At 45.4% G+C, this 72,089-nt stretch overlaps 2 protein-coding genes and 2 pseudogenes across 2 annotated transcripts; 1 reads left to right on the top strand and 3 right to left on the bottom strand.

Moving 5' to 3' along the window:
* Positions 1-36,167: 36,167 nt before the first annotated feature.
* Positions 36,168-37,170, bottom strand: LOC123105662 (actin-depolymerizing factor 3). The gene is made up of 3 exons (XM_044527770.1): positions 37,021-37,170; positions 36,628-36,917; positions 36,168-36,528 (listed from the first exon to the last, which is right to left on the bottom strand). Exons 1-3 carry the CDS (start codon positions 37,021-37,023, stop codon positions 36,378-36,380), a joined length of 444 nt encoding a protein of 147 aa, XP_044383705.1. The 5' UTR covers positions 37,024-37,170; the 3' UTR covers positions 36,168-36,377.
* A 2,838-nt stretch (positions 37,171-40,008) lies between these two features.
* LOC123105661 (disease resistance protein RGA4-like) lies at positions 40,009-44,863 on the bottom strand (annotated as a pseudogene).
* On the top strand, positions 44,518-50,229 carry LOC123101722 (disease resistance protein RGA5-like; annotated as a pseudogene).
* An 18,488-nt stretch (positions 50,230-68,717) lies between these two features.
* Positions 68,718-69,638, bottom strand: LOC543245 (actin-depolymerizing factor 3). The gene is made up of 2 exons (XM_044527769.1): positions 69,346-69,638; positions 68,718-69,247 (listed from the first exon to the last, which is right to left on the bottom strand). Exons 1-2 carry the CDS (start codon positions 69,520-69,522, stop codon positions 68,822-68,824), a joined length of 603 nt encoding a protein of 200 aa, XP_044383704.1. The 5' UTR covers positions 69,523-69,638; the 3' UTR covers positions 68,718-68,821.
* Between the last annotated feature and the right edge of the window lie 2,451 nt (positions 69,639-72,089).

Below are 72,089 nucleotides of genomic sequence, written 5' to 3'. Positions count from 1 at the left end.
GGTTGTGCACGATAAATACTTTGTGTTAAGAAGACAGAGCATGACAAGACTATATGATTTTATAGGGATAGCTTTCTTTAGCTTTGATATTTTGAAAGACATGATTGTTTGTTGGGATGCCTGAGTATTAATGTCTTTATGTCAAATTATAGACTATTTCTTTGAATCACCCGTGTCTTAACATTCATGCCATGATTTGATATATGGTCAAGTTTATGCTAGGTAGTATTACACATCAAAAATTATCTTTTTATCATTTACCTGCTCGAGGACGAGCAGGAATTACGCTTGGGGATGCTGATACGTCTCCGTCGTATCTATAATTTTTGATTGTTCCATGCCAATATTATACAACTTTCACATATTTTTGGCAACATTTTATACGATTTATTGGACTAATCTATTGATCCAGTGCCCAGTGCCAGTTCATGTTTGTTGCAATTTTTTGTTTCACAGAAAATCCATATCAAACGAAGTCCAAACACGATAAACTTTTACAGAAAATTATTTTGGAATATATGTGATTTTTGGGAGTTGGAATCACCGCAAACGGAGGCCCACATCCCCCAAGATACACTAGGGCGCGCCAGGGGGTGCCAGGCACGCCCAGGTGTCTTATGCCCTCCTCGTAAGGCGGTTGGGACCCTTCTTCTTGCGAATAAAGATAATTTATGGAAAAAATCATGTAAAAGTTTCAGCGCAATTGGAGTTACAGATCTCCAGAAATTTAAGAAATGGTGAAGGGCCAGATCTGGGGAATGTGAAACAGAAGAGAACAGAGAGGGAGATCCAATGTCGAAGGGGCTCCCACCCCTCCGCCGCCATGGAGGCCATGGTCCAGAGGGGGAACTCTCCTCCCATCTAGGAGGGAGGCCAAGGAAGAAGAATAAGGAGAGGGGCTCTCTCTCCCTCTCTCCCGGTGGCGCTGGAGTGCGCTGGGGGAAGGATCGTGACGATGATCTACATCAACAATCTTGCTACCGTCAACACCAACTTCCCCCCTCTATGCAGCGGTGTAACACCTCTTCCCCCACTATAGTCTCTACTTAAACATGGTGCTCAACTCCATATATTATTTCCCAATGATCTATGGTTATCCTATCATGGTTGAGTAGATCCGTTTTGTCCTGTGGGTTAATCGTGATCTTGGTTGGTATGATTGTATATTTTATTTATGGTGCTGTCCTACGATGCCGTTTGTCTCGCGTAAACATGAGGGGTCCCCACTGTAGGGTGTTGCAATACATTCATAATTTGCTTATGGTGGGTTGCGAGAGTGACAGAAGCTTAAACCCGAGTAGGTGGGTTGCTGCGTATGGGCTAAAGAGGGCTTGATACTTAATTCTATGGTTGGGTTTCTGTAGCGACCAGACCTCAAACGGTCAGATCTCTATGCATAAGTGTCATCCCTGGATCGGTAATGCTGACATGCACAATAGAGAACTTATTAAATAAATATGGCTTAAGGCCATCTAATACGATAACAACGGAAGGCTTGGAAGATAAAGTGAGTCCATCAACTCCAACGGCATCACTGAGTGAAAGACCATGACCTAAGGCTCCTTACTCGTCGTCTGAAAAGTCTGCAACATGATACATTGCAGCCCGAAAATGGGTCGGCACATGGAATACGCTGGCAATGTAACACAAAAGAGTAATGAACAGAATAATGCTATCACTACATGCATATATGGCTGGTGGAGGCTGTATGGTTAACATGTTTTGTGAAAAGCCAATTTTTTCCTACAACAAAGGAATAAATTTTATTTAACTACAAAGTTGGTTGAAAACATTGAGAATGATAAACCCTATATCAATCGCAATTAAAAGTAATTAACACACAACAAAATTAAGTATATAGAGTGATGAGATCAACATGATAATCCAAGAACCAGATACTCAAGATGTCCATAACCGAGGACACGGCTAACCATTATTATTTTGTACACTCTGCAGAGGTTTGCGCACTTTTCCCCACAAGACTTGATCCCCTCCGTTGGATTTCTCGCACTACATGGTGTTTGAGAAACGGATGACCGAGATACAACATTTCAGAAGCGTTAGCACCTTACGATGGGTAGACAGTACCACCTACATCCCCTACATCTGCTAGTCTACCACTCCAAGAGTTCACACTACTTAATCAACTATGTTAGAGCCCATAATAGCTTGTGGCTGCACACGGAAGTTTCTAGCATGAATAATCTCATGATCCCTTTGAGCCTGGGTGGCAGTCCATAGGAGAATCACACAGTACCCCGGGATTTCCAAAAAAACAGGCAATCACTGGAATTCCACAGGTGCCTCAATCCACCCAGATGTGTATATAAGTTGCCACCTTAAGTTAACCATTAATTAACAATACTTACATCTGTCATGAATACACTCAAACCCAATCCACGTCTAGGAGCATAGCATAGCAGTATAAGCGACATAGAAGTAACACCCAAGGTTTGATAGTAAACAGGTGAATAGGTACTACCTCAACTACTTCCCAACCCACAATTTAATTCTGATCCTAACCATGCAATTGTTTGAGGATTGATCTAATGCAATAAAACTGGGTAGTGAAGAGGTATGATCAAAGTGTTACTTGCATTGCTGATGATCCGCGAAACCTATAGACTCGTAGTAGCACGCTTCACACTCTGGGTACTCTATCGCAAACAAACAAGCATACGATAAGCAATGAAGCAAGAGCACGAGTAAAACTGAAATAAGAGATCTAACCAAAAAGTTCAACTTAAGAACTCCGATTTGCAAAAAGAATCAAATCAAACGAAGCAATAAAACTCAAACGGCGAAAGAAACAAGATCCATTTACTAATCTAGACTAAAGTCAAATTTTACAGTAGCAAAATCTTGTTTAAGTTGGTTAAACAGAAAGAGGGCTTCAAGATGAAACTCTAGGCGCTTGAATCGCCTCATTTTGATAAACGAGCGAAAAGTTATACTAAAACGAAAATCGGATCAGAAATCGTGATCGAAAATAATCGCGGAAAATCCGAGAAGAAGAAAAACTGACGAACAAGCTAACGAACGAATGTTCGCTGTCTGCGGCTAAACGGTGAAAACCGTTCATTAAAACGAACGTTCAAACGAACGTCCGCTAAATAACTAAACCGAAAAAAAAGAACCGGACCAAAACTAAAAAAACGGATCTAGGGTTTTGGAAAAAAACCAATCGGTTTTCTTGTGAAAACCGAGGACGACGGCGGCTACCTCTGGCGGATCCGGCGAGACGGCGGCGGCAGCGGTGCTCCGGTGCGGCGGCGCGGCTAGCGGGTGGCGACGAGCGGAGGCGCAGCGGGGCGGCGCGGCGGCAGCGCGCAACGGCGGTGGTGGGCTGGCGGGGTGGCGCAGGGTTCGGCGGCGGTGGGCTGGGCCTTGGGGCGGCTCGGGCGGCGGCTTATGAAGCCCCCCCGGGCGGAGTCCCGCTCGGGTACGGCCCGGAGTCGATTTCTCTTTTTTTAATTATTCTGACATGCAGAAAAAGAAAGAAAAGAAATATTTAATGGACTCTAAAAATGCCGAAATAAATTTTCCCCATCCTCTCAAAATAGGCCGGACAAGGTGAACATTTATTTGGGCCTAAAATGCAATTTCTAAAAATGCATATTTCTCCTAATTCAAATAAAATAGCGATAAAACTCCGAATAAAAAAATCTTATTTGATTTTAATATTAAATCTCCAATATTTCTTTATTTTGAGGAAGCCATTTTATCCTCTCTCTCTTTTTATTTTATAAAAGGAATATTCAAGAGAAAAATAATTAAAATCAAACGATCCTCTCTTCAAAATTTGAGAAAACTCAAATATGAAAATAGCAAAATCCCCAACTCTCTCCGTGGGTCCTTGAGTTGCGTAGAATTTCTAGGATCAAACCAAATGCAATAAAATATGATATGCAATGATGATCTAATGTATAACATTCCAAATTGAAAATTTGGGATGTTACAAACCTACCCCCCTTAAGATGAATCTCGCCCTAGAGATTCGGGTTGGCTAGAAAATAGGTGAGAGTGATCCTTCCGTAGGTCTTCCTCTCGTTCCCAGGTGGCTTCATCCTAGGTATGGTGGCTCCATTGAACTTTGCAAAATTTGTTAACCTTGCTATGTGTAACTCGGCTGGCAAACTTGAGAATTCTGACTAGCTTCTCCTTGTACGTCAAATCGCTATCTAACTGTATCGCTTCCAGCGGTACTGTATCTCTCAGAGGAATATTAGCCATCTCTGCATGGCACTTCTTCAACTGAGAAACGTGTAACACATCGTGAACTCCGGACAATCCTTTGGGTAATTCCAATTTGTAAGCAACTTCTCACATACGTTCCAAAACTTTGCATGGTCCCACAAAACGTGGTGCTAACTTTCCCTTAACTCCAAAACGCTTCACTCCTCGAAGTGGGGATACCCGAAGATACACTCTGTCTCCGACTTCGTAGACTGTCTCCTTGCGTTTATAATTCGCATAACTCTTCTGCCTGGACTGGGCTACCTTGAGTCTATCGTGAATCAGATTAACCTTCTCTTCAGACTCTTTAATTAAATCTGGCCCGAATAACTGTCGATCTCCAACTTCGTCCCACAACAACGGTGTTCTGCACCTCCTTCCATACAGTGCTTCAAAAGGGGCCATCTTCAAACTGGCTTGATAACTGTTGTTATAAGAGAACTCCGCATACGGCAAATTATCGTCCCAACTAGATCCATAATCTAGTGCACAAGCTCTCAACATCTCCTCCAAAATCTGATTGACTCTCTCAGTCTGTCCATCTGTCTACGGGTGAAAAGCTGTACTGAACTCTAGCCTGGTTCCCAAAGTTTCATGCAACTGATTCCAAAACTTTGAAGTAAACTGGGTTCCTCTATCTGACACAATGGTCCTCGGAACTCCATGCATACATACGATCCTGGTCATGTATATCTTTGCCAACTTAGCACTGGTGTACGTGGTCTTCACTGGGATGAAATGAGCTACTTTCATCAAATGATCGACTACAACCCATATCGAGTAATAGCCTGAACGAGTCTTGGGTAATCCCGTGAAAAAGTCCATGCCTAGTTTATCCCACTTCCATTCGGGTATCGGCAACGGTTATAGCAATCGTGCTGGCTTCTGATGCTCTGCCTTCACTCTCTGACATACATCACAAACTGCTACATACTCTATAATATCCTTCTTCATTCCGGTCCACCAGAAACTATCCTTCAAATCCAGATACATCTTGGTATTTCCTGGGTGAATCGAATATGGCGAATGATGGGCCTCTTGCAAAATCAACTTCCTGATCTCAAGATCATTTGGTACATATACGTGCTACCTCTTGAGCTTGCGTTGGATTTCCCCGAAGAGGAAAGGATGATGCAGCGGAGTAGCGTAAGTATTTCCCTCAGTTTTTGAGAACCAAGGTATCAATCCAGTAGGAGGCCACGCTCAAGTCCCTCGTACCTGCACAAAACGATAGCTACTCATAACCAATGCGATTAGGGGTTGTCAATCCCTTCACGGTCACTTACGAGAGTGAGATCTGATAGATATAATATTTTTGGTATAGAGATGCGAAGTGAAAAGTAAAAGGAAAAGTAAAAAAGCAAAGCAAGATTAAAGTGATGGAGATTGATATGATGAGAATAGACCCGAGGGCCATAGGTTTCACTAGTGGCTTCTCTCAAGAGCATAAGTATTCTATGGTGGGTGAACAAATTACTGTTGAACAATTGACAGAATTGAGCATAGTTATGACAATATCTAGGCATGATCATGTATATAGGCATCACGTCCGTGACAAGTAGACCAAAACGGTTCTGCATCTACTACTATTACTCCACTCATCGACCGCTATCCAGCATGTATCTAGAGTATTAAGTTAAAAACAGAGTAACACTTTAAGCAAGATGACATGATGTAGAGAGATAAATTCATGCAATATGAAATAAACCCCATCTTTTTATCCTCGATGGCAATGATACAATACGTGCCTTGCTGCCCCTTCTGTCACTGGGAAAGGACACCGCAAGATCGAACCCAAAGCTAAGCACTTCTCCCATGGCAAGAACTACCAATCTAGTTGACCAAACCAAACGGATAATTCGAAGAGACTTGCAAAGATAACCAACCATACATAAAATAATTCAGAGAAGATTCAAATATTATTCATAGATAGACTTGATCATAAACCCACAACTCATCGGTCTCAACAAACACACCGCAAAAAGAAGATTACATCGAATAGATCTCCACAAGAGAGGGGGAGAACTTTGTATTGAGATCCAAAAATGGAGAAGAAGCCATCTAGCTACTAACTATGGACCCGAAGGTCTGAGGTAAACTACTCACACTTCATCGGAGGGGCTATGATGATGTAGAAGCCCTCCGTGATGAGGACCCTCTCCGGCGGAGCTCTGGAACAGGCCTAAAGATGGGATCTCGTGGATACAGAAAGTTGCGGCGGTGGAATTAGGTTTTTGGCTCCTGTTCTGATCGTTTGGGGGTACGTAGGTATATATAGGAGGAAGGAGTACGTCGGTGGAGCACCGAGGGGCCCACGAGGCAGGGGGGTGCCGATGACAAGAATGCTCTCATCATGCTCCATTTTCGTCACACAAGAATGCTCTCATCATGCACAACCCCGATGACAAGCCAAGCAATTGTTTCATACCTTAATAATTTCAAACTCATAAACTTTCACGCAATACATGAGCGTGAGCAATGGATATAGCACTATGGGTGGAATAGAATATAATGATGGTGGTTATGTGGAGAAGACAAAAAGGTGAAAGTCTCACATCAACGAGGCTAATCAATGGGCTATGGAGATGCCCATCGATTGATGTTAATGCAAGGAGTAGGGATTGCCATGCAACGGGTGCACTAGAGCTATAAATGTATGAAAGTTTAACAAAAGAAACTAAGTGGGTGTGCATCCAACTTGCTTGCTCATGAAGACCTAGGGCACTTGAGGAGGCCCATTGTTGGAATATACAAGCCAAGTTCTATAATGAAAATTCCCACTAGTATATGAAAGTGATAACTCAAGAGACTCTCTATATGAAGAACATGGTGCTACTTTGAAGCACAAGTGTGGAAAAAAGGAATAGTAGCATTGCCCCTTTTTATTTATTTTCTTTTTTTGGGGCCTTCTTTTTTTTTCTTTGGCTTTTTTTTGGGACAATGCTCTATTGAATGATGATCATCACACTTCTATTATTTACAACTCAATGATTACAACTCGATACTAGAACAAAGTATGACTCTATATGGATGCCTCCAGCGGTGTACCGGGATATGCAATGAATCAAGAGTGACAAGTATGAAAAAAATTATGAATGGTGGCTTTGCCACAAATACTATGTCAACTACATGGTCATGCTAAGCAATATGACAATGATGAATGTGTCATGATAAACTGGATGGTGAAAGTTGCATGGCAATATATCTCGGAATGGCTATGGAAATGCCATAATAGGTAGGTATGGTGGCTATTTTGAGGAAGATATAAGGAGGTTTATGTGTGAAAGAGCGTATCATATCACGGGGTTTGGATGCACCGGCGAAGTTTGCACCAACTCTCGGTGTGAGAAAGGGCAATGCACGGTACCATAGAGGCTAGCAATGATGGAAGGGTGAGAGTGCGTATAATCCATGGACTCAACATTAGTCATAAACAACTCATATACTTATTGCAAAAATCTACAAGCCATAAAAAACCAAAGTATTATGCACATGCTCCTAGGGGGATAGATTGGTAGGAAAAGACCGTCGCTCGTCCCCGACAGCCACTCATAAGGAGGACAATCAAATAATGCCTCATGTTTCAAATTTGTTACATAACGTTTACCATACGTGCATGCTATGGGACTTGCAAACTTCAACACAAGCACTTCTCAAATTCACAACTACTCAACTAGCATGACTTGATATTATTACCCCCATATCTCAAAACAATTATCAAGCATCCAACTTTTCTTAGTATTCAACACACTCAAATGAAAGTTTCACAAATCTTGAATACCAAGCATGTTATTATTAAGCAAATTACCATGCTATTAAGACTCTCAAAATAATTTAAGTGAAGCATGAGAGATCAATAGTTTCTTTAAAACAAATCCACCACCGTGCTCTAAAAATCTAAGTGAAGCACATAGAGCAAAATTATAGCGCTCAAAAGATATAAGTGAAGCACATAGAGCAAAACTACTTAGCTCAAGAAGATATAATTGAAGCACATAGAGTATTCTATCAAATTCTAATTCATGTATGGATCTCTCAAAAGATGTATACAGCAAGGATGATTGTGGAACACTAACAACCAAAGACACAAATAATACAAGATGCTCCACGCAAAACACATATCATGTTGGTGAATAAAAATATAGCTCCAAGTAAATTACCGATGGAAGTGGACGAAAGAGGGGATGCCTTCCGGGGCATACCCAAGCTTTGACTTTTTGGTGTCCTTGTATTATCTTGGAGGTGCCATGTGCATCCCCAAGCTTAGGCTCTTGCCACTCCTTGTTCCATAATCCATCACAAGAATTCACCCAAAACTTGAAAACTTCACAACACAAAACTTAAAGTAGAAAACTCGTGAGCTCTGTTAGCGAAAGAAAACAAAAAACCACTTCAAGGTACTGTAATGAACTCATTCTTTATTTATATTGGTGTTAAACCTACTGTATTCCAACTTCTCTATGGATTATAAACTATTTTACTAGCCATAGATTCATCAAAATAAGCAAACAACACACGAAAAACAGAATCTGTCAAAAACAGAACAGTCTGTAGTAATCTGTAGCTAGCGCAATATCTGGAACCCCAAAAGTTCTAAAATAAATTTCTTGACGTGAGGAATTTATCTATTAATCATCTGCAAAAATAATTAACTAAATATCACACTCCAAATAAAAATGACAGCAGTTCTCGTGAGCGCTAAAGTTTCTGTTTTTTACAGCAAGTTCAACAAGACTTTCCCCAAGTCTTCCCAACGGTTCTACTTGGAACAAAACTAATTAAACACAAAAAACACAACCAAAACAGAGGCTAAATAATTTATTTATTGAAAAACAGCAGGGAAAAATATTGGGTTGTCTCCCAACAAGCGCTTTTCTTTAAAGCCTTATAGCTAGGCATTGGTAATTTTAATGATGCTCACAAGAAAGACAAGAATTGAAGCACAAAAGGAGCATCATAAAGCATGTGACAAACACATCTAAGTCTAACATACTTCCTATGCATAGGCATCTTAAAGGCAAACAAATTATCATAGCAAGCAAAAACTAGCATATGCAAGGAAGCGGAAAGAAATAATAGCAATCTCAACATAACAAGAGGTAATTTAGTAACATGAAAATTTCTACCACCATATTTTCCTCTCTCGTAATAATTATATGTAGGATCATAAGAAAATTCAACAAAATATCTATCACATAAAATATTTTCAACACGATCCACATGCATGCAAAGTTGACACTCTTTCAAAATAGTGGGATTAACATTAACTAAAGTCATGACCTTTCGAGACCCACTTTTATCAAAAATTTCATAAGATTGATCATTCTCCAAATTTGTGGGATCTAAAGTTGATACTCTTCCAAACCCACTTTCAGTAATATTGCAAACACTATTATCAATCTCATATTCATCATGGGGCTTAAATAAATTTTCAATATCATAAGAAGAATCACCCCAATCATGATCATTGCAACAAGTAGAGGACATAGCAAAACTAGCATCCCCAAGCTTAGGGTTTTGCATATTATTAGCACAACTGACATCAAGAGAGTTTATAGTAAAATCATTGCAATCATGCTTTTTATTCAAAGATCTATCATGAATCGCTTCATAAAGTGATTCATCACACTTTTCAGATTCACGAATTTCAAGGAAAACCTCATAAAGATAATCTAGTGCACAAAACTTACTAGCAACTGGTTCATCATAATTAGATCTCTTAAAAAGATTAGCAAGCGGATGAGGATCCATAGATCTTAGGTTCTCTGTTTAGTAATAAATAAACAACTATTCCAACCATATGAGCAAACAAGAAACGTGCAAAAGAGGCAAATAGAGAGGGAGGATAGAGAGAGGGCGAATAAAACGGCAAGGGTGAAGTGGGGGAGAGGAAAACGAGAGGCAAATGGCAAATAATGTAATGCGGGAGATATGGATTGTGATGGGTACTTGGTATGTTGACTTTTTGCGTAGACTCCCCGGCAACGGCGCCAGAAATTCTTCTTGCTACCTCTTGAGCTTGCGTTGGATTTCCCCGAAGAGGAAAGGATGATGCAGCAGAGTAGCATAAGTATTTCCCTCAGTTTTTGAGAACCAAGGTATCAATCTAGTAGGAGGCCACGCTCAAGTCCCTCGTACCTGCATAAAATGATAGCTACTCGCAACCAACGCGATTAGGGGTTGTCAATCCCTTCACGGTCACTTACGAGAGTGAGATCTGATAGATATAATATTTTTGGTATAGAGATGCAAAGTGAAAAGTAAAAGGCAAAGTAAAAAAGCAAAGCAAGATTAAAGTGATGGAGATTGATATGATGAGAATAGACCCAGGGGCCATAGGTTTCACTAGTGGCTTCTCTCAAGAGCATAAGTATTCTACGGTGGGTGAACAAATTACTGTTGAGTAATTGACAGAATTGAGCATTGTTATGAGAATATCTAGGCATGATCATGTATATAGGCATCATGTCCGTGACAAGTAGACCGAAACGATTCTGCATCTACTACTATTACTCCACTCATTGACCGCTATCCAGCATGCATCTAGAGTATTAAGTTAAAAACAGAGTAACGCTTTAAGCAAGATGACATGATGTAGAGAGATAAATTCATGCAATATGAAATAAACCCCATCTTGTTATCCTTGATGGCAACGATACAATACGTGCCTTGCTGCCCCTTCTGTCACTGGGAAAGGACACCGCAAGATCGAACCCAAAGCTAAGCACTTCTCCCCTGGCAAGAACTACCAATCTAGTAGGCCAAACCAAACGGATAGTTCGAAGAGACTTGCAAAGATAATCAATCATACATAAAAGAATTCAGAGAAGATTCAAATATTATTCATAGATAGACTTGATCATAAACCCACAATTCATTGATCTCAACAAACACACCGCAAAAAGAAGATTACATCGAATAGATCTCCACAAGAGAGGGGGAGACCTTTGTATTGAGATCAAAAAGAGAGAAGAAGCCATCTAGCTACTAACTATGGACCCGAAGGTCTGAGGTAAACTACTCACACTTCATCAGAGGGGCTATGATGATGTAGAAGCCCTCCGTGATGACGGCCCTCTCCGGCGGAGCTCTGGAACAGGCCCCAAGATGGGATCTCATGGATACAGAAAGTTGCGACAGTGGAATTAGGTTTTTGGCTCTTGTTCTGATCGTTTGGGGGTACATAGGTATATATAGGAGGAAGGAGTACGTCGGTGGAGCACCGAGGGGCCCACGAGGCAGGGGGCGCGCCCTAGGGGGGTGGGCGCGCCCCCACCCTCATGACCTCCTCTTTGACTCCTTGGAGTAGGGTCCAAGTCTCCTGGATCACGTTCGGTGAGAAAATCGCGTTCCCGAAGGTTTTATTCCATTTGGACTCCGTTCGATATTCTGTTTCTCCGAAATACTGAAATAGGCAAAAAACAGCAATTCTGGGCTGGGCCTCCGGTTAATAGGTTAGTCCCAAAAATAATATAAAAGTGGAAAATAAAGCCCAATATAGTCCAAAACAATAGATAATATAGCATGGAGAAATCAAAAATTATAGATACGTTGGAGACGTATCAATACGCGGTCCTCAAACCATAAGGTATCGTGCTCATCCTCCTGAAATCCTTTAGCTTTTCCTTTGCTCATTATTTCCTTTATCTCGGCAATCTCCTTGTCCGTCTTCTGAGCTTCTCTGATCTTATCCATCAAAGTAGACTGGATCTCCAAAGTTGCTACATAACCTCTCAGAACTATCTCCAAACATAGTTCGTGAAGGTCTTCCGCCAACTCCTTGGGTAATTCTCCGGTCATGAGTGTATTGACATGACTTTTCGGCTCAATGCATCAGCTACTACGTTAGCCTTTCTGGGATGATAATGTAATCTCATATCATAATCCTTAATGAGCTCCAACCATCTCCTCTGCCTGAGATTTAACTCCTTCTGCGTGAAGATATACTTCAAACTCTTGTGATCCGTGTATACCTCACAATGGTTTCCAATGAGAAAATGTCTCCATGTCTTCAACGCATGCACTACGACTGCTAACTCCAAATCATGTGTGGCATAATTTAACTCATGCGGTTTAAGCTGTCATGAGGCATATGAAACAACTCTTCCCTCCTGCATAAGTATAGCTCCAAGTCCTCAATGAGAAGCGTCGCAATACGCTTCATAATCCTTGCGTTGATCTGGCAGAATCAACACTGGTGATGTAACCAGGCGTCTCTTCAACTCCTGAAAACTTGCCTCACATTCTTCAGTCCATTTGAATTTGGTGTCCTTCTTCAACAACTCAGTCATGGGATTTGCAATCTTCGAGAAATTCTCAATGAACCTCCGGTAGTATCCTACGAATCCAAGGAAACTCCGGATCTCTCCAACTGTCATGGGTGACTCCCAATTTGTCACAATGACAACCTTGGTGGGGTCTACCGCTATTCCTTCACCGGATATAACAAGTCCAAGAAATTCAACTTCCTTCAACCAAAACTCACACTTGCTGAACTTGGCGTATAATTGATGTTCTCTGAGCTTCCCAAGTACTAAATGCAAATGCTCTTTATGCTCTTCTTCATTCTTAGAGTAGACCAAAATATCATCAATGAACACCACAACAAACTTATCCAAAAACTCCATAAACACCTTGTTCATCATGTTCATAAAATAGGCAGGTGCATTAATCAGGCCAAATGACATAACGGTATACTCATATAGCCCGTACCTCGTGGCAAAAGCTGTCTTAGGTATATCCTGCTCTCGAATCTTCAGCTGGTGATATCCTGATCGCAGATCGATCTTGGAAAACACCTTAGCTCCTTGCAACTGGTCAAACAAATCATTGATCATTGGTAGTGGGTACTTGTTCTTGATTGTCACTTCATTTAATCCTTGATAATCAACAACCATCCTTCTTCTCTACTAGAAGTACTAGGGATCCCCAAGGTGACGAACTTGGGCGGATATAACCTTTATCCAGTAACTCCTTAATCTGCTTCTTAATTTCCTCCAAATCCTTTGCGGTCATCCTGTATGGTCTCTTAGATATGGGCCCTGTGCTTGGCAAAAGCTCAATCAAAAACTCAATGTCTCTATCCGGTGGCATGCCTGGCAACTCTTCTGGAAATACATCCGGAAAATCCTTCACCACTAGTACTTCCTCCTATACAACTCCTGATAAGGAATTTACTTGAGTCCTATTCGGCACATGCCGGGATACATACTTGATCCTTCTTCCTTCTGGGGTGGTGAGAAAAATTGACTTACTGGCGCAGTCAATGTTCCCTCCATACTTCGATAACCAATCCATGCCTAATATCACATCCAATTCTTATGACTCCAATACTATTAGGTCTGAGGGGAACAGGTAGTTACCAATCCTTAATGGTTACCGATCACACCATAGGCTAGCCATATACTCTACTCCTGGCGAGGTTACTAATAGGGGTGACCTAAGGGCTTGGGTTGGCAGTTTAAACTTATCCATGAATCCCCTTGATATGTATGAATGCGGTGCACCAATATCAAAAAGGACGACTGCACTAAATGACTTAACCAAAAACTTACCTATTACTGCATCTGGCTGGGCTTCAACCTCCTCCACGTTGACGTGGTTCACTTGTCCCCTAGTGAAAGGGTTGGGCTTCTTCCCAGAGCTTCCATTGTCATTCCCATTCTTAGCTTCAGGACATTCATTGGCGTAATGTCCGGTCTTCTGGCACTTGTAGCAAGTAACGTGGCTTAGATCTTTCTTGGCGGGTGTTGCCGGGTTGGAATGGTTATGTCCGCTACTTCCTCCATTACCATTCCTATTCTTGGGGCCACTATGATTGTGCGAACTTCCTACATTATGAGTGTGGCCTCCATGGTTATGCACAAGTCCTCCCGAGTTCGGGGTGAAATGGGGTCTCTGCTAAGCTCCAGAATTATATTTCCCTTGTCCATACTTCCTCTTGCGGCTGTCAATCTGCTGCTGCTTCCCTTCTAGCATGAGAGCTCTATCCACCAACTCCTGGTAGTTATTGAAATTTTCCACCACCAACTGCATGCTCAGCTCATCATTCAGTCCTTCCAGAAACTTCTCCTTCTTAGTTGCATCTGTAGCGACGTCATCTGGGCATAGCGTGCTAGCTTACTAAACTCATCCACGTACTGGCCTACAGTGCGCCCTCCTTGGCGTAAGTTGCGAAACTCACGCTTCTTCATGGCCATAGCTCTTGCTGATACATGGGCGGTGCGAAAAGCTTGCTAGAACTGGTGGCATGTAATAGTGGCTATAGGATAGGTGGCAGTGTAATTCTCCCACCATGAGGCTGCTGGTCCATCCAATTTGTGCGCGGAAAAATGCACTCTCTCTGCATCTGTGCATCCTGCAGTAGTCAACTCCCTTTCAATCTTGCGGAGCCAATCATCTGCAACAATCGGCTCGGTGCTACTGGACAACGCCGGTGGATTCAGCCTAAGAAAACGGGCTAAGTGATCAACTGGTGGTGGTGGTGGTGGGTTGTTGTTGTTGTTCCCCTAGTTCTGATTCTGGACTAGTATCTACATCAATGCATTCTGCTGCTGGATCAACTGAGTGTACTCCGGTGGGAAAGCAAATCCATTGTCGTGTCTCGCAGGCATCTGTTGGGTTTAGAAAAGATGAGAAAATAGAGTATAATGAGGTCTAGGGGGAATACACTACCCATATGCACATGAGACAAACACAAACATATCACTCAATCAAACAAGCAAGAGCATACAATCGGTCTAGAACTATCGTTACAAAAGTGCTTGGACTGTACTATATACATGGTGTAATACTACTTCTGATATGGTGGTCGACTAGAAAAATTGATCGGTCGAAGACTCCATGATATTTGCTCCAGCTTCATCAACATAGTCATCATCGCTATCGTCAGGGTCTGAGTAAGTGTCATCGATGATGATGTAGTTCTCCAGGCAAGTGGAACTGTCATCTTCTCCTCCTGGCGCGGGATCTCCCATGAAAACTCCTAGATTCTTTGTCAGGTCGTCATTCTTCTCCACTAGTACGACGATTTCCTCCATATAATCTTCGCGAGTTGCCTTGAGTTCTGTGATCCTTGTCATCGCCTTCTTCAGATCTATCATGCATGCGCACATCTGGTTCTCCTGGCGTCGAATGTGATGGTTTAACTCCTGGATGAAAGCGGCAATCGATCTATCCTTCCTGGTGCTGATCATCTCCCATTGCTCATCTCGGCGCCAACAAATCTGGTAGATAGTATCCTTGAGATCCTTGTGGTAAACTTCTCCAATGTGTCCCATGGTGATGTGGGCTGCCATACTTTTTCCTAGACTCCAGGTGGGTGCATCAAAGGAAAACTCTATGGGATCAGTGACTGGCGTGAATGTCCTTCCGGGAACTTGAACTTGAATCATCCAGCGCTCCTTCTCTGGTAAAGTGGCATTGTAAGTCCTGGTGAAGCTTGGTATTCCGATGTTCAGGTACCTAGTGACTTCCTTCAGGTGGCGTCCAAAAGGGGTGTCTTCATCCGGTTGCCTGAACTTGATCCTTGCATCCGCCATCCTAAAGAGTAGAAAATGGAGAGGAGTTAGAAATGAGAAGAGAGTAGTGATCTAAGGCTTTGGCTTAGTGGTCGTGTCCTACAGTTAGCGTGTGCTCTGATACCATCTTGTAGCGACCAGACCTCAAACGGTCAGATCTCTGTGCATAAGTGTCATCCCTAGATCGGTAATGCTGACACGCACAGTACTTGAAGAATTTATAACAGAGTAGCAATCACACACTTATTACATCGAATTTCTCAAAAGAGAACTTATTAAAATAAATATGGCTTAAGGCCATCTAATACGATAACAGCGGAAGGCTTGGAAGATAAAGTGAGTCCATCAACTCCAACGACATCACTGAGTGAAAGAGCACGACCTAAGGATCCTTACTCGTTGTCTGAAAAGTCTGCAACATGATACGTTGCAGCCCGAAAACGGGTCAGCACATGGAATATGCTAGCAATGTAACACAAAAGAGTAATGAACAGAATAATGCTATCACTACATGCATATATGGCTGGTGGAGGCTGTATGGTTAATATGTTTTGCGAAAAGCCAATTTTCCCTACAACAAAGGAATAAATTTTATTTAACTACAAAGTTGGTTGAAAACATTGAGAATGGTAAACCCCATCTCAATCCCAATTAAAAGTAATTAACACCCAACAAAATTAAGTATATAGAGTGATGAGATCAACATGATAATCCAAGAACCAGATACTCAAGATGTCCATAACCGGGGACACGGCTAACCATGATTAGTTTGTACACTCTGCATAGGTTTGTGCACTTTTCCCCACAAGACTCGATCTCCTCCGTTGGATTTCTCGCACTACATGGTGTTTGAGAAACGGATGACCGAGACACAGTCTTTCAGAAGCGTTAGCACCTTACGATGGGTAGACAGTACCACCTACATCCCCTACATCTGCTAGTCTACCACTGCAAGAGTTCACACTACTTAATCAACTATGCTAGAGCCCATAATAGCTTGTGGCTGCACACGGAAGTTTCTAGCATGAATAATCTCATGATCCCTTTGAGCCTGGGTGGCAGTCCATAGGAGAATCACACGCAAACACTGGAATTCCCTAGGTGCCTCAATCCACCCAGATGTGTATTTAAGTTGCCACCTTAAGTTAACCATTAATTAACAATACTCACATCTATTATGAATACACTCAAACCCAATCCACATCTACGAGCATAGCATAGCAGTATAAGCGACATAGAAGTAACACCCAAGGTTTGATAGTAAACAGGTGAATAGGTACTACCTCAACTACTTCCCAACCCACAATTTAATTTTGATCCTAACCATGCAATTGTTTGAGGATTGATCTAATGCAATAAAACTGGGTAGTAAAGAGGTATGATCAAAGTGTTACTTGCCTTGCTGATGATCCGTGAAACCTAGAGACTCATAGTAGCACGCTTCACACTCCGGGTACTCTATCGCAAACAAACAAGCATACAATAAGCAATCAAGCAAGGGCATGGGTAAAACTCAAATAAGAGATCTAACCATAAAGTTCAACTTAAGAACTCCGGTTTGCAAAAAGAATCAAATCAAACGAAGCAACAAAACTCAAACGGCGAAAGAAACAAGATTCGTTTACTAATATGGACTAAAGTCAAATTTTACAGTAGCAAAATCTTGTTTAAGTTGGTTAAACAGTAAGAGGGCTTCGAGACGAAACTCTAGGCGCTTGAATCGCCTGATTCCGATAAACGAGCAAAAAATTGTACTAAAACGAAAATCAGATCAGAAATCACGATCGAAAATAATTGCGGAAAATATGAGAAAAAGAAAAACCGACGAACAGGCTAACGAACGAACGTTCGCTGTCTGCGGCTAAACGGTGAAAAATGTTCGTTAAAATGAACATTCGGACGAACGTCCGCTAAATAACTAAACCAAAAAAAAGAACTGAACCGAAACTAAAAAAACGGATCTAGGGTTTCAGAAAAAAACTGATCGGTTTTCTCGCGAAAACCGAGGAAGACGGCGGCTACCTCCGGTGGATCCCGCGACACAGCGGCGGCGGTTCTCTGGTGCGGCGGCGGGCGGCGGCTAGCGGGGCGGCGAGGCAGCGGGTGGCGGCGGTGCGCTGGCGGCAGCGGCGGGCTGGCGGGGCGGCGCTAGGGTTCGGCGGTGGTGGGCTGGGCCTTGGGGCGGCTCGGGCGGCGGCTTATAAAGCCCCCCCTGGGCGGAGTCCCGCTCGGGTATGGCCCGGAGTCAGTTTCTTTTTTTAAAATTATTCTGATGTGCAGAAGAAGAAAGAAAAGAAATACTAAACGGATTCCAAAAATCCCGAAGTAAATTTTCCCCGTCCTGTAGAAATTGGTCAGACAAGGTGAACATTTATTTGGGCCTAAAATGCAATCTTGAAAAACGCCTATTTTCCTAATTCAAATAAAATAGCGATAAAACTCTGAATAAAAAAATCTTATTTGATTTTAATATTAAATCTCCAATACTTCTTTATTTTGAGGAAGTCATTTTATTCCCTCTCTTTTTATTTTTATAAAAGAATTATTCAAGAGAAAAATAATTAAAATCAAACGATCCTCTCTTCAAAATTTGAGAAAACTCAAATATGAAAATAATGAAATTCCCAACTCTCTCCGTGGGTCCTTGAGTTGCGTAGAATTTCTAGGATCAAACCAAATGCAATAAAATATGATATGCAATGATGATCTAATGTATAACATTCCAAATTGAAAATTTGGGATGTTACACTTTCACGACCTTAATGATCTTTACTAGTTGGGGATGCTTGCTAGGGGTCCAATCATAAGTCCATATGATCCAAGTAGAGAAAGTATGTTAGCTCATGCCTCTCCCTCATATAGAATTGTAAGAATGATTACCGGTGCTTGTTATCGATTACCTAGGGACAAATGACTTTCTTGTTGACAAAAGCTATCCACTTTTATTACCTTGCAACTTATTCATAGTTTTATTCTCGCAAAGTACTCATAGTTTTATTCTTGCAAAATAGTGTCATACCTGTTCTAGGTAAAGAAAACGTCAAGTGTGCGTAGCATTGTATCGGTGGTCAATAGAACTTGAGGGAATATTTGTTCTACCTTTAGCTCCTCGTTGGGTTCGACACTCTTATTTATCGAAGAGGGTTACAAACAATCCCCTATACTTGTGGGTTATCAGCCGCGGGAACTAGTTTCCATGGTGAGCGGCGATGAGCTCTTTCGTATCCTCAAGATGCTGCTTGAGGGCATCCACAGATTCCTCCACCAGCCTTTTGCGCTTGATGCTCAACATGGCATTCTCGTCCATATGTTTCTCGATGATGACAATGGTCCTCTTCAACAAGGCAGTGGTCTCCTCCTGCTGCTCCGCACTTTTGACGATCTTCGCCCTCAATAGGTCACGCTCGGCCTGCTCCCTTAGTTGCCAGATGACGCCAGTAGCCTTTTCAAATGAGGCTTTCATGTTGTCCTGCAACCTCGCCCAGCCGGAGATCTAATCCATTTGGCTATGGATGATGGCATGCATGCGCCTGTAAGAATCCTCGCCTGCCCACGAGACATTTTCCCAAGCCACCGCGGCACGGGAGGACATCTCTGCTGCATTCGCGGTGGGACATCTCTGCTGCTTCCGCGGCGCGGCCGGACTAGTCTGCTGCATCGATGGTGCAGCGGGACTTCCGTGCTACTTCGGCGGTGAGGCGGGACCTCTGTGCTGCTACGGCCGCGCGGCAGGACATGTCGGCTGCTTTCGCGGCAAGGCGGGACATCTCTCATGCTTCCGCTTCCATGCTCGCCTCTCCCTGGTGGCAATCTTTCGACCCAGAACTCACGCTGGCCTCGGCAGATGCAAAGGAATGATGATGAATGACTTGTTTGTTTTTATGGATGAGGAGTGGAGGAGGAATATGCAGTCATCTTGGAGTAGTAGTATTTATAACCGAGTACTAATATGCTCCTAAGTGAGAAATCGTTTAGGTTTCGATCGGTGTGAACAGGTTTGCAATTAAATATAGTGTAGTAGTAATTTGGAATGTGACGGGACGCATGCTTAAAATTTATTGACGGTTCTATAATTTCTAAGTGCGGCACTATTCTCGGACGGCGTAACGTGGGCACACTTTCTTGGCCGCGTACGTGGCGTTTGCACCATAAGATGCACCACAATAGGCAATGTCAGCACACATCTTGTTCCAACAACCGTGCGCATCACACACGCTTCTTTTAATTAGAATGTGTGCCCGTCTAGCGCACACACATTGATCTGTCTAACTGTTTTTGTTTGTTGTGGCTAATCGCAAAAAGTTCATCCGTGTGAAGTATATGCCATCAATCGCAGACACTCTGATCTGGCTGACCGTTTCTGTTCTATTGCCTAATCGCAAACAGTTAATCCTTCTGAAGCGTATGCCCTCAATCGCACACACCTTTATCTAGATGTCCGTTTTTGTTGTTCCACCTCATCACAAACAGTTAATCCGAGTGAACTGTATGCCGTATATCGCACACGCCTTCATCCGGTTGGCCGTTTATGTTCTTCTTCCTCATCGCAAATAGTTCATTGAACTGAACCGTATGCCCTGCATCGCACACGCAACTAAAATCAAAACCGTGTTTGATGCATCCGTCATCGCAAACATTTTGCACCTTTTTTGATGGTTTTTTACATCACCGTTTGCGATTAATGCATCCCACACAGTTTTGTCAAGGGTCTCTGATCGTAGTGTCGCGTTGGTAGCATCCTGCAGTAGTGTTTGTAATGGGTTCGATCTTGCAGTGCTCAATCCCAGTGACAGAAAGGGACATGACACATATGTATCATTTCTATTAAGGGTAAAAAGATGGGGCTTATTCTTACGCGAGTTTATCTTGTCTACATCATGTCATCTTGCTTAAAGCATTACTCCGTTTTTTCATAGACTTAATAGACTAGATGCATGCTGGATAGCGGTCGATGTGTGGAGTAATAGTAGTAGATACAGAATCGTTTCGATCTACTAATGTTGGACATGATGCCTATGTATGATCATTGCCTTGGATATCGTCATAATTATTTGCTTTTCTATCAATTGCCCAACAGTAATTTGTTTACCCGCCGTATGCTATTTTCTTGAGAGAAGCCTCTAGTGAAAACTATGGCCCCCGTGTCTATCATTTATCATATATTAAAATGAAAAATACCTTGTTGTAATTTCATTTTATTTAGTATTTTTCCAGGTCTATCTATCAAAACAAATACACTTTAATCTTGCTCGTAACCGTTGAGGGATTGACAACCCCTCTACGCGTTGGGTTGCAAGTATTTGTTGTTCGTGTGTAGGTGTTGTTTACATAGTGTTGCTTGGTTCTCCTACTGGATGGATAACCTTGGTTTCATAACTGAGGGAAATACTTATCTCTATTGTGCTGCATCATCCTCTCCTCTTCAAGGAAATCCCAACACAGCTCACAAGTAGCAGGAAGAATTTTTGGCGCCATTGTCGGGGAGACATCATCAACACCTACCAAGCACCTATGCATAAACTTTCATCTCCTTTAATTACATTATTTGCCTTTGCCTCTCGTTTTCATCTCCCCTGCTCTAAAACATTTTATCGAAAAAACACAAAAATGTTTTGCTTTGTTTCTTTGCTTGTTTGTTTGCCATAATTGTGTGTTTATTGAAAATCAGAAACAAAAAGCTTATGTATCCTCATCCACTTACTAATATTTTTAAAAGATCCAATTATGATGAGCCAGTTGCTAGTGAGTTGAGTGCACTAGATTATCTTTATGAAGTTTTGCTTGAAATTCGTGAATATGAAAATTGTGATGAAGTGTTAAAAGAAGAAATTTATAAAGTGGTTCACAATAGCTTCTTGAATGAAAAGCATGATTTCAATGAGGTTATTATAAATTCAATTAATGTCATTTGTGTTAATAATATGCAAAACCCCAAGCTTGGGGATGCTAATTTTGCTAGGTCCACTACTTATTGTAATGATCATGATTGGGGTGATTCTTCTTATGATCTTGAAAATTTATTTAAGCCTCATGGTGAATATGATATTGATAATAGTGTTTGCAATAATATTGAAAGTGGGTTTGGATGAGTTCTAGCTTTAGGTAATAATGGTCCCACTACTTTGGATAATGATCAATCCTATGAATTTTTTGATAAAAGTGGGCTTGGAGAGGTCATGACTTTATTTGATGATAATCCCACTATTTTGGAAGAGTCTCAACTTTGCATGCATGTGGATCATGTAGAGAATATGTTAAGTGATAGCTATATTGTTGAATTTGAATATGATCCTACATATAATTATTACGATAGAGGGAAATATGGTTGTAAAAATTTATGTTACTAAATTACCTCCCTTCATGTTGAGATTGTCAATATTTTATTCTTCTTCCTTGCATATGCTAGTATTTGCTTGTTTTGATCATTTGTTTGCTTATAAAATGTCTATGCATAGGAAGTATGTTAGACTTAAATTTTATTTGCACATACTATATGATTCCTCTTTGTGCTTCAATTCTTGTCTTTCATGCGAGCATCATTAAAATTATCAATGCCTAGCTAAAAGGCTTTAAAGAAAAGCGCTTGTTGGGAGACAACCCAATATTTTTCTTTTCTATTTTTATGTGTTTAACAATTATGCTACTGCTATTATTGTGTTTTAGTGTTTTAATTAGTGTTTGTGCCAAGTAAAGCCTTTAGGATGGTTTGGGTGATAGTTGACTTGATTCTGTTGAAAAATAGAAACTTTTGTGCTTAGTTCTGAAATTTTTTAAATTCAGAGAAATGTGCTTTTGCTCTGAATTCTTTACACATAATTGATATGAAAATTACCCATGTTGTCCTAATTTTTTAGAATTTGTAGTGTTACAGAAGTATGGTTAATGTTCAGATTGCTATAGACTGTTCTGTTTTTGATAGATTCTGTTTTCGTTGCACCGTGTGATTATTCTGATAAATCTATGGATTGTATCGGGGGGGTATAAGCCATGGTAAAGTTATAATACATTAGGTATAATGCAATAACAAAATATGAATGGGTTTACAACGGTACTTGAAGTGGTGTTTTGCTTTATTATACTAATGGATCTCACAAAGGTTTATGTTAAGTTTTGTGTCATTGAAGTTTTCAAGCTTTGGGTGAAATCACGATGGATGAAGGATTAATGAGTGGCAGGAGCCTAAGATTGGGGATGCCCGAGGCACCCCAAGGTAATATTCAAGGACTCCCAAGCAACTAAGCTTGGGGTGCCCCGAAAGGCATCCCCTCTTTCTTCTAATGACCATCGGTAAGTCTACTTGGAGCTATATTTTTATTCGTCACATATCATGATTTTTGCTTGGAGCATCATGTATGATATGAGTCTTTGCTTTGTTTGCTATTTAGTTTGTCACAATCATCCTTGCTGGACACACTTATTTGAGAGAGCCATATGTTATTATGATTTGTTAGAATTGCTCTATGTGCTTCACTTAAATTTTTTGAGCTAGGCAATTGCTCTATGTGCTTCACATAAATCGTTTAGAGCACGGTGGTGATTAAATTTTGAAGAAATACTTGAACTCTCATGCTTTACTTATATTATTTTGAGAGTTTATATGATTATATTTTTAAACAAATGCACTCTCATGCTTCACTTATATTATTTTGAGAATTGATACATGCAAAAATTTGAAGAAATATTTTTGCCCTCGTGCTTCACTTCAATCTTTTTGAGAGTTGATAATAGCAATGGTAATTTGCACGAGATATGAATTTGGTCCCAAAGCGATGAATATTCAAGAGGGATACAATAAAAACTTTCATGAAGATCATTGGATATTATAAACTTGATTCCTTGCAGTAGTTTTGCGATATGGAGATAGTGATATGTGAGTTATGTTGGTGAGTAATCATGCTTTAGTAAGAATATTGGTGTTAAGGTTTGTGATTCCCTATACAAGCACGAAAGTCAATAGTTATGCAATGAAGTTATATCCTACTTATGGTGCATTATTCAATGTTAGTTATGTTTAATGTGTGTTTATGATCGTTTTTGTTTTTTGGTTAGTTGCTTCTCAATCTATTTCCTAGCCTTCATTTGTACTAAGCAGGAATGCTGCTTGTGCATCGAACTCCTTAAACCAAAGTTGTGCCAAATGAGTCCACCATACCTACATATATGCGGCGTTTCCTTGCCGTTCAAAGTAAATTTGTATGTGCCAACTCTAATATTCAAAATGATTTTCCATTTTGTGTGCCTCTATCACTCATGAAGCGGCAGGGGGTGGCCAATATTTTCTTGGAAAGTGTTGGTATGGAAGGCACCCGTGGATACGGCTAGCCATGGATTGTGTAATAATGGTGGAAAGGAAATAAACTTTACTTTCTATTTGGGAACTGCCTATGATTTATCTAGCATGGAAGATATTGGGAATTTGTTGACAGGAAAAGCAAGCCTCCCAAAATAAGTTTATCTCTCAATTTAAGTTATGAGCTCTGTCACCGCTACAAATCTATGCTTCCCTCTACGAAGGGTCGATCTATTTACTTTTATGCATTTTTTATTTTAATTTTGAGCATCCATCTTCTCTTATAAAGCACCAACCAGGGAACACGATTGTCATACTTGTGCATTGGATGTAGCTAATATTTGAGTGTGTTTCATGAATGGATCAATGATTGGGCATAATGGGCTAGGGATAACTTTCTTTAGCATTGATATTTTGAAAAACATGGTTGCTTGTTGATATGCTCGAGTATTGATGTTTTCATGTCAAATTATAGACTATTGCTTTGAATCATTCAAGTCCAAATGTCCATGCTATAAAAGAAAATATTATATGATGAATATGATAGGTAGCATTCCACACTAGAAATTCTGTTTTTCTCATTTACCTACTCAAGGATGAGTAGGAATTAAGCTTGTGGATGCTTGATACGTCTCCAACGTATCTATAATTTTTTATTGTTCCATGCTATTATAGTATCAATCTTGGATGTTTTATATACATTTACAAACAACTTTATATCATTTTTCGGGACTAACCTACTAATTTAGTGCCCAGTGCCAGTTGCTGTTTTTTTGCTTGTTTTGACTTTGTAGAATATCAGTACCAAACGAAGTCCAAATGCCACAATACTTTTTGGAGATTTTTTTCCTGGCAATAAGAGACCCTGCAAGCTTAGGGGAGGAATGAGAAGATGAAGGAGTGGTCCACTAGGCACCAGGGCCCGCCAAGGGCCTGGGGCATGCCCTGGTGCATAGTGTGGCCCACAAGCCTCCGTTTGACCTAACTCCGCCTCTATAAATTCCCAAAAATCAGAAAACTTACCAGGGTGTCCACGAAATAATTTTTCCGCCGCCGCAAGCCTCTGTTCTCGAGAGATCCCATCTAGGGACCCTTTCTGGCACTCTGCCAGAGGGGGAAACGATCACGGAGGGGTCCTTCATCATCCTTGCTGCCCCTCCGATGATGTGTGAGTAGTTTACCACAGACCTATGGGTCCATAGCTAGTAGCTAGATGGCTTCTTCTCTCTCGATGTTCTTCAATACAATGTTCTCCTTGATGTTCTTGGAGTTCTATCCAATGTAATTCTTTTTTGCGGTGTGTTTGTTGGGATCCGATGAATTGTGAGTTCATGATCAGATCTATCCATGAATATTATTTGGGTTTTCTTTGAACTATTTTATGCATTATTAATATATCCCCATATTTCTTTGATTTATTGGTTTGGTTTGGCCAACTAGATTGATATATGTGGCCATGGGAAGAGGTGCTTTGTAATGGGTTTGATGTTGCGGTGCTCAATCCCAGTGACAGAAAGGGACATGACACGTATGTATCGTTGCTATTAAGGGTAAAAATATGGGGTTTATTCACACATGAGTTTATCTTGTCTACATCATGTCATCTTGCTTAAAGCATTACTCTGTTTTCCCATCCCAGTGACAAAAAAGGACATGAAACGTATGTATCGTTGCTATTAAGGGTAAAAATATGGGGTTTATTCACACATGAGTTTATCTTGTCTACATCATGTCATCTTGCTTAAAGCATTACTCTGTTTTCCCATCCCAGTGACAAAAAAGGACATGAAACGTATGTATCGTTGCTATTAAGGGTAAAAATATGGGGTTTATTCACACATCAGTTTATCTTGTCTACATCATGTCATCTTGCTTAAAGCATTACTCTGTTTTCCCATGAACTTAATACACCAAATGCATGCTAGATAGCGGTCGATGTGTGGAGTAACAGTACTAGATGCAGAATCATTTCGGTCTACTAATCTCGAGTGTGATGCCTATGTATGATCATTTCCTTGGATATCATTATAATTTTTTCTATCAAGTGCCCAACAGTAATTTGTTTACCCATTGTATGCTATTTTCTCGAGAGAAGCCTCTAGTGAAAACTATGGCCCCTAGGTCTATCTTTTATCATATATTAAAACTGAAAATACCTTGCTGCAATTTTCTTTTATTCATTTTATATGTATTATTGTCAGGTCTATCTATCAAAACCTATACAATTTAATCTTGCTCGTAACCGTTGAGGGATTGACTACCCCTCTACGCGTTGGGTTGCAAGTAGTTGTTGTTTGTGTGCAGGTGTTGTTTACATAGTTTTGCTTGGTTCTCCTACTGAATTTATAATCTTGGTTTAATAACTAAGGGAAATACTTATCTCTATTGTACTACAGCATCCTCTCCTCTTCGAGGAAATCCCAATGATGCTCACAAGTAGGGCATACATGATGGATCCAATTGTCGAGGCATACAGAATCCTACTCATCCTGCTTTGCTCATCAGACAGGCAAGAACCCCTTCTTGTCCTCACTCATGTTGAACCGTTTCAACACTTTGTCTATGTTCATGAATTGACTTATCCAGAGCAGCCTCTTCAATCTATCTCTACAGATCCTAATTCCTAATATCTATGTTGCTTCACCAAGGTCTTTCATCTAAAATTTGTCGTTCAATGATTCCTTGACTGAGTTCAGCAAAGCAGCATCGTTTTCGATCATCAGTATGTCACCCACATACAAGACCAAACACACTACCAAGCTCCCACTACAGAACTTGTATAAACAAGCGTCTTTTTCGTCCTTGATGAAACCAAGATCAGTGACGACCTCATCAAAATGAATATTCCAACTCCAAGATGCTTGCCACAATCCATAAATGGATCTCTTGAGCTTGCATACCTTACTAGCGCTAGTGGGATTGACAAAACCCTCGGGTTGCATCATGTATACATCCTCGGTTAAATTTCCATGAAGGAAAGACATTTTGACTATTTGGAAACATAGTAGAAAACAAAATTTTCTCCCTATGATCACGCTCCCAGGAACACTATGAAGATGCATACAAGGTTAGATTGAATCATTACCAAATTTGAGTTGCATCCGAAGAAGAGTTAGTGTGGATTTTTTATGAAGTCCCTTGAGCCGTTCACGAACTATCCCTCAAACTGAAGACCGAAAGCATGACCTCTCTACAGATTGAAGGCATACAAGTTGCATGATCCGACAACGCTTCGCTGTCTAGAGATAATCATTACCAGAGAATTAGGCGAGGAAGAAGAGAACATCATGAGGCTTCTCTATTATGAGGAATTAGAGAACTAGAACTAGATCAAGTCTAGAACTAGAAAGGGAGAGAGGGGGTGCGTGAGACAACGGGAGAAACTTGTGTCTCTAGGGGCCGCCCCTTCTCATGTATATATAGGTGTAGGGGAGAGGGGGCAGCCGACTTTGGGAGGGATTCTCTCATTGGTGCTCCCAAAAGGGAGAGGGAGTCCCTCTCCCAATCCAATCCCCCCCCCCTAAAAGCTTGTCCACCAAGCTAGGGGCGCCATACTCCTATTGAGCCTATAGGCCCAATAACTCTCCCCTATTAGGTCTTATTGATTTTTGTTAGCCCACTGATATTAAATATATTCTAAAATCCTCCTAATCAATATTAGAACCTTTTATCATTTATTAAAATCTCCAGAAATATTTTCCACCTATATATCAGTTCCCGGTATTACCCGGTAAACCTTGAAACTCTCCTGGTAACCCTGAAATGCTTTAGGTTTCTCTCAAAACTATTTATAATATTCATGAATGTATTTATTGAATATTTTCTCATAACTCTTACTCCACTAACACTCAACAGATCGTGATTCCCTTAAGTGTGTGACCCTGTAGATTCGGTAAAACATAGACATGAACAAAAATCCTTTTGTTCAATGACCAGTACCAGAACCGTGGACATCCATATTGATCCCTATGACTACACGAATGATATTCCAGTGAACCTTTGGTTATCACGCGTTATTCCCTTTTCTTCATGATACTTTACCAAACCTGAGGTGAGATGTATCGAAATCCTCTTGAGTCATTCTCATGCTCATTATACCGGTCTCCTCATTATCAGTTTTGTTCTTCTTTCTTGTAGACACGTTCCAGCATCCCTATGACCTAGTCACCTATGTCTAGCTAGATGATGATGAATGCCGTCACACTGAGAGGGCCCAATATCTCTCCATTGGAGGATCAAATCTCACTCTTGAGCTATCTAGCCCCTTGTCATACTTTCCAATTAACATGTAGGTTGTCATTATGATCACCATGTTGTAGATGGCCTTTGAGAAAACCCAAAGTTCATTGTTTGGAAAGAAGTAATTAAGACACTCTCATGGTCTAAGGAACTAAAGCATACATTAACTCTCCATGTTATATCGATTGATTAGTGACAATTGCATCTCAAAGTATAACAAAACAAGTTGGGTCAATTCAATGTGATCGTTCTTACAACATTGTACCCTCATTGTTGTTTGGGGACTATCGTTACACTTAATGATATCCCAAGATCAGGAAAAAATGATCAACATACAACACTTAGAGCTAGTCCTAGAGGCGAGACTAGGAACTAGGTTTTACCGTTTTATCATTCCACACATGCTAATGAGTTTTTCGCTGAATCGCATATTCCAGAATCATAGCAGTTATAACATAGAATATAAACTCTTAATTAGGAACATGGAAATAAATAATACAATATCATAGCCTCTAGAGAATATTTCCAACATTGACTTCCATTTGTCATATCTCGTGATCGAAATATGCAGCTATAGCTGGTATGATCCTAACCGACTTCAGCATCGCTACTGATGAGTAAGTTGCGTCGTAGTCAATCCCTTGAACTTGTTCATAACCTATAGGGACAAGCCGACCTTTGTGGATATGAACATTTACATCCACATTGGTTTTCTTATTAAAGACCCATTCACAACCAATGGCTATTACGCTAGGCGGCAAATCAACAAAGTCTCAGACTTGATTGTCATTCATGGACTTTAACTCGAATCACATGTCCTCCAAGCATGCCTTGGAATTCAGGCTCAACATCGCTTCTGCATACGTGGTCGACTCGTCACTTTCTAGCAATAACACATCACACACTCTGCGCAATCTTTCCGACCTCCGTGGTTCTGGTGCCGACTCCACTATGGGTTCCCTGACCGACTCTGGTATGATCTCATCACCAACCGAGTCGTCCCCGAGTGGCTCTCGAATTTCTTCTAGTCAGACCGTCCTCCCAGTGGCTTCCAGGTAGAGAAACTTTTTCTCTAGGAAAACCCTGTTCCGAGCAACAAACACTTTGTTCTCTTCCTGGTTGTAGAAGTGGTATCCCAAGGTTTCCTCCAGATATCCCACGAGTATGCATTTATAGACTTGGGTGAAAGTTTGACATGAGTCGCTTGAGAAATGCTTCACAACCCCAAATCTTTAGAAAAGACACTCTTCCCGATCCACACCTCATGTGGTGTCTTGTCTACTGATTTTGATGGTACTATGTTATGTGTGAAAGTTGCAGTTTCTAGAGTGTATCCCCAGAATGACAAGGGTAAATCCAATTTACTCATCATAGACCGGACCATGTCCAACAAGGTCTGATTCCTTTGTTCCGATATGCCATTTCTCCATGGAGTACCCGGAGGTGTGAGCTGAGGTACAATACCTCGACTTTTTAGATGATCATCAAACTCTTGCCTCATGTACTCACCTCCATGATCTGATCATGAAAGCTTTATAGCCTTGCTGAGCTGATTTTCAACCTTCATGGTGATGATGGCCCCCTCCGGCTTCCTCCTCCATGGCCTCTGGTGATGATGGCCCCCTCCGATAGGGTGCCAGAGAGAGCCTATATTGATTTTTTGTGGGCCTAAATTTTATGTGTATTGAAACTCTTTGAACTTTTCAAAAGTTTCAGACTTGTGACTCATCAAATAGATATATCCATATCAACTCAAGTCATCGTTAAAATTCATGATGTGCTGATAACCACCTTTGGCCGTTGTGCTCATTGGACCACACACATTGTTGTGTATAAGTTCCAATAGCTTGGACGACCTCTCGCAACTCTTTGCAAAAGGAGACTTGGTCATCTTGCCGAGCAAGCATGATTCACTTGTCATGACCCCATTTTTCTTTTGACTTTTGATTTCCAATCTTGTATATCTTTTGAATCAAAGTGTCTAATTTAAGTTTTGTTTGCATATTTGTGTATGTTTATGACGGTGGCTTTGAAATTAAATCCATTTTGAATATGTTTGGCAACTTTTTAAACTTTGTTAATTTCCAACTCTTGAAACTTGGTACGAGTAAACGACAAAATCTTATGTTTTAGAAACTAAAACTTAAAAATTGATGTGCCCTCTTGCTGAATCTAAGGACCTTGTGGATCATGAGACAATTGGGCGGTCGTGCACGACTAGGAACGTGTGTGCCCCTATGAATTTTCATTTACTACCCCACCTCACTTGGTACGTGACATAAATAAGAAAACTTTTAGCCAAAATTTTATAGCCCCATAAATAAACGTAGAACATTTTCCAGAACCAATCCTCCATAAATGACCATATGGATTGTGTGGAACGAGCGCGTGTGCAAGTTTCTTTGTTTCTTTCGCTTTTGCCGCAATTAATTTGCTGCATCAGGCATCTTGACCTGCATCCAACCCGTACGGTTCGGACGTGTTTTGCCATTCAACATGGTCATGTATTAGTCCGGAAAGCGGTCTAACCGTCTTTTTTCTTGTAAACTGGAAGCAAACTACTGGGATTTTCGGACTGCCGCCACGTAGGAATCCGACATCCCTGCCCACTCAAATCCTCGATCCCCGTCTCATTCTTTGTGTCCGCCCCTGCTCTGCCTTGCTTTGCATCTGCACCCTCCTCGTCCGGCACAGCCAGCGTACTCTCTGGCCGCCACCCAGGAATTGCCAGACGTCCGCAACCCCCACCCACGCGCCCGCTCGCGTCGTACAACGATGCCATCTACCCAGGATATGTCCGCAGCCAGGTACCTTCTGTCCACTGTCGACACCATCCATGACGGACACCACACTTGGCAGGTGTTCGGTCAAATGTCATTGAGCTTATTTTCGAACTTCTATGTCGTTTTTAGAGTAAGAAGGATAGCGGGTACTCGATGAAGGAAGATGAGTTGTTATGCGATGTGTGGTTGGTCGTATCTGCGGACTTCGTAGGCAGGAGCAAAAAGGGGGTCTTTTGGTAGCGCGTGTGTGGTTCGTCTCATGCGTGAAAGCACATTGCGCCCTAAGACATGCTCATCATCCATGAATGTCAAGTCCTTAGCGTACCGATTGTACACCATCCAGAACTTCGTCATGAAGTATTGTGGCGTGTTTGATCGGTTGGAGGCAATGTAGCCATTGTGCGAGGTAACCATGGAGGTCGTAAGTTTTTCTTCTTCTTACTCTACATGTTGATTGATCAATTCATTCATTCATTGTTGCTTTACACGTTGTGTAGCCTACACGCGGTGCCATGATGTACTACATGCCAGATGGTAGACCATTCACACATATACATTGCTGGATGAAGCTCAATAGACAGTATGTGTGAGGCAACATGATCTATCCATGATAAACTTGTTGAAAAGCTGGTTAATCTCGTTGAATTTGAACTATTGTTGTACTAGACATATTTGCATGCTATTTCTGTATGATTTTTGCTATTTTCTATTTATAGTTTGATGAATTCCGTCGTGTTTGATGAAAACCATCAGGTTAGTTGAAATCTGGTTTAAAATCTGATAGTGTTAGACGGTCCACGGTCGGCTTCTATTTTGCATCCATAGACTGTTCCACGCGGATGAATGCGGTGTTCGGTTTAGGATTAACGTTGGAGATGCCCTTATACCGCGTAGGTTGCACGCGGCCTAGATCGACAGCAGAATCTTCTGCCATGAACAGCGCGAGAATAGAATAGAAGTTGTCGATTGCAGCTGAAAAATCTGAGGCCAACCAAATACTCAATAGAAAGAAGGAAGAAAGAAAAAAGGCGCCGCGCGACAGCGACTGCCAGCTGCTGCCCTTATCCTTTAATTATTCGGTCATCTGCTGCCGTGTCACTTTAAGCGAGACATCCACGATCGAAAGAGAGATCTTTTATTTTCTTCCTCCTAAGAACAGCTCCGTGGGCGTTCTCTTGGCCAAAAATTTCAGTAGTACAAAATTAATCGTGTCGATTGATGATCGATGGATCTGTGAGCGTTAGTGGCGAAGCGTACTCACGCTGCCGCTCATGGCTAGCCTGGAACATTTTCTTTTCCACGTCGACGCACGACACCTGCTTCCTAAAGTCGCGTCCCATTAACCTGTCACTGACAGGTCGATCGATTAATTTTTCCTTTAAAAAAAAGCCTAAGATCATGTGTTAATTACAAAAGTATCACATATTCTTACAAAGGCATTCTTACAAAAAAAACATAAAATTACATTCAAACAGTGGGAGTGCCTAAGTCTTTTTTATTTTTAAAACGAAAGCAAAAGTTTTACCTCATCTCGTTAATAAAGAAGGGAGGACAAACATAGTCCAAGAGATCCAATACACATCAACAAATGAGGAAGAAAAGTCTACTCTCATGGCATCAAAGAACACAAATATTTCGCCCCCGCCAGGACCCAATTCCTAGCTTCCCTTTGATGTTATCTATCAAGATAGTTGCCGTGGTCGATTTGTTGTAAAAAATTCTTGCATTTCTTTCGTTCTACATCTCCCAGGTGACGAGCATGAGAAGCGATGAGACAACTTTTGTTTTCCAGTGACCATGTCGAAGGACCATCGCTGCCCACCATACATGAACCGTGTGGATGCCTCCCCAACTCGTGATGCCCAATTTCAGAGAATCAAGCCAACCCTTGATGTCCGACTAGAATCAAGCCGCGGTTTCTGGCTCTCTTTTGCATAGTTGGCAAATGCCACAATTGGGCCGGCCCCATTTCTGAAGGCGGTCCACAGTTCACACACAGTTCTTGATGACAAGCCACGCAAAAGAATTTTCATGCATCCACCGATGATACGTTGTGAACATAACTCAATGTTGCATTGTGGCTCGATGGAGCAAACTTTTTTAAACCCAGAAGCTTGTTGAAGCAGTGGCAGAGAGGTCGTCGATTGAGACCAAGAGGCGCCGACGGCCGTGATCTGCGAAGCAGATCACCGGCCCGAAGAAAAAAACACCGATAATGGCATATCGAGAGTCCAGATACCATAAAGCCAACCGAATCCACCAGAAAAGTAAACCGACTGAATGCCGGAATACCCACCGGAGACACAGCTCCACACACACACTCAACCGTTGATAAGCTGATCGATGGGCCGGGGATAGGGCGGGGAGACCATTATTCCTACACCGCGGTGGCGTTGTCGCCTCGCAGTCCCAAATCAAACATGAAGATTCCATAAAGATAGATCACCATGTCCTCAACTAATTAACGTTGCCATTACGTGTTTCACTTGTAGTAGTACTCCACTTGCTTCCAACAAATTTTTGCCTGGCATTTCTCATATATTAGATTCTCATCATGCTTTCATTTTCACGGGCTAGGTTACCATCTTCGGTCAAGCTGAGAAGTTGACCAGTCTGCTGATCATGTCGGACGGCCATCTAAAACAGCTTCCATGCAAGGAAGAAATATACTTGATGGAATAGTAATTCTACATGAGACTGTTCACAAGATGCACCGAAAAAACATGAGTGAAGTAGTTTTAAAGATTGACTTTGAAAAGGCTTATGACAAGGTCAAACGGTCATTCCTTCAACTGGCCCTGAGAATGAAAGGATTCTTTGTTAAAAGGCGCGCGTGGATCCAAAATTTTGTCATTGGAGGTAGTGTGGCCATCAAGGTCAATGATGATGTAGGCCATTACTTTCAGACAAAAAAGGACTACGCCAAGGTGACTTCATGTCACCAATGTTATTTAACATTGTTGCTAACATGTTGGATATTCTGATTGATCGTTCCAAACAGGACGGTCAGATTGCAGGAGTAGTACCACACCTTGTAGATGGTGGCCTATCTATTCTGTAATATGTCGATGATACAATTCTTTTTATGGAACATGACCTGGATAAGGCTCGCAACCTGAAACTACTGTTTTCAACGTTTGAGCAAATGTCAAACCTTAAAATTAATTTCCAGAAAAATGAATTGTACTGCTTTGGAGAAGCAAGTGAGGCGGCAGCCGATTACGCTGACCTATTTGGGTGTGCGCAAGGCCAATTCCTAATTAAATATTTGGGAATACCTATTCATTATCGGCGTCTCACAAATGCAGAATGGAAACATGTAGATGAGCGCTTAGAGAAACGGTTGAGCAGTTGGAAAGGCATGTTGCTCTTTGTTGGAGGACGACTAGTCTTGATCAATTTTGTCCTCACAAATATGGTTCTCTATATGCTTTCTTTTTTCCAAATCTCAAAAGGGGTCTTGCAAAGGCCAGATTATTTTAGATTCAGATTCTTTTGGCAAGAAGATAGTGAAAAGAAAAGGTACATGTTGGTCAAATGGAGCATGGTTTGTAGACCAAAAGACCAAGGTGGCCTTGGCATTCATGACCTACAGGTCAAGAATAATGCATTACTTAGTAAATGGTTGTTCAAACTACTTACCGAGGATGTCGTTTGGCAAACCCTCCTGCGAAACAAGTATCTAGACCAAAAGGCTATACCCCAGGCCTATTGGGAACCTGGCGACTCACACTTTTGGGCTGATCTAATGGCGGTAAAGAAGCATCTTTTTCGTTTTGGATCATTTGCAATAAATGATGGGTCAGAGATTCGTTTCTGGGAGGATAACTGGCTACGCAATGCCAGCCTCCGAGAACAATATCCTGCTTTGTATAATATTGTTCGCAATAAGAATGATACTCTCGCACAGGTCCTCGGCTCATCTTCGCCGAATATTTCTTTCAAGTGGGATTTGATCGGCCCCCGTTTTATGTCATGGCAAAATCTATTGTCCAGATTGGATTCGATTAACCTGACACAAGGATGGGATGTGTTCCGCCAGAACCACACTACACCTGGGTCAATATACCATGCGCTCACGCATTCAGAGGTCCCAATGGATAATAACAAGAAGAATTGGAAGTCGAAGATTCCACTAAAAGTTAAAATCTTCATGTGGTATCTTCGGAGAAGAGTTGTACTAAACAAAGACAACCTTGCCCGTCGCAATTGGCAAAGAAGTAAGAAGTGTAACTTTTTTACTCACGATGAGACGATCAAACACCAATTTTTCCAGTGCAAACTTGCGCGTTCTATATGATCAATCATTCAAATAACGTTCAATTTATATCCGCCCACAAGTGTTGCCAATATTTTTGTCATTGGTTGGACGGTATTTCAAATAGGATCAAGATGTTATTGAGGATGGGAACGTCCAATTTATATCCGCCCACAAGTGTTGTCAATATTTTTGGTCATAATTTATATCCGCCCACAAGTGTTGCTAATATTTTTTGTCATTGGTTGGACGATATTTCAAGTAGGGTCAAAACGTTATTAAGGATGGGAGCGTATGCCTTATTGTGGTCGCTTTGACTATGTAGAAATATTTTGGTTTTTAATAACATAAACTTTTTTGCTTTGTAGGTTATTTTCCACTGTACGCACTCGCTTCATATGTAGTCTAGGCTACAACGGACGGAGTACCAACCGCTGTTTAAGATGGTGTATACGCAGTTGGAGCGAGTGACCAAAAAGATTTTTACCTAACATAGGTGATAGCATAGTCTCCGGATCAGCCCACTACTTTCTTCGACATAGGCAAAGTATTACTGTTGTTGATATGTAGGCAGAGTATTACTGTTGTTGATATGTAGGTTTCTCGTTTATTTTTATTTTCCGGATCAGCCCACCACCTTTTTCGACATAGACACAATGTTGGTCCTATATGACTCTACTGTTGCCGATATGTCGGTTTCTCGTTTTCTTTTTTTTAGATTTTTGATGTTTGGCTGTGTGCATCTTGATTATACAGAGGTCGGATTTATTTATCATATTTTGTATCTGCTTGATGCTACATTTTAAGTTAATAAAAGCACCTTTTATCGGAAAAAATTACGTGTTTCACTTGAGGATAGAGTCAATTATTTGCACACCACATAGTACAATGGAAAATCATCATCATTCTCTTGGGGTCGACGACACGATCCAGTTGGAAGCACACAACACAATCGAAAAGGGCAAAGATACATGCACAGCACAAAACTAGCACGCACGTAACGTGCACGCGTGAACCGTCAATCATACACACTGGAGGGATTGCTTGATTGGTTAGGTGGCGTGGTCCTTGAGGATGTCGAGGGTGAGCTCGCTGGGGTCGGTGGCCTGCACGTCGATCTGCGTGCCGTCCAGCTCCTTCTCGAACCCCTCGTTGGAGCTGGCGTAGATCATCTTGCTCTTCACCTCCGCACTCGCCGGCGACCTTCATCAATAATCACACATATGTCATCATCGTGCGGCTCACGTACGTAGTTGCATGATTTGAAGTACTCCTATTTAAGCGTAGCACAGGAGTACGTACCAGGAGATGAAGAATATCTTGCTGCGGGGCGCCTCCCCGTCGGCGCCTTTGGCGGTGGCGTCGCCGACGGTGAAGTCGAGGTCGTAGACGGCGTAGCAGCAGTCGTCGGCGGGGAGCGCCGCGGCGAGGTCGTCGAAGCCGGCGTCGCGGCCGCCCACCTTGTCCACCACCACCCGCTGCACGGCATCGTCCATCTTGTACACCACGAACCGGTGCGCCCGCCCCGCCCGCAGCTCCTGGAACGCCCTCACGCACTCCTCGCTCACCGCCACGCCCGACACCGCGTTCGCCTGCAATGTTCACGCGCAACCAAAAATCCACCAAAGTTATCGACAAATCCACGACGAACTAATTGAGCGTGAACTGATTAAGATTAAGAAGAAGAGGGAGTACCATTTTCTGTCTGGAGATTGAACCTTAAATCTGTGTGATGATGCTGCAGCGAAGAACTGCTAGTAGTAGGAGTATTTCGCAGTGGTTTTTTGTTGTTATTTCAGCGTGGTGTCGCCTGGTGCTTAAATAAGATGATTGTGTGTCGTGTCCAATGTGAGCGAGGTGAACACGTGTGGGCGCTGTGGTGTCGCTCTCCGTCGGGCGGACTGTTCTCGACATGGCGATGTGGCAGCGGGAAGAAGAAGAATTGGAGTGACTCACGCCCAAGAATCGAAGCTTGGAAAGGTCGTCTCGACTGATGGTGGCCAGATCCGCTTGCGTGGTCGGTCAGCAGATTGAGGGCGCGCCCTTTCCATCAGCATTATATCTAGCTTGATTCGCGAAGATCAGCTCAGCAGTTCGATTGTGCTTCATCCGCAGTGACGTGCATATTTCGGTTAGTACGCCTGTCAATCACGGTGGAAGGTTCGTTTTGCGTATCCAGGTGAGTAGAACTAGAATTGATCTGCGAATTCCTGTGGTGCCATTCAAGTTGACCATTGCATGTAACCCTTTAGCCTCATTCGGTTTGGAGGAAAGCAAAATGTAGGAATTTAGAGTAGTATAGAAATTTGATAAGATGGCAAGTGCCATCCTAAAGAATTGTCTTGCCTCGTTTCTACGCATAAAATGAGCTTTGAGTGGATGTGTAGATTCATCCAAAAACAAAGGAAATGAATAGTATTCCTATGAAATCCCCGTACACATTTTCTCCAAACCAAATGCATCTATAGAAAATTTTCTTGTGAAATCCTTATTCCTACGTTTTTCCTATAGAAATCCTTCAAACCGAATGAGGCCTTAAGTTTTTTGTTTTCTCCATTCATGCAAAGCCCACGACCAAGAGGGATGATAGTTCCACTACAGTATACTGGATAATGGAAAGGCCCTAATGGAAACGGGTAAAAAGATTATCGATTCACCGCACACAGCCAAGACACAGCTCACATCACGTTTCGAAGAACCAAGAAAGCTCGAGAGGAAAAAATCTCGGATGCTCTCTCTGCAGAAGGCCTTGTGCTTCGTCAGAGCATCTACACATCATAACAGGTTGCCTCTCGTTTTGTTGCCTCCATAACCGTCAGAGCATCCGAATAACATTGATCATCCAACGTAAAACTAGCAACTACATAAATTAACATACTTAGCCGTAAACGGTAAACAGACATAAGTCGGACATAATTATCATACTATCAGTTATCCGACATCCAAAGGATCACAGACAATACTAATAGATATTACAAAGAACTAAATAAAACGGATATATGGAAAAGGGCGGAGAAAATCACCATTTTCTCACCACGCCTTTCCCTTTGCGGTCACCAGTGCGGTTGTACCCCTCAGTGTAGGCATTCATGACCAAAGGGACGCCGTCGAACAAGTTAGAGTCGTTGGAGAAGGAGATGTCGTTGGCCATCCACCAGACCGCGCGCTCCTGCGCCTTCACCTTGGCTGCCGCCTTCACATAGCCTTGCGCCCCGATTGCTCGATGGCGAACCGAAGCACTATAGCGTTTTTGTAGGTAGCCGCCACACGTTAGTCTCTGCTATCGTGAGTGAGCGTCCGAGCACCGTCGCGACGAGCTGGTTCTCCGAATTCACCTGTGTGTGCGGCCACCGCCTCTCCTCCACCCACTGCCGCTCGTGGTGTGCGGTCCGCGCCTCGGTTTGCGGGAAAAAGGAAGTTCAGACGGATGTGGGACTCCGTTGGATGGCTTGCGGGGTCCAAATCACACGGCCCGTACAGATGTGGAAGGTTTGAGAGTCGCGTTACAGCTGCCCTTAAGCTTCTTTATTTTCTTCAATCATTCATTCATGCAAATCCCGTGGCAAGGGATGATAGCTCTTTCTACTCCCTCCGCTTCATAATTTATTGTGTATAATTTTTTTGAAAAGTCAAACTTTAATCAAGTTTATAGAGAAAATTATGTATATCTACTATACCGAAAACATAAAATATGAAACTACATCTTATGATGAATCTAATGATATATGTTTAGCATTCTAAATGTAAATATTTTTCTCCATAAACTTGCTCAAAGTTGGTGAGGTTTGGCTTAAAAAAAATTATATGCTACGTTATGGAATGGAGGGAGTAGGTAATGGAAACGGGTAAAAAGATTATCGGTTCGCCGCAAAGCCAAGACCAAGACACAGCTTCACATGACGTTTCGAAGAACCAAAAATGTGGAGAGAAAGAAAGTCCCTCTGCAGAAGGCCTTGTACTTCGTCAGGGTCTTGCGCTGCCACGTGCTGAAGCAACGCGCCAACGGACTGAAAGGATGGTTGGTGATGGTGAGTGAACCTGAGGCACAGACATGAAGAGACGCCTGGAACAGTGTCTGTCAGCACCTCCGTCCGTCCAAGCACCAAGTTACTTTTTTTTTGAGACAAAGCACCAACTTACTGAAGTAGAGTGCCAAGCAGGCTCCAGGCCTCCAGCAAGAGCAAGTCAAGGCCCAGAAGGAAGCCCAGCCCAGCCCACGCTTCGCTGGGAACAGAATTGGGTCGGAACACAGAAAAAAAAAGGGCATTTCCTCAAAAAAAAAAAGCAAAAAAGGGCAAAGGAGGGAGCAGAGTGAAGGCACACAGAGGGATCGATCAGGCTGGCTCTTCCTTCCCCAATTCCTCTTGCAGACCTGCAGAATGAACGGTCACTTGAATCCTGTAACAAGGTTGTGACTGAATCCGAGTGAACCTAGGACGCATTTGGTTCCGCCGCAGCTCCCGAACGGAACTGAACTAGTAGATCATACCATAATCATTCTCTGGCTGTAACTGGCTACAATATCCAGGTGATCTCGTGATTGAAGAAACCATAAGTGTTACACCATGGCAGTTTTCAACAACTGCTCCCATGCAGCCCCAGATTTTACTAAGAAGATTGTGATTGATGTCTGAACACTGTTCATGTGAACTGCTGCTCTGGTTAAGAGCTCTACACGCCAAGTTTGAACACTTCATTCGTTGCATTTGCATCCCTGATGTGAACAGAGGCAGACGGCTATTCCATTGTACAAACTCAATCTGTTGAATCAAATTGATGAACTCTCTATGGTAGGAAACTAGGAATCGGCAACTCCTCTACATAATGTACCTGTATGGCAGGATTTGTTTACTTCGTTCTTGACATTGTGTGTAACCCTCTAAACTTCATTGAAAAGTTAACAGGATTTGCTTGTAACTTGCTAACGATCATCACGAAGAAGCTGCGTCATCTTCATCTCAATCTACTCACTACCGGCAGCCACACCGCACAGGAGAAGACCGCACATTTGGCCACCCTGTGGCCACGCCTCCCGACGGTCGTGCAGCACACACATCATCGATCAGTGAATGGTTGCAACAGGTTTGCACTGCAGACAGTAAAAAAAAAAGGGCTAATTTCATTATATCTGGGAGTACAAGTTGAAGACTAATAGGCAGGAGGAAATGGAAACAAAACTAACCGTGTTCCATGAGGCTGATTCAGTGCATCAGGATCTTGGCCGTGCACAACCAAAGATGCCACCCATGATGGAGGCGGTGAATTTTCTCCCAATAGGTTTGGTCTGATTTGCAATTTCCGCTGTTGCTTGGCACGGCGGAGAGCCTCTAGGTGAGGAGTTAGCATGGTGGATAAACAAAACGCTGGGTCTATTAGGATGGTTCTTTGCAGCTGTTTGCCACCCATCCTTTATCGACTCTTGTACTCCAGAATGGAGCGTGACTTCTTTTAGCCTTGCCATGCGTGTGATGTCGACGCCAGGAAGATTACCTAGAGCTGCACAAAGCATATGAAGTGACACAAGGTAGGGCATAGCTTCATCTTGGATTGTTATGTCCTCCATACTTTGCTCGCCCACAAGGCATAACCCCTTCAGGCTTCGGAAATGCTCCGGTTTTATGACCAAGTGCCCAAGCTTATCTTCTACCAGTTTAAGACACTTAAGTGTCATTCTAAGTTCAGACAGGCCATCTAGGATTGTGTCCCCGCTCAGATTAGTTCTTGAGAGGCACAACTCCTCGATGTAGTTCAGCTTTGCCTTGAACTGAGGGAGTCGCATCAGCTTTCCGCGCAATTTGAGCGAGGTAAGACGGCCTGTAGCTTGCAGAGAATCCATGAATTGTTCTGAGCATTCTGTTGGGCATCCTTGGAGGTCGATAGATAAGGAACGGTCAACTCTTGTCATATCCAGGCCTCCGCAAATGAATTTCTCCGTGGCCCCTAAAACACAAACTAGTTTCATCACATCTGCAGTGGAATCGCACCATATTTTCACCTTCCTCAACTTCCCCATGCGACTCATCAGCTGCGCAAACCCTTCGTTTTTGTCAGTGACAAATCCAGAAAGCCTCTGCAATTCACTATCTTCTGACAAGAGCTTCTCTAGCTTCTTATGTGTGCAGTCACCTTCAAGTAACTGAAACTTTCCAAGGAGGTGTTTCAACCCGGGGAGGTGGAGGACTTCAATTGGCAACATCACTACCTGGGTTCTCCTCATGTCAAGAGTCTCCAACCATTTTAGCTTCGCTATTTTCCTTGGAACCTTGTCAATACTGTCTCCGAGGCTCAGATATTTGAGCAGCAACAGGTCACATATTTTGCCAACATGTTCTGCTTTCACATCAGCACATTCTTTGAGGTCCAAAACCCGCAGTAGCTTATACTCGGCATAATTCAAATTAGCTTGATGCCTGGTCACATTTGTATCATCAGGGAATACTGCCAGAGTATGGAGACGAGATAACTCCTTTGGCAAATTCAGTGGCCCATTTGCCGCACCATTAAGATGGAGGGAAAGCCGGCGAATCTCTTTGCCCGGCAGATTCTTCTCTGTTGTCTGGCCGCCACACAACATGGTGATGAAATTCTGTGACTTGGATTTGCTGGAAATGGAGTTGAGCATTATCCCAGAAGTTTGGCATTTCTTCACATTTCCATAGGTCCTCACTTGAATGGGCTGAATGATGTTGCGGCTGATGAGGCTCTCCAAATTCTTGACCGCAACATCCTGGGAAAAATTCTCTGTTTCAGGCTGAGGAAACACAAGCCCTTCAGCCAGCCATCTCCTTATCAGGGGATTCCTCCTGACAGGATGATCGCGTGGGAACATGCAGAAATACAGCAATAAGTCCTGGACAACGGGGCTGGATAGGATCTCGTTGTTGCTGCGGTGCATTCTTGCCAGTGTGTCATCACGAAGATGGAGGCAGGCCTCCACAAATCCACTCTCTGTCAGCTCCCCAATGAAAACCTGGCTTGTGCTATCCATAGCAAGTGATGAACCATTGCCACATTTGCAGCATGTCGCTGCTGGTAGTTGAATGGTCGTCGTCATGATAATTCTGCCGCCCATTCCATCAGCCCAAGAGAATGCAGATAGTACGTCGTACAACTCATGTGTATTCACGCCATCAATCACAATCAAATACCTACAAGATATATAATGAATGAGTCAGTTGGGAAAATGAAAATGAAAATCACAATCAAATACCTACAAGTTTAACCTACAGTCCTAGACCACATTCCATCAATCTATTTTTATCAGAATCGACGTAGGTTGTTTTAGAGCTTAAATTTTCCTCACTCCACAGTTCCGCTTTGTTCCTACGATGAACCAGTTGAGGTCTACAGGTTATCTACAAGCTCTTCAAAACATATTTGCCCTCTGCAATAGCTTTATCTACTTTTAGCATTTCATTTCTCACAAGAATATATTCAGGGGGTGTTGCCCTACAGTCCATTGTGACAAAAAAAGAGGATATTCCAACTGAATCATGTTTTCAACAAGTTCACAACAATAACACTGTTAAAGGCAGCCCTAGAATGCTGGCTATGGCACTAATAATAGGCGGTAATATATTTTTCATGAAGAAATCTACTTTTCTATAGGTGAATAATACTAATTTTTGTGATAACATTGATGTTATGAAATAACAAAATGATGATAAAGTCCCTAGCACAGTACAACAAATATAATTGAAGTAGATTTTGATAAGAGAACAATAACAAAAAGAAAGATGAACTGCAGAAGTGCAGATTACAAGGTTAGTGTGAATGAATGTGCAATTACATACCACCTAGCACCAAAAGATTCTTAGTCACTCCACGCACAGATAGAGGGTGCAACTTATAGATCGAAACAAGCTATGAAAAGACAAAAGTTGAGTAAGATTTCTTTCATGTCCAAGCGTCATTCTTACATATTTCATTATAAGCTGATGTGGTATGTTTTACAAAATGAATAGTCGCGTCAACATTTTGATTTGTAGAGAAGATGCAATAATGAATGATTAGAGAACAAAGATATACTGAATAATTTCTATAAGGGCATTTGTGTCCACCACATCGCATAACTCAAGATTGTTTTATGCAATCTGCCACTAACTGACCATGTATCTTTTTCTTTTATTTTTTGCAAGCATATGGATAAATGCAATAGAAAGCACCACCTTATCATGACTACGTACATGTTATCTTCCACTGCATATTTCATCTATACTATTAACAATCTACTATTTCCCCGCAGCAATGGGCCGATACTAGTTAAGGCAGAGGCTGTATAATCACCTTCCGGTCTTGAGTAGTCCGGCGAGCAGGTGGTCACTCGCGGCATGTTCGGCGCCGTCTCCGTTGACTTGTGGTATGATTCTGGAGCTGGAGGCAGTCGCACCATGATTCTTGGTAATACTGATTAACAAGCAGTTGGTCATGTATTTTCTGAAGAAGCTTGAGCACACTCATGCCCGGTGATGCACGAACCCAGGCGTGCAGAGGGAACTGGCTGCGCACATCCCTGTCACTGTAAACCTTGTGGGCAAGGTGAGTCATACCTACTCCACTGAAGCCGGCGACAGAGATGACCTTGAGATTCCCCTCCGATTGGCTCCGCGCAAGCAGGCCAAGAAGTTGCTCTTCCGGATCCTGATCAGTGCCCCCAGCTGCAGCGGGGGGATCAGGTGCGGCGGCGCCGGCGATGCTGATGCAGTTCTGTAGCTGCTCGAGAGTCTCCTTTGACCTCTTCTTCAGTTTGCAGATCTTCCCGACGAAACTGATTCTGCTCATCTTCCCGACCTGGAAGCGGTCGATGCAGTCTTCCATGTCGTCGGCCAAGCGCCTGAGATCTCGGACCCAGAGGTCCGTGATGGATCTGCCGCCACTCGAGCGGCCAATGATTTCTTGGATCGACTGGAGGTCGCGCCGGATGAACCCGGCGTCCACCTCCATGCTGTCCAGCTGCTTCCTTTTGCCATCTATCACCGACAGGAGCTTCGGCAGGAGCTTCACTATCGGGCCGACGGCCGCCGCAACCTCCATCGCTCTCCTGGTAGCTAGTCTTCTCCCTCCCTCTCCCCCTCCGAGCTTTGGATTCCTTTTGAGATACTACGTGCCCCCCCTCCCCGAGCTACTAGTACAGTGACAGTGCAGCCTGCAACACCACAGCGAAATAAATTCGCAACAGTATCCGAGGCAATAATGGCGTCGAGTTTTCCCCTGTACAAGTTAGCAGAGGTCCCACTGCTCATCGAGTTGTGTTGTTTCCCCACGCCGACCACTGGAGAAGTTGGTGCTCGCCTCGTCGGGATCGAGATCTTCCAGGGTAATGCTGGTTTCCTCCCCTCGAATTTTCTCGTGCTTTCCGATCTTCTCATCCATGGCAACAATCGATTAGCTTGTGCAGGTGCGGGTGAGAACCGGTGAAGATGGAGGACGAGCCTGATCCTGCTTCGCCTGAGGCGAACATGGAGGATCTCATCACGGCTTCGCTCGGCCCCATGGGCCGCCTCCTCCGGCGACTCCATTCTTTCGAGGCTTCTGAACACCTTCTGAACACCCTAGCTTCAAGCCCAAGTGGTGGACCAAGGAAGTCCGGGAACTTGCTTACGACACAGAGGACTTCTTCGAAGAGGTTATGCAGTCCCGTGGCGGTGGCGGTGGCGGCGACGGCGCCGTTGTTCGCAGAAGCGATTGTCTTTGTACCATCTTTACGGGAAAGCAGCGCCAGCTCCAGATTGCAGATGATTTCTCACAATTAATGGCTCGTGTGGATGATGCCACAGAAAGATGGCAAAGTTTGCTGCTTGTTCCGGAGACAGCTATCAAACCTGACCGTGTGCAAGCCGGTATTAGTTACCGCATGCCTGAACTGCCCCTCGACCTGCCGGTGTCAACTCTGCCCAACTCCGGCGTCCAGGTGGACACTGCCGGCCATAACATAATTGGTGTCGAGGAATCCATGGACAGGCTTGTTAGCTTGATGGCTTTCGGCGATGCCAACCAAAAACAACTGAAGGTGGCACCTATATTTGGATCTGCAGGTGTTGGAAAAACAAAGATTGCCAGAACAATATATCATCAGTATGGAGGGGAATTCCAGTGCCGGGCTTTTGTACGGGTGTCCCGAAATCCCGATATGAGGAGGCTTCTCACCTGCATCCTCTCACAAATTAAGGCACCAGGGACTCATGCTTTTTCTGATGCGCATGACCTTATTGACAGTATCGTCAAACATCTTCAAGGGAAAAGGTATATTTCCATGTTGTTCTGATTTTTTTTTCTATGTTTAGGCCAGGGCTGTTTGGATTGCTGGAAATGCATACTCAAAATGTGTTTGCTTACATACAGCCCCTACACAAGTTCACTGATACCAAAGCACAAAAGTTATTAATGAGAATGACCAAATCTGTAAATGTCATTTGAATCTCATTGCCCTACCTTATCACGCGAATAGTTCCCAATTTTCTCATGCCAACCTATCAAAATGGAATTAGAGCCAAGCTTTATTCAAAAAGAATTATTGCAGTCATGCTTCCATGAGGGAATTCATGCTCAATATCTCTTGATTTGATGAGGACTTCACATCGTGTGCTATATGGGTGCCTCAACACATGTGTGTCCCAGGCAAAGAAAATCATTACCGGCTGGCCACAATAATGTATAGGGAATTAGGGATGAGGAACATTCACATATTAGAATACCACAAGATTGATTCGATCTGTGTGTTAGTTTTATCAACATCCATGGATTTAAAATGACTCAGTGATTCAGATGTGAATAGAAGGAACAAATCGAGGCAGTTAAACAAATGCAGATTTTCGATGGGATCAAAATTCAAACAGAGGCTGTAATTATTTGTCATAAGGTAGGCAAAACCAGAATAAATAATTAGTACACATTTGCCCTCTTTCATTAAGAACTGTTTTTGCTTTTTACTGAAGCAAAACTCATCTTGTTTCTGCGGGATTTTCAGCTGTTCAGGCATTTGGATTGCGGGGAAATCAATGAAATGGGAATAGTAAATTATCTAAAGGAATTTTTTCCTTATTAATGTCCGATCTATATATTTCGTATAGAAAAAAAAATGTCTCTAATAGAAACTCTAGGTGGTTATTTGGATTGTGTGGTTTGTTATGGATTTTGCTAGAATGTGCTTTCTGATAAGATTTAACAAAACATACGTAATTCGTAAGTTTTATTAACAGATATTTAACCCATTATCCAGTTAGGACACGATGTCTTGGAAACTTTGCTTGGCTAAACTGGACTTTAGTAACTATCTTATTGTGGTTTTATGGAAAACAGGTAAAAAAGTGCTTTACGTATGAAAAGAATTCGAATTTGTCTTTTTTTTTCTTGTAAAGTTTACGTTCCATCATATGTATCATGAAGTTCCAAAGCTATCAATGTTCTAACATGACTATATCTATGAGTTTGACATTCTTCTGAGATGCTCACATGCTCAAACCCTAAACTCATGGACCCACCCTTTCATGTAAATTGTCCATTTTTTTGTCGAAAAGTATGTAATTGTCCACTCTCTTCGGAAAAAAAGGAGATAAGTCTGATTTTTTTGGCATAAACACCAGCACTCACTCTTTTCTTAGTTTTATGTATTCTCGTTCCAGATAAATCAAGTTTTGTATGGATTGTGTTTCTTCACATATTTCTTTTGTGAAGCTTTACCAAGTATATTCGGTATGACTTGCAGATACCTCATTGTAGTCGATGATTTATGGACATCAGCAGCATGGGATATTATTAGCCGTGCTTTTCCATATGATGATTGTTGCAGCAGAATACTGACAACCACACAAGTTGAGGATGTAGCATTAGCATGTTCTGGTTACGAGTCAGAGTACATATTTAAGATGGGACCTCTTAATGATGGTGAATCTCGAAAATTATTCTTCAATAATGTTTTTGGTTCTGAAGGTGAAGGTGCTTGCCCTAAAGAGTTGGAAGTAGTTGCAGATAGGATTATCAGGAAATGTGGTGGTTTACCGTTATCAACTGTAAATATAGCAAGCCTGTTGCTACCAAGCAAGTGGAACCCTGCAATGGAGCAATGGGAGGCGGTAGAAAGTTCTCTACCCTCCACTTTGAGGACAGATCCTACATCCCAAGGGATGAAAGATGTCCTAATCCTTATTTACAATAGGCTTCCACTTCATTTGAAGACATGCTTGCTCTACCTTAGTATGTATCCAGAGGGCCACACTATTAGGAAGGATGATTTGGTGAAGCAATGGGTAGCTGAAAGTTTGACCGGTGAGACTGAGTATGGTTACTTTGGTGAGCTTGTCAGAAGAGGTATGATCCAACCTGTAGAAACGAGCTATGATGGGGAGGTGTTGTCATGTACACTAAACCATATGGTACTGGATCTTATCAGGTGCAAATCCATTGAGGATAATTTCATCATTGCTGTGAACTATTTTGAACCAAACCTACGGATTCCTGACAAGGTTCGTCGATTGTCCATCCAGTTCGGAGGTGCAAAAACTGCAAAGATACCGGAAAGCGTCAGAATGTCCCGAGTTCGATCACTTCTGTTTTGTGGACCCTCCAGATGTGTACCTTCCATTCCGGATTATGGCCTTCTCCGAGTTCTGATTCTTCATATTTGGGCTGATCAAGACCAGATGAGTTTTGACCTCACTAGAATCGATGAACTATTCCGACTGAGATATCTTATGATTGAATGCAAGAGAACACAAAATATGAGTACAAAGGGGAAGATGGGAATAGAGAACCTGTTGACGGGTACGAATTTTTCCTCCCTTTGATGATCAAATTGATTAGTCAATCTATGTTTCTCCTGTGATGCTAAACTGTTGCCGTAATCAGGGGATTTTCTATCACTATCTATACGGCAGAGGAGAGATCCTCTCCTGTGTTGCCTCGGACAAGCCCTGACCAGCAATGCTGCCAGACACTCCTCTGTGCATGGGCCAGGGCCAGGCGCACCTTGAAAGTCAGATGGACCACCTTCAAAGCCGCCTACAAAGCCCGTGATGATCTCCTCTGGTGGCATAATCTTGCACAATGCAACGCCGGAGAGCTCTCCATGGCCTATGTCCAGGCTAATCATCTGATGGAGGACCATTGTCGCGTAGAGTCATCTCCTACCCTCGGCACCTTCGTCGGTATATTTGATGGTCACGGTGGCCCCGAAGTCGCCCGCTTCACTGCTGAGCATCTCTTCCCTAATCTCCAACCCAAAGCCACGTGTCGCAAGCAGGCTGTGACAGCTGAAACCATCAGGATGGCATTCCTGGACACAGATGAAAGCTTCATTGCTCTTGTGGAGAAACAATGGGCAGTCACGCCTAACCTTGCCGCCGTCGGGTCATGCTGCCTCGTCGGCGTCGTGCACCAGCGGACTCTCTTCGTCGCCAACCTTGGGAACTCCCGAGCTGTTCTCGGAAAAGTTGATCTCAACGGGGGGATTTGCCCAGTGCAGCTGTCCACTGAACATGTTGCCTCTGATGAGAATGTCAGGCAGGAGCTCAGGGCTCAGCACCCCGATGATCCACATATTGTGGTGCTTAAGCATGATCACTGGAGAGTGAAAGGCATCCAACAGGTCGTTCTTATCCTAATGTTTGGTTTTCTGTCGCAGTATGTGCATTCATGTTCAGTGCTTACGCAGTGGATGATGCAGGTGTCGAGAACAATAGGTGACGCATACTTGAAACACCAGCGGTTTAACAGGGAACCACTCCATAGTAGGTTCAGGCTTAGGGAACCATTCAGCCGGCCTATATTGAGTGCTGAACCATCTATCATCTCATACAGTCTTAAACCAAGCGACCGTTTCATCATATTTGCATCCGATGGCCTGTGGGAGTTCTTGAGTAATGAGGAAGCCATCGAGATTTTCACAAAAATGAGCGTAGTGTAAGCCTCCACACTTGTCTATTTCCTCTCATTCAGCTTGTTTATGTAATAATGCTCCTTGGCTTTCACGTGTTGCCTAAGATGATCTTTTAATCAACCAATTTGCGAAATCTCTATGGCCATACCATTTACCATCAAGTACATCTATTAAATCTGTATGCCTTCAAACCTTTTTATGCAAACCTATTGTTACAGTAGGGAAGTTTTGCTTTGCATTAGAAAACTAGGAGCGCATGGGAAATTGTTATTAACTCTTTCCTAACTTCATCCAAGCCATGGAAGTAGTTATCTGCATGCAAAATGTGTACTGGGCTATTGTAGGTACAAAGAACGAACACGGGTTTGTTACTAGTTAGAGTTCCTAGGGATTCCTGCCGTATGCATTTCTGTTCTTGATAATCTTGATTTGTGTAATGCTATGCGTGAAGCCGCCAAGTAAAGTTATGAAGATACGGTTGACAATTTGATATGCTTTTTTGACCAAGCTGTAGTCCATGTAATGTGAACCATAAATTTGATTCACTTGGTATACCTGCAAGGATAGTTTTTGTGTTTTCTGAGAGAAAAACAATATATTTATTATGACTGGCATGCCTTTTCCTTTTTATTCAGGGAATTGCAAGAAGGCTTATAGAAGCAGCTGTACAGGGAGCGGCGCGGAAACGTAAGATGCGTTACTCAGATCTCAAGAAGATCGAGAGGGGCGTTCGCAGGCATTTCCATGATGATATAACCGTGGTTGTCTTGTTTATAGACCATGGCCTATCAGTGACAGATCATTCACAAGAAAGTCCGGTCCTTTCCATTAGTGTACCTTCGGGCATCGGCGATCTAGCCAGGTCGTAACGTTGGTTTTACTGTGCTCACCCGTCAAACTATGTGTGATGATTACTGATTCACAACTTTGATGCTGCTGTGCTCGTCTGTCAAACTATGTAGGATGATGTCTAATCCCAGCCTTGAAAACCTCTTTCTCCGAAGAATGTGGCTTTAACACATCTTTTTTCTTCTGCAGAACGCTGGGCTATGTCGTTGGTACTGCGATGTGTGTCGCTGCTTGTTCTGAACTAGTACTTGCGTGGATACAAAAAACACGACTTGTTCTTGATCATTCTTACGTGTGTAATCCAGTTAACGGCCAATTCGAAAGGGGACAGCTAGTACAGGCTATCCTAACAAAAGGTGGTCTTCGCCTGCCAACGGCTCTGGTGATGACGCCGTCCTGGGCTCCATGGTGACCTCCATCTTGCCGTCCTTCTAGTCTTGGTCTCGTTGCACCAATATGAATATCTTTGCTTGATGCCTCAGTACTTCGCGCATGCGCTTGCCCCCTTAGCACCAGAAAGGAAACAAGGACGCTGCGCGCACTGGCGCCCGCCTGGCCTCGATCGTCATGGCTCACGTCACGAGGACCTCGCGAGGTTTGCCTTGCCTTGATCTTTCCGCCCCTCGTGAGCCTGCCTGGCGAGGCCGCTCCTGAGGAGGTCTTGCGTTGTCCGCCTCGCGAGGCTTGGTCCCTCGCGAGGGTCTTGAATGCCTTGTCGACGAAGATGGGCCGTACAGACCTGCCAGGCCAGCCACGTCGTGGGCCGCAGGCAGGCAAGTCTGGGGACCCCCGTTCCCAGAACGCCGACAGTAGCCCCCGAGCCTAAGGCGCGCTCGGGCTTGGCTTCGAGGCGAAGCCAAAAGGTCAAGCGTGGAGCACCGCGGGCCCCAAAAGCCTGCGGCCTCGGTTGAGGCGTGGCGGTTGATTGGACCTGGGCGTCTCCGCTTCCCCACGCTGCCTCGGCAACTGCCCGACTTGACAAAAAGGCTGGCTCAGACAGTGCTTACCTTCATTGCTTCTTCCTCGCCTTGCTCCAAATCCCCTTTCTCGCTCCTTGCTGCCGAAACCTCTAGATCTGCTCCAACATCGCTCTGCATCCGCGACCAATGGCGCCGTGCAAGGTCAAGTCCTCCTCGGCGCCACTCTGGTTCGAGCCAGCCCTTGATGCGCCCAATGTCACAAAGAAGAACCTAGCCACTACGCGCTTGCTGGCGGCGGGGAAGAGCAACGAGAGGGGGAAGACGGAGCTCCGGCTTGCCTCCGACGAGCCGGAGCCTGAGGGAAGCACCTTCTTCCCTTTCTTCACGAGCAGCATCGCCGCCGGGTTGGTTCCCCCCTTTTCCGATTTCTTTTTTGAGGTCCTTAACCACTTCGGGGTTGCAGGTGCTGCATCTCCATCCCAACTCCATTCTCCTCTTGTCTATCTTCGCCTATTATTGCGAGGCGTACCTGGGCGTGATGCTGTCCGTGGCACTGCTGCACCACTTCTTCTTCCTCCGCCTCACCGACGGCCACATCTCCGGGTGCACCAACTTCATCGCGGCCGGCCAGGCCAACTCTATCTCGAACACCGGGAAGAGGGTTGACAACATCAGGGCCAAATGGGTCATGATGAGTGCCAAGTGCATCCATCCACGCTTGGAACTGCCGAGGAAGGTGCCCAGTCTGACAAGGGGTGGTCTCGTGTAGAGCTCGCCGACGAGCGGGCTTCGTCGGTGTTGGAGCAGATGAAAATCGATTTGAAGCCGGGCAATGCGAAGGCGGCCAAGGTGACGGGGGCCATGCTCCTGAAGGAATTCTTGACGCTGCATGTTGCTCCACTTCAGGCGCGCGCGCCCTTTGTGGATTCTTGGAGATGAAGAAGACAAGGTTCGTCTGAGCCCGGTGGCCTTGCCTGATGACGAGTTGACTGTAGTTCTGCCCCTCTTGGTTGGGGATAACCAAGAGTACCCGCCGAGCGCCTTTGTTCCTTTGTTCCATCGCAAGGACTGGGAGAAATTTGTTGCCTCCAGGCCGACCTTCGACGCGCGCGGGCTGGTACTGCCGGCGCTCGCTGGGGCCTCTGCGGCGCCGAAGCCGGTGGAGGTGTCTTCCGATGAGTCCCGCGGGGAGGAAGAGAGGGAGGAGGACTCGGAGGAGACTCCCGAGAGGATGTGGGAGAACTCCCGCTTGAGCAAGGCCGACATCCTCCGCGCTCTACCAGACGATGCCGAGGTCGACGCCCGCCAGGAGGTGAGGGAGCTGCCCCTCATCCCGACAAGGGGTATATCATCGCTGGTCTCTCGAGATGCCGCCTCCGACTTGGTACCTCCTGGGGCTGGCTCCGGTCCTTCTGCTGCGCCGTCTTCTACCCCGGGAGCCCGTGTGCCCATTCCTCAGGCCCCGACGCTTTCGGGTTTCAGGCTTACCAAGCTGAAGGTGGACTATGTCGCAGTGGATCAGTAAGTGCTTCGAGCTTCGTCTTGTTCCTACTTGTACTTGCTATTTTCTGACATTTGCCTTTGGTTTGATCAGGCTGGTGTCTTTAGCGAAGAAGAGGAAGGGGGATGCCGCGGTCGTGCCCCCCTCTTCGTAGAAGAGAGGCAACAACACCCGCACCTCCCCAGCCCGGTCGCCCTTGCGAGGCCAAGAGGAGCATCGGCATGATGAACCAGCCTCCGTGGCCCCACTGGCTCCGGAAGTGCCAGCACCCGGCTCTGCTGATGAGGTCCCAAAGGGTCCGGAGCCCTCGATCTTCCAGGTTCTGGTAACGACGTCGCCTCCTTCTTTTGCTGCGCCTCTGGCCCCAAATTCTTCCGCTCCCTTCGTATCCTTGGAGCGTGTCTTCTCGGGGATGGCCAAGCTGCAGGAAGACCTCCTGGGTGTGGACCCACACCTAGTGGCCGGGCACCTGGAGCTGGCCTCGGGCTGGCTTCACTCCGACTCGGCCATTCGAGTGTCGCTGAGCCAGGCCACTGCGGCCTCCGAGAAGGAGAAGCAGGCCGCCGCTAGAGCTGCGGTCGATCATGAGGTGGCGCAGAAGGACGCCGAGGCCGCCCGTGACCGCTGCCGAGAGCTAGAGGGCGAGCTGAAGAGGCTGCACGACGAGCGCGCAAAGGAAGCACGCGACCACGAAGCGAAGGGGAAGGAGATGAAGGCTTGGGAGGATGCCATCAAGGGCCGCGACGCCGAGCTGGGGAAGCTGACGAAGGTGCAGGTCACGGAGCGTAGCCGACTGGAGGAACTAGAGCAGAAGGCGAAGACGAGGGAGGCCGAGCTCGACGCCAAGGTGAAGGTGTTGGCCAAAGACCGCGAGGCCTTCTCGCTTCTTGAGAAGAGGTCCAGCGCGACGCTGAAGTCATTGTACGAGAAGGGCCCGGAGAAGCCGCTGACCACCGACGAGGATGGCCTTGCTCAGCTGCTTCCCCACTTGGTGAAGGCGCTTGAGGAAGTCGTGGAGGGCATCGGTCCCATGGCCGAGGCAGAGGCTCGTGTCCTTTCTTCAGCTGCGCTGACGCGTGTCTTCAGCCATCTGTACCTTCGCGACCCCAATGCTCGTCTCGACGAGCTGCTGGAGCCTGTGGCTGATGAACGTTGTGCGGCCGCTGCCGCAGCCATGAAAGGTCAGGTGGAGGCCCTGCTGAAGAAGTTCTGCGGCTTCATCCTCGCTCCCTCGACCGGCGATGCCACCGATGCTGCAGATGGCGGTGTCCAGGGGTGACCTGCGGCTGCTTTCCTGTTTTATTCCTGCAATATGCATCAGGCCTCGTGGAGGCGTTAAACTTTCATTTGATATTGTGAGAACAATATGTCTTGTAATATTTGCTTCGAGATTTTGCGATTTTCTTCCTATTTGCTTTGTGTGCTGCGTCGGCAGAGCCCGTCCCCGTGCATACCTCAACCGTCGTTGGGCCGACCGGAGACCAGGACGGGCCAAGGAGTGAGGGGCTACGTGACCAGTTAGGCTCCTGAGTCGCGATGCTCAGGAATCCCCCTTGAAGAGCAAACAGCTTACAGGGAGAGTACGCGAGGATAGGTTAATGTTCTACGTCGGCAGAGCCCGGCCCCGCACATACCTCAACCGCTGTTGGACCGACCGGAGACCAGGACGGACCAAGGTGTGAGGGGCTACGTGACCAGTTAGGCTCATGAGTCGCGATGCTTAGGAGTCCCCCTTGAAGCGCAAATATTCTCTATAAATTTGCTCTCGCCGAGACCCGGCTCGGGAGGGGCGTGCGACGACCAGGTTCAGGAGACCTGGCTGGGTGGTGTACACTTGGGCGTGACCCGAGTGCAGCCCCCGTGCCCAGCCCCCTCGCGCGGCTTTCCCGAGGGGAGGCGTTGCGGTGAGGCCGGACATTGAGCTCTGTGGCTCCCTGAGGTTGGTACGACAGTGAAGCCGCCCTCAGTTGTTTATCACCAGCGTGGAGCATTGTGCTTCCGCTTGTGCACGGGCATAGCCGCTCCTCGGCAGTGTCGACGGCCAGCGCGGAGCATGGTGCTTCCACTTGTGCGTGGGAGGGGGGCTCCCTCTGCGGAGATCCCCCGGGGCGTGTACAACCCCGTCGTGACACGTGGCTTGCACGGCAGGGCTAGACGAGGTGTATCTGGGCACTCGTGAGCCAGCGCGGGACTCACGGGGCCCCACCTCAAGGCGGGTTGCGCCTGGTCTTGGTTCTTGTTTGTTGTGCTTGTCCTGCGAGGTGGTCAGACAACCTGCGCTGAACGAATCTCCTGAGGTTATCACGTGAGAAAGCCAAGCACCAACGGCCCCCAGGAGGTGACATAAACGGGGCCGGCCCGCCAGACAGAGCTCAGCCGTTAGATTTATCGACGCTACAGGGACGGACCCGAGCACAGACGCCATGTTCAATTTACTCACGCGAAGGGTCCTGAAGAAAGAAGGCCGGCGCGCGGTCCCCATGATGGGTGGCGATCGAGCAAGTAGTAATCATAGGTAGATCAAACATGAGAGTAGCTGGCTTAAATAAGTGCATGGGAGATACATGCCACTGGGTCAGGCCCGAGCGGCTTGGGGATGATGCAGCCCGAGGAGCGCTCCCAACAAGGTAAGCTAAAAACATAAAAAAGGGATACATGCCACAGGGACGAACCCACGCGACCTGGGAATGATGCAGCCTGAGGGGCGCTCCCAGCTGAATGAACTTGGAAAACGTCACCTGGTTATGTTGACGAAGGAGAGTTGGGGCAGCTGAAGGTGTGCAGCGAAGGGGTTGCTCCTCACGAGCCACAGGGGCCCTGAGCCTCAGGAGGCTCTGGGGGCTCAGGTGGTTCCTTGAGGACCGTCTCATCTCCATCAGGACGGCGTGGTGCCTGGCCTCCTGAGCCATTAGAACGCGCCACGAGTTGCGCTTGTTGGGTTTCGTAGTAATTTCAAAAAAATTCCTACGCACACGCAAGATCATGTGATGCATAGCAACAAGAGGGGAGAGTGTTGTCTACGTACCCAATGCAGACCGACTGCGGAAGCGGTGACACGACGTAGAGGAAGTAGTCATACGTCTTCATGATCCAACCGATCAAGCACCGAAACTACGGCACCTCCGAGTTCGAGCACACGTTCAGCTCGATGACGATCCCCGGAATCCGATCCAGCAAAGTGTCGGGGAAGAGTTCCGTCAGCACGACGGCATGGTGACGATCTTGATGCACTACAGCAGCAGGGCTTCGCCTAAACTCCGCTACAGTATTATCGAGGAATATGGTGGCTGGGGGCACCGCACACGGCTAAGGAATAGATCACGTGGATCAACTTGTGTGTTCTAGGGTGCCTCTACCTCAGTATATAAAGGACCAAAGGGGGGAGGCTGGCCGGCCACAAGGGGTGCGACAGGAGAGTCCTACTCCCTCTGGGAGTAGGATTCCCCCCCCAATCCTAGTTGGAATAGGATTCGCGGAGGGGGAAAAGAGAGAGAGGGGGCCGGCCACCTCTCCTAGTCCTAATAGGACTAGGGGAAGGGGAAGGCGCACAGCCCATGTAGGGCTGCCTCTTCTCTTTTCCACTAAGGCCCATCATGGACCATTTAGCTCCCGGGGGGTTCCGGTAACCTTCCCGGTACTCCGGTAAAATCCCGATTTCACCCGGAACACTTCCGATATCCAAACATAGGCTTCCAATATATCAATCTTTACGTCTCGACCATTTCGAGACTCCTCGTCATGTCCGTGATCACATCCGGGACTCCGAACAACCTTCGGTACATCAAAATGCATAAACTCATAATATAACTGTCATCGTAACCTTAAGCGTGCGGACCCTACGGGTTCGAGAACAATGTAGACATGACCGAGACACGTCTCTGGTCAATAACCAATAGCGGGACCTGGATGCCCATATTGGCTCCTACATATTCTACGAAGATCTTTATCGGTCAGACCGCATAACAACATACGTTGTTCCCTTTGTCATCGGTATGTTACTTGCCCGAGATTCGATCGTCGGTATCCAATACCTAGTTCAATCTCGTTACCGGCAAGTCTCTTTACTCGTTCCGTAATACATCATCTCACAACTAACATATTAGTTGTAATGCTTGCAAGGCTTATGTGATGTGCATTACCGAGAGGGCCCAGAGATACCTCTCCGACAATCGGAGTGACAAATCCTAATCTCGAAATACGCCAACCCAACATGTACCTTTGGAGACACCTGTAGTACTCCTTTATAATCACCCAGTTACGTTGTGACGTTTGGTAGTACCCAAAGTGTTCCTCCGGTAAACGGGAGTTGCATAATCTCATAGTTATAGGAACATGTATAAGTCATGAAGAAAGCAATAGCAACATACTAAACGATCGGGTGCTAAGCTAATGGAATGGGTCATGTCAATCAGATCATTCAACTAATGATGTGACCTCGTTAATCAAATAACAACTCATTGTTCATGGTTAGGAAACATAACCATCTTTGATTAACGAGCTAGTCAAGTAGAGGCATACTAGTGACACTTTGTTTGTCTATGTATTCACACATGTATTATGTTTCCGGTTAATACAATTCTAGCATGAATAATAAACATTTATCATGATTATAAGGAAATAAATAATAACTTTATTATTGCCTCTAGGGCATATTTCCTTCAGTCTCCCACTTGCACTAGAGTCAATAATCTAGATTACACTGTAATGATTCTAACACCCATGGAGCCTTGGTGCTGATCATGTTTTGCTCGTGGAAGAGGCTTAGTCAACGGGTCTGCAACATTCAGATCCGTATGTATCTTGCAAATCTCTATGTCTCCCACCTGGACTAGATCCCGGATGGAGTTGAAGCGTCTCTTGATGTGCTTGGTCCTTTTGTGAAATCTGGATTCCTTTGCCAAGGCAATTGCACCAGTATTGTCACAAAAGATTTTCATTGGACCCGATGCACTAGGTATGACACCTAGATCGGATATGAACTCCTTCATCCAGACTCCTTCGTTCGCTGCTTCCGAAGCAGCTATGTACTCCGCTTCACATGTAGATCCCGCTACGACGCTTTGTTTAGAACTGCACCAACTGACAGCTCCACCGTTTAATGTAAACACGTATCCGGTTTGCGATTTAGAATCGTCCGGATCAGTGTCAAAGCTTGCATCAACGTAACCTTTTACGGTGAGCTCTTTGTCACCTCCATATACGAGAAACATATCCTTAGTCCTTTTCAGGTATTTCAGGATGTTCTTGACCGCTGTCCAGTGATCCACTCCTGGATTACTTTGGTACCTCCCTGCTAAACTTATAGCAAGGCACACATCAGGTCTGGTACACAGCATTGCATACATGATAGAGCCTATGGCTGAAGCATAGGGAACATCTTTCATTTTCTCTCTATCTTCTGCAGTGGTCGGGCATTGAGTCTTACTCAACTTCACACCTTGTAACACAGGCAAGAACCCTTTCTTTGCTTGATCCATTTTGAACTTTTTCAAAATTTTGTCAAGGTATGTGCTGTGTGAAAGTCCAATTAAGCGTCTTGATCTATCTCTATAGATCTTAATGCCTAATATGTAAGCAGCTTCACCGAGGTCTTTCATTGAAAAACTCTTATTCAAGTATCCCTTTATGCTATCCAGAAATTCTATATCATTTCCAATTAGCAATATGTCATCCACATATAATATCAGAAATGCTACAGAGCTCCCACTCACTTTCTTGTAAATACAGGCTTCTCCGAAAGTCTGTATAAAACCAAATGCTTTGATCACCCTATCAAAGCGTTTATTCCAACTCCGAGAGGCTTGCACCAGTCCATAAATGGATCGCTGGAGCTTGCACACTTTGTTAGCTCCCTTTGGATCGACAAAACCTTCCGGTTGCATCATATACAACTCTTCTTCCAGAAATCCATTCAGGAATGCAGTTTTGACATCCATCTGCCAAATTTCATAATCATAAAATGCGGCAATCGCTAACATGATTCGGACAGACTTAAGCATCGCTACGGGTGAGAAGGTCTCATCGTAGTCAATCCCTTGAACTTGCCAAAAACCTTTTGCGACAAGTCGAGCTTTGTAGACAGTAACATTACCATCAGCGTCAGTCTTCTTCTTGAAGATCCATTTATTCTCAATTGCTTGCCGATCATCGGGCAAGTCAACCAAAGTCCATACTTTGTTCTCATACATGGATCCCATCTCAGATTTCATGGCTTCAAGCCACTTTGCGGAATCTGGGCTCACCATCGCTTCTTCATAGTTCGTAGGTTCATCATGATCTAGTAGCATGACTTCCAGAACAGGATTACCGTACCACTCTGGTGCGGATCTTACTCTGGTTGATCTACGAGGTTCAGTAGTATCTTGATCTGAAGTTTCATGATCATTATCATTAGCTTCCTCACTAACTGGTGTAGGTGTCACTGAAACAGTTTTCTGTGATGTACTACTTTCCAGTAAGGGAGCAGGTACAGTTACCTCGTCAAGTTCTACTTTCCTCCCACTCACTTCTTTCGAGAGAAACTCCTTCTCTAGAAAGGATCCATTCTTAGCAACGAATGTCTTGCCTTCGGATCTGTGATAGAAGGTGTACCCAACAGTCTCCTTTGGGTATCCTATGAAGACACATTTCTCCGATTTGGGTTCGAGCTTATCAGGTTGAAGCTTTTTCACATAAGCATCGCAGCCCCAAACTTTAAGAAACGACAACTTTGGTTTCTTGCCAAACCATAGTTCATAAGGTGTCGTCTCAACGGATTTTGATGGTGCCCTATTTAACGTGAATGCGGCCGTCTCTAAAGCATAACCCCAAAACGATAGCGGTAAATCTGTAAGAGACATCATAGATCGCACCATATCTAGTAAAGTACGATTACGACGTTCGGACACACCATTACGCTGTGGTGTTCCGGGTGGCGTGAGTTGCGAAACTATTCCACAGTTTTTCAAATGTACACCAAACTCGTAACTCAAATATTCTCCTCCACGATCAGATCGTAGAAACTTTATTTTCTTGTTACGATGATTTTCAACTTCACTCTGAAATTCTTTGAACTTTTCAAATGTTTCAGACTTATGTTTCATTAAGTAGATATACCCATATCTGCTTAAATCATCTGTGAAGGTGAGAAAATAACGATATCCGCCACGAGCCTCAATATTCATCGGACCACATACATCGGTATGTATGATTTCCAACAAATCTGTTGCTCTCTCCATAGTACCGGAGAACGGTGTTTTAGTCATCTTGCCCATGAGGCACGGTTCGCAAGTACCAAGTGATTCATAATCAAGTGGTTCCAAAAGTCCATCAGTATGGAGTTTCTTCATGCGCTTTACACCGATATGACCTAAACGACAGTGCCACAAATAAGTTGCACTTTCATTATCAACTCTGCATCTTTTGGCTTCAACATTATGAATATGTGTATTACTACTATCGAGATTCAATAAGAATAGACCACTCTTCAAGGGTGCATGACCATAAAAGATATTACTCATATAAATAGAACAACCATTATTCTCTGATTTAAATGAATAACCGTCTCGCATTAAACAAGATCCAGATATAATGTTCATGCTCAACGCTGGCACCAAATAACAATTATTTAGGTCTAATATTAATCCCGAAGGTAGATGTAGAGGTAGCGTGCCGACCGCGATCACATCGACTTTGGAACCGTTTCCCACGCGCATCGTCACCTCGTCCTTTGCCAGTGCCCGCTTATTCCGTAGTCCCTGTTTCGAGTTGCAAATATTAGCAACAGAACCAGTATCAAATACCCAGGTGCTACTGCGAGCTCTAGTAAGGTACACATCAATAACATGTATATCACATATACCTTTGTTCACCTTGCCATCCTTCTTATCCGCCAAATACTTGGGGCAGTTCCGCTTCCAGTGACCAGTCTGCTTGCAGTAGAAGCACTCAGTTTCAGGCTTAGGTCCAGACTTGGGTTTCTTCTCTTGAGCAGCAACTTGCTTGCCGTTCTTCTTGAAGTTCCCCTTCTTCTTCCCTTTGCCCTTTTTCTTGAAACTAGTGGTCTTGTTAACCATCAACACTTGATGCTCCTTCTTGATTTCTACCTCCGCAGCTTTCAGCATTGCGAAGAGCTCGGGAATAGTCTTGTTCATCCCTTGCATATTATAGTTCATCACGAAGCTCTTGTAGCTTGGTGGCAGTGATTGGAGAATTCTGTCAATGACGCAATCATCCGGAAGATTAACTCCCAATTGAATCAAGTGATTATTATACCCAGACATTTTGAGTATATGCTCACTGACAGAACTGTTCTCCTCCATCTTGCAGCTATAGAACTTATTGGAGACTTCATATCTCTCAATCCGGGCATTTGCTTGAAATATTAACTTCAACTCCTGGAACATCTCATATGCTCCATGACGTTCAAAACGTCGTTGAAGTCCCGATTCTAAGCCGTAAAGCATGGCACACTGAACTATCGAGTAGTCATCAGCTTTGCTCTGCCAGACGTTCATAACATCTGGTGTTGCTCCAGCAGCAGGCCTGGCACCCAGCGGTGCTTCCAGGACGTAATTCTTCTGAGCAGCAATGAGGATAATCCTCAAGTTACGGACCCAGTCCGTATAATTGCTACCATCATCTTTCAACTTTGCTTTCTCAAGGAACGCATTAAAATTCAACGGAACAACAGCACGAGCCATCTATCTACAATCAACATAAACAAGCAAGATACTATCAGGGACTAAGTTCATGATAAATTTAAGTTCAATTAATCATATTACTTAAGAACTCCCACTTAGATAGACATCCCTCTAATCTTCTAAGTGATCACGTGATCCAAATCAACTAAACCATAACCGATCATCACGTGAGATGGAGTAGTTTTCAATGGTGAACATCGTTATGTTGATCATATCTACTATATGATTCACGCTCGACCTTTCGGTCTCCGTGTTCCGAGGCCATATCTGCATATGCTAGGCTCGTCAAGTTTAACCTGAGTATTCTGCGTGTGCAAAACTGGCTTGCACCCGTTGTAGATGGACGTAGAGCTTATCACACCCGATCATCACGTGGTGTCTGGGCACGACGAACTTTGGCAACGGTGCATACTCAGGGAGAACACTTCTTGATAATTTAGTGAGAGATCATCTTATAATGCTACCGTCAATCAAAGCAAGATAAGATGCATAAAAGGATAAACATCACATGCAATCAATATAAGTGATATGATATGGCCATCATCATCTTGTGCTTGTGATCTCCATCTCCGAAGCACCGTCATGATCACCATCGTCACCGGCGCGACACCTTGATCTCCATCGTAGCATCGTTGTCGTCTCGCCAATCTTATGCTTCCACGACTATCACTACCGTTTAGTAATAAAGTAAAGCATTACATCGCGATTGCATTGCATACAATAAAGCGACAACCATATGGCTCCTGCCAGTTGCCGATAACTCGGTTACAAAACATGATCATCTCATACAATAAAATTCAGCATCATGCCTTGACCATATCACATCACAACATGCCCTGCAAAAACAAGTTAGACGTCCTCTACTTTGTTGTTGCAAGTTTTACGTGGCTGCTACGGGCTTAAGCAAGAACCAATCTCACCTACGCATCAAAACCACAACGATAGTTTGTCAAATAGACTCCGTTTTAACCTTCGCAAGGACCGGGCGTAGCCACACTTGGTTCAACTAAAGTTGGAGAGACAGTCGCCCGCAAGCCACCTATGTGCAAAGCACGTCGGGGGAACCGGTCTCGCGTAAGCGTACGCGTAATGTTGGTCCGGGTCGTCTCGTCCAACAATGCCGCCGAACCAAAGTATGACATGCTGGTAGGCAGTATGACTTATATCGCCCACAACTCACTTGTGTTCTACTCGTGCATATAACATCAACATAAATAACCTAGGCTCGGATGCCACTGTTGGGTTTCGTAGTAATTTCAAAAAATTTCCTACGCACACGCAAGATCATGTGATGCATAGCAATGAGAGGGGAGAGTGTTGTCTACGTACCCAACGCAGACCGACTGCGGAAGCGCTAACACGACATAGAGGAAGTAGTCGTACATCTTCACGATCCAACCGATCAAGCACCGAAACTACGGCACCTCCGAGTTCGAGCACACGTTCAGCTCGATGACGATCCCCGGACTCCGATCTAGCAAAGTGTCGGGGAAGAGTTCCGTCAGCACGACGGCGTGGTGACGATCTTGATGCACTACAGCAGCAGGGCTTCGCCTAAACTCCGCTACAGTATTATCGAGGAATATGGTGGCTGGGGGCACCGCACACGGCTAAGGAATAGATCACGTGGATCAACTTGTGTGTTCTAGGGTGCCTCTACCTCAGTATATAAAGGACCAAAGGGGGGAGGCTGGCCGGCCACAAGGGGTGCGCCAGGAGAGTCCTACTCCCTCTGGGAGTAGGATTCCCCCCCCCCCCCAATCCTAGTTGGAATAGGATTCGCGGAGGGGGAAAAGAGAGAGAGGGGGCCGGCCACCTCTCCTAGTCCTAATAGGACTAGGGGAAGGGGGAGGCGCACAGCCCATGTAGGGCTGCCTCTTCTCTTTTCCACTAAGGCCCATCATGGCCCATTTAGCTCCCGGGGGGTTCCGGTAACCTTCCCGGTACTCCGGTAAAATCCCGATTTCACCCGGAACACTTCCGATATCCAAACATAGGCTTCCAATATATCAATCTTTACGTCTCGACCATTTCGAGACTCCTCGTCATGTCCGTGATCACATCCGGGACTCCGAACAACCTTCGGTACATCAAAATGCATAAACTCATAATATAACTGTCATCGTAACCTTAAGCGTGCGGACCCTACGGGTTCGAGAACAATGTAGACATGACCGAGACACGTCTCCGGTCAATAACCAATAGCGGGACCTGGATGCCCATATTGGCTCCTACATATTCTACGAAGATCTTTATCGGTCAGACCGCATAACAACATACGTTGTTCCCTTTGTCATCGGTATGTTACTTGCCCGAGATTCGATCGTCGGTATCCAATACCTAGTTCAATCTCGTTACCGGCAAGTCTCTTTACTCGTTCCGTAATACATCATTTCACAACTAACATATTAGTTGTAATGCTTGCAAGGCTTATGTGATGTGCATTACCGAGAGGGCCCAGAGATACCTCTCCGACAATCGGAGTGACAAATCCTAATCTCGAAATACGCCAACCCAACATGTACCTTTGGAGACACCTGTAGTACTCCTTTATAATCACCCAGTTACGTTGTGACGTTTGGTAGTACCCAAAGTGTTCCTCCGGTAAACGGGAGTTGCATAATCTCATAGTTATAGGAACATGTATAAGTCATGAAGGAAGCAATAGCAACATACTAAACGATCGGGTGCTAAGCTAATGGAATGGGTCATGTCAATCAGATCATTCAACTAATGATGTGACCTCGTTAATCAAATAACAACTCATTGTTTATGGTTAGGAACCATAACCATCTTTGATTAACGAGCTAGTCAAGTAGAGGCATACTAGTGACACTTTGTTTGTCTATGTATTCACACATGTATTATATTTCCGGTTAATACAATTCTAGCATGAATGATAAACATTTATCATGGTTATAAGGAAATAAATAATAACTTTATTATTGCCTCTAGGGCATATTTCCTTCAGCGCTGGTGGGCGGACGACACACTCGGCAGGCCAAAGGGCATGTGAATGTAGCTGTGCGGTGGGCCCTCGCAGCGTCCCACGAGGGAAGGCCAGAAAAGCTCCTGAGAAGGAGACCTGTTGAGCCCTGGAACGTCGATGCTGATGCGCATCCCGGCATCCTCGCGTGGATGGGAAGCTGCACCTCGTGAGCGGCGGTCGCCGCGCATGGCCCTTGCGTCTTGCAATTCCTGGGTGGTCTTCGTGATGAACTCCTGAACGGTGGGCGATCCTTGCCCTGTGCCCTCCCGAGGGAAATATGCCATGAAGCACGCTTCCAGGTGGTGCCAAAGCGCCTCCCTCGTGATGTGGGCAAGGTCTGAGACCTTCCAGAAGAAAGCCCCGAGCCCTGCCCGAGGAGGGCGCCGGGCGTGCCTTCCTATGCGATGGAGGGGGGATCCTTTGGAGCGGGTGCCGATCCTGACGAGGCTCATGCTGTGACGCTACCCTCCTGAGGTCCTGCACGGCGCAACTGCTTCTTCTTCTTGGGGGATGGCCTCGGGAGGGCCCTCGCTCTTGCTGTCGGGGTTGTCGATTGCTGTAGCTTGGAAGGCACGCTCGAGGGAGCACACCGCATCTCTTTCTTCACATGGGACCATGATGATCCCGCCGCTTCCTGGCATCTTGAGGACATTGTAGCCGTGATGGGTCACCGCCATGAACTTCGCCAGGGCTGGGTACCCGGATGGCATTGTACGGCATACGGATGTGCGCAACGTCAAAGTCGGTGAGATCGATGCGGTAGTTCTTGCGTTCCCCGAAGGTGACAGGGAGGCGGACCTGCCCTATCGGTGTGGTGGAACCGTCGGTCACTCCTGAGAAAGGCTTGATAGGCTGAAGCTAGTCATACGGTACTTGGAGGCTGTCGAACGTGTCGACGGACATGATGTTGAGCCTTGCGCCGCCATCGATGAGGGTCTTGGTAACTTGCACATTGCTGATGACTAGGGAGCAAAGCATCGGTAGGGCGCCAGCGGTAGCTGCGCACTTGAGCTGATCTGCTGAGCTGAACGTGATAGGGCACTGGGACCATCTGAGCGGGCATGTGGCTTCGAGCTTGGGGAGGACTGCATTCACTTCACGAGCAAACTGCTTGAAGATACGCTGTGAGGCTGGGGCCTGGGCTCCGCCCAAGATGCAGGTGATAGCACGCGGTTCCTGGAAGCCCCCAACCCCCTCGTCTTGATGGTGTTCGACATTCCTTCTTGGCGGTGGCGGCAGCGGAGGGAGTCCAGCATTGCCTTGAGGACGATCCTCATGAGGTTGATCCCTCCAAGCGTCCTCGCGAGGCTGATCCTGCCAGCGGTCCTCACGAGGCCGGTCGCGCCACTCGTGGCGCGGGCCACGGTCGTCCCAGCGTCCGCCACCATGTCCTCCTCCTCGGTCGTAGCCCCGGTCGCCGCGCTTGGGGCGTCGACCGAAGCATCCTTCACGAATGGCTCTGAGCTCTTGACAGTCGTTGGTGTTGTGGGTGTTCAGGTTGTGGAAGGTGCAGAACGGGCGGTTGCCCTTGGATGACTTTGGTTGATCTCTGCCATGCTTGGTGTCTGGTTCTGCTGCGAGCACGACTGCTCCCTTGCGCTTCACATCCTTGGCCTTGGCTTTCTTCTCCTCTGGGTCTGTAGCAGGGAGCTCGAGGAGGGAGAGGTGCCCCTCCTCGGCTCTAGCACACTTGGTCGCGATGTTGAACAGCTCCAGGGTCTTGCACAACTCTTCATGGATAGCGAGCTCTTCCTTCATCTTGACGTCACGGATGTCATCAGAGAACGCAGAGATGATGGCCTCGTTGGTCACCTTGGGGATCTTGATCTGTGCACTATTGAAGCACTGAATGTACTTCTGCAGGGTCTCTCTTGTTTGTTGCTTGATGCGGCGCAGGTCGCCCGCGACCAGGGGGGGAGGGGGGCCGTCGCGAGTGCCCTGGAAGTTGGCGATGAAGCGGTTGCGCATCTCGTCCCAGGAGGAGATCAAGCCTGGTGGCAGGTTCAGGAGCCAGGAGCGGGCGCCATCCTTGAGAGCCATGGGAAACCAGTTTGCCATGACTTTCTCGTCGCCGTTGGCCGCTTCGATGCTCAGCTCGTAGAGCTGCAAGAACTCCGCGGGGTCGAGGGTGCCGTCGTAGCGAGGAGGCAGATCCGGCTTGAACTTGCCTGGCCAAGCGACGCTACGCAACTCGGGGGTGAAAGCGCGGCAGCTGGCTGTGGTCACCGGGGCCCGCCTCGGGGGTGGAGCTTGGTCTTGATGGGGTCCGCATCCCGCCACTACAGGTGGCGCACGGTCTTGCCGCAACAGCCGGTCCTGGCACGGCGGCAAGAGGAGCGGTGGAGCGTTTTCTTGTGGTCGAGGGACTTCTTGACAGCTTCTTTCTTCACGCGCGGGCGCAGGACGCGGCGGGTCGCGTCGCGGAGCCACGCGTCTTGGCGCCAGGGCGCCGTCTCCGGGAAGATGTGGTAGATGCGCTCCGTGGGCTACGTCGCCCGTAGCTGACGAAGGGCGAGGCGGAGAGATGGACGGCGCAGGAGAGCCCCCTGCGGCACGGACAAACTCGGCGATGTGGTCGAGCCAGTCCTCGTAGAGGTCGTCAACCGGTCGGTAGCGCAGGAGCTCGTGCCATGAGGAGCGCGGTCGGTGCGTCCATGGGAGGGCGACATGCATGGGAAGAACCGGCCGGGGTCAGCGATGGAGTGGCGGTGCGGTCGTCCCGCCGCATCGAGGGGTGCAGCGAGGATTCTTGCTGCTCGTTCCCTACCGGGCCGGTGGCGGTGCGCGACGGGGAACGACGAGGTGGCCCACCGATGGAAGCCGTCTGAGCGACATGGGCGGCGAGGGCAGCCCGGCGCTCAGCACGAACTCGGCGCACGTCTGCCATGGAGACGATGGAGCGACAGGACGCGAAGCGATGGAAGGAAGCTTCGGCGCACCCCTACCTGGCGCGCTAAATGTTGGATCACGGATTCTGGCAAACCTTTAAGGTTCGAACACTGGGGTGCGCGTGGAGGTTTTCTCCCTATCGATCCACACCCTAGTTCGCTAAGATCTCACGGATGAACTCGACGAACTTGCAACACAAAGAAACAAGATTTATACTGGTTTAGGCCACCGTTGTGATGTAATACCCTACTTCAGTGTGCTGGTGGTGGATTGTCTCTTGGCTGATGATGAACAATACAAGGGGAAGAATAGCCTTCTAAGGTTGAGGTGTTCTTGCGCTTGGTGCGCTTGTGTGGGTGAGATGTCTCTGAATCAGTTCTTTCTCTCTCTCTATCTGTCCCTTCCACATGGTGGCTAGTTCTAGTTATATAGGCCCTGATCCTCTCCCCAAATATTGAGCGGGAAGGGAGCCAACAAAGGCCAATTCGAAAGGGAACAGCTAATACAGGTTATCCTGACAAAAGGTGGTCTTCGACTGCCAAAGGCTCTGGTGATGCGTCGTCCTCGACTCCATGGTGACCTCCATCTTGCCATCCTTCTAGTCTTGGTCTCGTTGCACCAATATGAAAACCTTTGCTTGATGCCTTGGTACTCCGCGCCTGTGCTTGCCCCCTTAGCATCAAAGAGAAAACAAGGACGCTGCGCGCGCTAGCGCCCGCCTGGTCTCGATCGTCATGGCTCACGTCACGAGGACCTCGCGAGGTTTGCCTTGCCTTGATCTCTCCGCCCCTTGTGAGCCTGCCTGGTGAGGCCGCTCCTAAGGAGGTCTTGTGTCGTCCGCCTCGCGAGGCTTGGTCCCTCACGAGGGTCTTGAATGTCTTGTCCATAAGATGGGCCGTACAGACCTGCCAGCCCAGCCACATCGTGGGCCGCAGGCAGACAAGTCTGGGGACCCCCGTTCCCAGAACGCCGACACATGCCTCCAGGAAGGTCACGACGCGAACAAGGCCGCTGCTGCCAAATCAGAAGAGGATTGAAGGTTTTCACCCGGACAGGGGATCAGAGTGGGACCTCAACTGCGCCTCCATGAAGAAAAGTGACGCCCTTGGGCGTCGCCGCTGCCGGCCGGCTAGACCGGCCAAGGTTTCCTCCGGACCCCAAATACACCACGAGCGCTCACCACCACCGAAGCTGGCAAACGCAAGCCATCGGGACGTCAAGAGAGGCAGCGGGATAAAGAGGAACCTCCAGATTTAACGCAATAGAGCACCGTGTCGTGGCCGGCTCCACCAACGACCCGCCGCCCGCACAGCCGAGCACACTGTCCAACGTCTCCTGCAGACGTCGCCTCGCCGGCAGGGCCACCGCCCCATGAACCGATAGGCCTCTAATGCGAGTCTCTGGTCCGCACACCGTCGAGATCGACCCGAGTGCCGAGATTCTCGCCACCACCTTCTCCGACGCCCACGCGGGCTTTCCTGGCAACCGTCTCCGGTGGCGGCGAGGAAGAAAAAAAGACGGGGAGGGCCTAATCGCCCCCGAGTCTCCCGAGGGGCGCTGAGAGGGCCATGTATTGCTTTAACCGGATATTTTGTCGGTTTCGAGAGCGGAAAAAGATCTATTGCTGTCATTATAAGTTTCTTTTCTGGTAAGGAATAGATCAAGCACTCAATTATCAATCTCGAGGAAGTAAAAAGGAAAACCCAATCATTCACAAACCACTACACATGGAAAAACATTATTTGGATCCAGGCACCGACCGATCGTGCGCGCGTACGGGATGGATTAGCTTAATTAGGTGGTGTAGTCCTTGAGGATGTTGAGGGTGAGCTCGCTGGCGTCGGTGGCCTGCACGTCGATCTGCACGCCGTCCAGCTCCTTCTTGAGCCCCTCCGTGGAGCTGGCATACAGCATCTTGTTCCTCGCGTCCGCAGACTCCGGCGACCAGTGGATGAAGAAGATCTTGCTCCGCGGCGTGTCCCCCGCCGAGTCCTCGGACACGAAGTCCAGGTCGTACACCGCGTAGCGGCAGTCGTCGGCGGGCATCGCCGCCGCCAGGTCGTCGAAGGTGGCGTCGAGGGCGCCCACCTTGTCCACCACCACCTGCTGCGCGTCGTCGTCCATCTTGTACACCACGAACCGGTGCTTGCGCTCCGCCCGCAGCTCCTGGAACACCTTCACGCACTCCTCATTCACCGCCACCCCGGAGACAGAGTTCGCCTGCGCACACAACCAAATTCCACCAAGATTATTCACGAACGAACATCTCAAACTGACCAAGAAAAGGAAGGAGCAGAGCAGGTCGTAATGGCACTCACCATTGTTGATGGATCCGGAGGTTGGCCCGAGGAGAAATCCGTGTGCTGATGCTGAGACGGGAACTGGTAGCTGGATTGAAAGCTGATGGTTGGGTGTGATGAGTGTTGTTGATTTAGCAGTGTCTGGTATGGTGATTTTATAGGAGGGCCGTGACCATGTCGGCGAGATAAAGTCATGGAGGTGGACACGTACGTACGTGTGGGCGCTGCGACGTCGCGGTCGACATGGATGGTGCCGACTGTTCTGGACGGGTGGATGAGGGAGGAGGAAGAGGAATCATTGGAGTGCTGTGAGTCACGCCGAATAGTCTAAACGAGGGAAGTCGACGGTGTGGTGGGTGTGTGGCCAGTTCTGTTCCGCTGGCGTGGTCGGCAGGGTGAGGGGTGTGTCCGTCGGATTGGCTTTATCCTTATTCGGTGCGGATCAGCAGTGGGAGTAAACAGTTGATCGATTCTTATTCGGTGCAGATCAGCAGTGGCGTGCGGATCTGATCTCTGTCGCCGCATGCACCTGTCGGGCAAGCAGAGTCCAATGTTCAGGGCTCCTTTGATTCAAAAGAATTGTATAGGATTTTTTAGAGGATTTGAACCCTTAAATTTTTTCCTGTGATACTCGTTTGATTCGTAGGATTGAAATTCTTAGGAATTTTTTTCATAGGATTCATTTATACTATATTTTGAAGGAAAATTTCCATCCACTTAAACCTCTTTATAGAATTTCTTTGTTTTTCCTGCGCTATCAAACATTCTTTCAAATCCTGTAGGATATTATGAGACATGTCATCCTATTCCTGCATTTTTTCTATTTCTTTATTTTAACAATCCTACGGATCAAAGAGGCCCTCATTTTGAGTATGCAGGTGAACGAAGGTGAACCGATTGTGTGTGTGTTTACAAAATGTGTGAGCAAGGCATCTCCGGCATCACCGCATCAGGAACGTGAACAGCAAAAAGAAAAGGGCAGTGATAGGCGCCGGTGTACTGTCCCAAATTTCGGCCGGTCTTAGGCTAACTCCATCGCGCGATCTTAAATGGACGTTCGTTTTGTCCGATATCTGTCCGTTTGGATAGAATAATGGGGACGGGTCCGTGCGTGTCCTGAAATGCGGTGGCCGTGCGCCCAGCGTGCGGCCGCATCCGTTTGCCTCATCCTGTCCGCGTCTATTTTAAAAAAGAGCAACGTTTCAAATGCCAAGCCCTAGTTCATCAGGCCAGCGGCCCCAGTTCATCACGCCGGCAACAGAGCCAGCAGCCTACACGTCCATCATCGGCAACTCAGCCAGCGGCCGGCAACACATACAACCTCCAAAATAAATAGTTGTCCTCGCTGGCAACACAGTCGGCGGCCGGCAACACAGCCGGCCTCCAAAATGAATCTTTTTCTCGCCGGCACACAGCCAGCGGCCCAGCGGGTGGGCGGCACCCATGCCAGCCTCCAAAAAGAACGGCCACGGCCGATCGGACGACCTAGTTCAGGCCGTCGGCGTCGAGCATCTCCTTCTGCCTGGCCTCGAACCAGACCCTCGTCTTCTCGCTCATCTTGGACAAGTCCACGCTCATGATCGCAAGGGCCACCTCCTTCGCTTTGGTGGCGGCATTGGTGGCATCGATGTCAAGTTGCCTCTGTCTGGCATTGACATTGTCAGCCTCCATGTCGAGCTGCCTTTGCCGGGCCGCCTCCTCCATGTCGAGCTGCCTTTGCCGGTCCGCCTCCTCCATGTCAATCTTCCTCCTCTTGGCCGCCTCCTCCATCTCAAACTTCTTCCTTTGAAGGTCTAGGTATTGCTTCATTTGCTTGTCCTTGCTTTGCCGCCTCCTCCTCCATATCATCGAATGTCTCACAACCATTATTAATTAATTCACACATATATACACACATGTATATATATACAATTTCTCCTAATTGGTGCCTTCGGAGCCAGTGGCATTAGCCTAGCTAATTGGTGTCTTCAGAGCACGATAACAATTGGAAGTGGTTCATGGGGGCGGTAGCGGGTAATAGTATTCTCCTTTGGAATCTATGACCTGGTCGAGCAAAAATCCCGCTATTTCCTCTTGAATTGCTTCTACGCGGTCCTCTGCTAGGAGCTTGTCCCGCACCTCTTTGAACTGTTAAGAAGGAGATCAATATGCATGTGTATTAGTTGTGTGACTAGATATCGATAATTGATTAAAAATTGTGAATAGTGTTCTAACAATCGATATCGTACCCACTCCTGTCTTTGAGATTTGTTCCTTTCGGACGCCATCATGCGAATGTTCTCGCAAACGTAGTATGCACATAGATCATTCCCCGACGCCTGCTTCAGAGCCTTTACGAGAATGGAATTTGATCAGATAATAATTAATAAAGCATAATAATTAAAGAGATGGCAGCTAGCTAGTACTACTTAATTACTTACCTTGGGTCGATACCATTTCAGATTTTGTTTCCATGGGCCTAGAGTGGCCCTGATGAACTTTGCCTAAGCCCTACCCGCCAACAAAGAAAATGAATAAATGGGTTATTAAATAGTTGTTATCAGGAAATGACGAACTAATTAAATAGGCCGAGATATAGTTAATAATGATTGAAATTACCTGTTGACTTTCCCCTTCACGATGGTGTAGTCACTTGCTTTCTTAAGTAGTGAGTCTAGTACTTCAACTGTTCCTTCATCAACTTTAATGATTAATAAGATCCAGTGAAATCTGCATGCACACACGTTTGTATGTCTTAATTAAGCGAGCATATGTAAGCAAAA

This window comes from Triticum aestivum, chromosome 5A (assembly GCF_018294505.1).
Source record: "Triticum aestivum cultivar Chinese Spring chromosome 5A, IWGSC CS RefSeq v2.1, whole genome shotgun sequence".
Classification (NCBI taxonomy): domain Eukaryota; kingdom Viridiplantae; phylum Streptophyta; class Magnoliopsida; order Poales; family Poaceae; genus Triticum; species Triticum aestivum.
This window is presented reverse-complemented; position numbering and strand designations above follow the sequence as displayed.

What these genes read in the sequence shown, in the direction of transcription:
- LOC123105662 (XM_044527770.1), bottom strand. An exon ending in AAGATATTCTTCATCTCCTG is followed by an intron (nt 36,529 to 36,627) that starts GTACGTACTCCT and finishes TTATTGATGAAG; the next exon opens with GTCGCCGGCGAGTGCGGAGG.
- LOC543245 (XM_044527769.1), bottom strand. Translation starts at nt 69,522, where the DNA reads ATGACTTTATCTCGCCGACATGGTCACGGCCCTCCTATAAAATCACCA. An exon ending in CTCCGGATCCATCAACAATG is followed by an intron (nt 69,248 to 69,345) that starts GTGAGTGCCATT and finishes TTGTGTGCGCAG; the next exon opens with GCGAACTCTGTCTCCGGGGT.